The sequence below is a fragment of the Procambarus clarkii genome, chromosome 85 (genome assembly GCF_040958095.1).
Source record: "Procambarus clarkii isolate CNS0578487 chromosome 85, FALCON_Pclarkii_2.0, whole genome shotgun sequence".
NCBI lineage: Eukaryota > Metazoa > Arthropoda > Malacostraca > Decapoda > Cambaridae > Procambarus > Procambarus clarkii.
Genome location: NC_091234.1, coordinates 20,487,452 through 20,559,540, shown reverse-complemented (window position 1 = coordinate 20,559,540; position 72,089 = coordinate 20,487,452). Strand labels below are relative to the sequence as shown.

General features: G+C 41.2%; 3 protein-coding genes and 1 long non-coding RNA gene across 24 annotated transcripts in view; 1 reads left to right on the top strand and 3 right to left on the bottom strand.

Moving 5' to 3' along the window:
• LOC123746640 (uncharacterized) overlaps positions 1-10,153 on the bottom strand; it is a 19,841-nt gene extending 9,688 nt beyond the window's left edge. The window contains exon 1 of the mRNA XM_069316794.1: positions 10,019-10,153. The gene's annotated coding sequence lies outside the window, so the exon portion shown is untranslated. The remainder of the gene's footprint in view (positions 1-10,018) is intronic.
• Positions 10,154-16,243: 6,090 nt separating this feature from the next.
• Positions 16,244-61,400, bottom strand: LOC123746690 (myoneurin). 21 transcript variants are annotated; one of them, XM_069316786.1, is made up of 15 exons: positions 61,269-61,400; positions 57,900-58,038; positions 57,726-57,760; positions 56,172-56,264; positions 55,254-55,387; positions 54,461-54,605; positions 51,400-51,604; positions 44,197-44,436; positions 40,348-40,456; positions 39,028-39,123; positions 38,675-38,692; positions 28,391-28,524; positions 26,734-26,896; positions 19,238-19,912; positions 16,244-17,308 (listed from the first exon to the last, which is right to left on the bottom strand). In XM_069316786.1, the coding sequence occupies exons 6-15, from the start codon at positions 54,600-54,602 to the stop codon at positions 16,832-16,834; spliced, it is 2,259 nt and encodes a 752-aa protein (XP_069172887.1). In that variant the 5' UTR covers positions 54,603-54,605; positions 55,254-55,387; positions 56,172-56,264; positions 57,726-57,760; positions 57,900-58,038; positions 61,269-61,400; the 3' UTR covers positions 16,244-16,831. The 21 variants fall into 21 exon arrangements, with proteins under 21 accessions (XP_069172887.1, XP_069172886.1, XP_069172889.1 ...); XM_069316785.1 differs by lacking the exon at positions 55,254-55,387; XM_069316788.1 differs by lacking the exon at positions 57,726-57,760.
• On the bottom strand, positions 28,531-38,616 carry LOC138358677 (uncharacterized). The gene is made up of 3 exons (XR_011225529.1): positions 37,047-38,616; positions 32,037-32,388; positions 28,531-31,931 (listed from the first exon to the last, which is right to left on the bottom strand). It is a non-coding gene; the product is annotated as an uncharacterized lncRNA (long non-coding RNA).
• Positions 61,401-64,888: 3,488 nt separating the features above from the next.
• LOC123746689 (dTTP/UTP pyrophosphatase) overlaps positions 64,889-72,089 on the top strand; it is a 7,889-nt gene continuing 688 nt past the window's right edge. The window contains exons 1-4 of the mRNA XM_045728372.2: positions 64,889-65,102; positions 66,294-66,404; positions 66,729-66,859; positions 67,171-67,329. Of these exons, the coding sequence (XP_045584328.2) occupies positions 65,013-65,102; positions 66,294-66,404; positions 66,729-66,859; positions 67,171-67,329 (491 nt within the window). The 5' untranslated portion in view covers positions 64,889-65,012. The remainder of the gene's footprint in view (positions 65,103-66,293; positions 66,405-66,728; positions 66,860-67,170; positions 67,330-72,089) is intronic.

The window sequence follows — 72,089 nt, the reverse complement described above, 5'->3', positions numbered from 1 at the left end:
ATAGGAACTCTTTTTTCTACAAAGTGTTAGGGACTGGAAAGTTAGTGAAAAGGTACATAAAGACAAAGCAACAAAATCATTACAGAAAGAGGGTGTAAAGAACAAATGGAAGGGGAACATGTTCCTGAAAATAGTATATACCAATATAGATGGAGTCAAATAAAAAATATTGGAGTTGAAGGATGTAATTCAGCTCAAGGTCCCAGATATTGTCTCATTAAAAGAGCTGAAACTTAAAGAAAATCTTTTTAAATGAGGTTGTATTCCCAAGGGGCTACTCAGTTTGGAGACGTGACGGGAAAACTAGGAAGGGAGGAGGAGTGGCTGTGCTGGTGAAAGAACACCTGAAGGTAAGAGTGTTAATTGAAACCCCTTGAGATGTTGACATAATGGCATTGCAGGTCTGGAATCAGGATGATAAGCTGATAATTGTAAATGCCTACAGCCTACCAGCAAGCAACACATGGACAAAGAGAAGAACTGGATGATGAACGAGAGGGCCTCATAATGGTCATGAGAGAGATTATGGTAAGAGCAGACATAGATAAATTCTGATTGTTGGTACTAGGGGACTTCAACTTTAAGGCAATAGACTGGGAGGCCTATGAGGCAAGAATGGAGGACATTTGAACAGGCAGATTTGTATGCCTCATTTCGGAGACATTCATGTATCAACGCGTCATGCAGGCCACAAGAATGAGGGTAGGGGATGTTCAGTCAGCACTGGATCTAATATTCACCAGAAAAGAAGAGGTATTTGACATCCAGTATTTTCCTCCCTTGGGAAAGTGATCATGTCCTGTTGGACATTAAATATGCTTTGTGATACTGTATAATCTAGTAGAGAATGGGGACATTGAAACAGTTGATAAACTCAATTTCAAGAAAGGACGCTATGGGGAACTTGGAAAAATTTTCATGGGTATAATTGGACAGACTTGTTTCTAGGCAAGGAAATAAATGAGATGTATGCCAAATTTTGCAAAGTACTAGTATGCGATAAAGGCACACAAACATTCATACCAAAACAGAGATGCAGACCTAGGAAACAGGGTTGGTTCAATAGAACTTGCGAGAGGACTAGAGATCAAAAGACACAAGCATCGAATCATTATAGGAAGAGGCCAAGCCCCCAAACATACTAGTGATACAAAGATGCGAAAAACAACTATACCACAGTAAGGAGAGAGGCAGAGAGGAACTTTGAGAATGGTATACAGTAACAGACAAATGTAAATCAGATCCGGGCCTTATCTATAAATTCATTAAAAGCAAGCTGCAGGTAAAGGATAATATTCAGAGGTTGAAAATGGGAGACAGATTCACAGAAAATGAAAAGGTAATGTGTGAAACATTAAACGAAAAATTCCAAAGTGTGTTTGTACAAAATGAGATGTCAGGAAACCAGACAATAAAAATTCCAGAGAACAACATAGAGCAAATACAGGTGTCAAGAGACAAAAGAAAAAAATACTCAAGGAGCTAAATAAGAACAAAGCAGTTGGTCCAGATAGAGTTTCACCATGGGTTCTGAGAGAATGTGCACTTGAGCTCAGCATTCCACTTCAACTGATTTTTCAGGCATCTCTGTGTACAGGAGTTGTAGCTGATGTGTGGAAAAAGGCTAACAAAGTTCCAATCTACAAAAGTGGCAGCAGGGAAGACCCCTCTCAATTATAGACCTGTATCATTGACAAGTGTAATAGTTAAAATATTGGAAAAAATTATTAAAAATGAATGGGGTGGAACACCTGGAGTGAAACGATATACTGTAATATCATACAGACAGTATGGTTTTCGATCTGAAAGATCCTGTGTATCAAATTTACTCAGTTTCTATGATCGAGCCACAGAGATTTCACAGAAAAGAGATGGTTGGTTTGACTGCATTTATCTGGACCTAAAAAAAGCTTTCGACACAATTCCGCACAAAAGGTTGTTTTGAAAACTGAAACATATTGGAGGGGTGACAGGCAAGCTAACATGCATGAAAAATTTTCTAACTGATAGAAAAATGTGGGCAGTAATCAGAGGCAATGTATCAGACTGGAGAAATGTCACAGTTGGAGTACCACAGGGTCATTTCTTGCACTGGTAATGTTCATTGTTAACATAAATGATCTGCCAGATGGAACACAGAATTATAAGAACATGTTTGCTGATGATGCTAAGATAATAGGAAGGATAAGAAACTTAGATGATTGTAATGCCCTTCAAGAAGACCTGGACAAAATAAGTATATGGAGCACACTTGACAAATGGAATTTAATGTGCATAAATGCCATGTTATGGAATGTGGAATAGGAGAAAACAGACCCCACACAACCTATAAATTATGTGAAAAATCTTTTATGACTTCTGATAAAGGAGATATAGGGATGGTTCTAGACAGAAAACTATCACCTGAGGATCACATAAAGAACGTTGTGTGAGGAGCCTATGCTACACTTTCTAACTTCAGAATTGCTTTTTAATTACATGGACAGTGAAATACTAAAGAATTTGTTCACGATTTTTGTTAGGCCAAAGCTGGAATATGCAGCGGTTGTATGGTGCCCATATCTTAAGAAGCATATCAGCAAACTGGAAAAGATGCAAAGACATGCCACTAAATGGCTCCCAGAACTGAAGGACAAGAGCTACGAGGAGAGGTTAGAGGCATTAAATATGCCAAAACTAGAAGAAAGAAGAAAAAGACATAGTACTATGTACAAAATAGTAACAGGATTCGATAAAATTGACAAGGAAGAATTCCCGAGACCTGGAACTTCAACAACAAGAGGACACAGACTCAAGCCAAGGAAACAAAGGCCGCAAGAACATTAGAAAATTTTCTTTTGCAAATAGTGGTAGACAGTTGGAACAAGTCAAGTGAGGTCGTGTTGGAGGCCAAAACCATCAGTAGTTTCAAAGTGTTATATGACAATGAGTGCTGGGAAGATGGGACACCAAGAGCGTAGGTCTCCTCCTGTAACCTGTAGTTCTCTCCTCCAACGTGCCTATTGCACCTAATGAGGTGCAATAGGCACGTTGAGAGAGAACTCGATGAACATCAAAGGGCCCAAGACTTTTCAACACTACACATATGGTAGTAGTATTGAAAGCCTGGTTAAGAGACCAAGCCACAGGGACTTTGATCCTCGGATTCATTGAAAGATAAACCACAGGTAAACCTTGCAGCTGTCTGTAAACCTTTACAGACTTTCTGGACGCTTTCCTAGTAAAGGTGACAATAAGAGTTCCATGCCCTCTGCACCTCTGTGAGAGGGCCAGGTTCTGGCCTGGTCTCTGGTAGGACAAACACGACTCCTGTGACTTATGTGACCCAGAAGTGAGAAGCCATCTCGGCAAGATAGCTTCAGTGAGCCACCAAGTTTCTCCTCCCAGAAAATCCAAAGACTTTCATAAAAGGTATGCAGAATCATGGAAATAGAATGGTTTACTCATTTCCATTTTGTATGAAGATAATGTCATGTTCATAGCAAACTGTGCCATCCATTTGTATGTGCTGCGTTTCATACGCTAGCAGTATGTAAACAACAGAGTGCAGGCCGCCCGCCACGTTTGAACGCTGCTAGTCAAGTACCATTATAAGTATTAAAGTCAGTAACCAAGCAATGGCTTCACATCAACCCTACAACCAAGGCCATCCACAGCAACACAGACCACCACATATATAATATACAGTACCACATATACATGTAATATATACCACAGACACCTTTCATGTTTCAATATATTATGGAGTATATTTGAAGTTCCTGACATATTTGTAGTATCATTTTATCCTGTCCATAGGACAGGCACTAGAGAGAGAGAAAAAAATCTGTAGTCCAAAGTTAAATAAAACTTTTTTAAATACAGTAATTACCATATCCAGAATTCCTTAATTTTTAATAATACAATAAAGAAAGTTTACACTACCAAAATGCTCACCCTGAATGGACATACAATTTTGGTTTCCAACCTACAGAAAAAATAAAGATAAGCTAGAAGAATACAGATAAAATCAAATATTTATAAGTATTACCATTAGCAAGCTATATAAATTAAAGCTGTTAAGTCTCAAGAAATTAAAATACCTATCTATAACAGAGAATGTGTGTGTTTGTCCAAGGTAGAAGACCAGATGCTTGGGGTTAGTCTCGCCCAACTTTCCAAGGTCAATTGTCTGATGTATGGAATGTCTGGTCGTATTAAGATGGGGGAAATAAGGCCCAATAGTAAGCCCCACAAAACTAGTGAAAGGTGGTTGGCCGAGTCCATAGATTTCTTCACTACATACAGTATATATTACTGTATACACGAGATGTATTTTCTTGCACACTGCATCACCGAATGCCCAGTTATTAGACCATTCAGACCCGTTGGCATGAGGTACCTGGAGCTTAGCAGTTACTTTAGTCACTCTCGTGTTTTTGAGGATATCCTCATAATGCACCCAAAATTTGTCAGTGCAGGCTACTGAACATATGGCCCTGTATGACTAACCATCCTGCGAGATGGGGACTTTTAGTATCACTGCTGCCTTATTCACTCTTGTGCTCATGTTATCCTCATAATACACCAACAAGAGAATGAAAAAGAAAGATAAAAGAAAGGGTAGCTTATGTTAGGTCACGTTTGTTAGAAAGTTTAGAACACTTGAGAATATACTGTGAAAGGGAAGAGTCAACAGCATCAAAGCCAGGTCTCCGGTTCATGTTGGGCAGGTTGTGTATCAGAGCCGATTCGACAAGACGGCGTCTGTGTAGAGTTGAGGCAGGAAAGATTAGTTTGGAGGAAGACCAATCAATAGGATGATTAGAATCCCTAACATGGGATCCCGAATCCCTAACACGTTTCTGCCCGAAAGGCTGCACGTACTAGTGACTTTACAAGATTGTAATTACCATATTATGTATCCTCACAATCCCAATGTACCTTCTTGTATATGCATAAATAAATAAATAAATAAATAAAAATAAATAAATAAATGACAGGAGAGAGCACTGTTTGTGTCTGTAGACTTAACACTTCTTTTATGTTCATTAAGTCTGTCATTTAGTGTATGGCTCAGTTTTATCAAAGTATTGGAGAGGATAAGACGAACAGGAAATAGAGTAGACACCAGCAGCATTAAGAGCAGGAGGAGCAGTGTGAACTAGATTGCTATGAAGTGTTAGTTTGTCGCAAGGCGAGCTTTATGTCAAGAGGACGAAAGGTATTAGTAAGAGTTTTGAGTTCAGATATGAAGGGAAGGCAGAGCACAGTGCTAATAGTGTTGGAAGCAGGTTTAGGATGAAAGCAATTTCGTTTAGCTTGAGAATAGGCACAGTTGATAAAAAGTAAAGGGTAACCAAGGCGAGAGAAAGATTTGTAGATAAAGGAAATTTCAGAATCAAGAAACTGAAGGTCGCTGATGCGTAGAGCGTGGAGGAAGAGAGAGACAAGGACACTTTTCTTAACCGAAGGAGGATGGTAAGAAAAAATAGTAAATGTACATGCCACTATGCATGGGTTTGCGGCAAACAGAGAAAGAGAACCCGGACAAAGAGCTGTGAACGTCAAGAAAAGGAAAGAGGGAATTAGATTACCATTTACCTTTGAAATGGATGGAAGGAGCCAGATTGTTAAGAGAGGAGAGGCAAGGCTGGAAAAGACTAAGGTCACGAGGCCATAAAGCAAAAATGTCATCAACCTAGCGAAGCCAGAGAGAGGGACGAGAGTCAATAGAAGGGAGAAGAACAGTTTCGAAGTATTCCGTGTAGAGATTGGCAAGAACAGGGAAGAGAGGGGAACCCATAGCGACATCGAAAGTTTGAGAGAAGTATTTACCGTTGAAAGAGAATGAGTTAATTTACCGTTGAATGAGAAACCACAGAGTTTGATGAATTCGAGGAAAAAGTCAGTGGGAAGCGGTAGAGGAAGAAGGCCCTCAGTTACCTTCTGACTAAGGAAAGAGAGAACGTCGTCAAGGGGAACATTAGTAAACAGAGTCGACATCAAGACTAATCATCTTACAGGAGGGCTGCAGGCGCAGTCTTTCTATGATGTCGTGAGGGTTATCTTGAGATGATTTCGGGGCTTTTTAGTGTCTCCGCGGCCCGGTCCTCGACCAGGCCTCCACCCCCAGGAAGCAGCCCGTGATAGCTGACTAACACCCAGCTACCTATTTTACTGCTAGGTAACAGGGGCATAGGGTGAAAGAAACTCTGCCCATTGTTTCTCGCCGGCGCCTGGGATCGAACCCAGGACCACAGGATCACAAGTCCGCTCGGCCGACCGGCTCCCTTCGTCACAGGGTGACGAAGGTTGGCAGGAGAAAAAGTGCCAAGGTAAGGAAGGCATCAGAGTTTTAGCGAGCCAGGAGGCAAGACGATAGCCGACAGAGCCCTTTGAAGAAATGATAGGACGAAGAGGAACACCAGGTTTATGAGGCTTAGATAGACGGAAGAGAGGGGCAGATGACACGGAAACGTATAATAATAAGATCAAAGTCAGGAGGACAAAGACCTGAGAGCTGTCTCAGTTTGCGGTTGAAGAAAGTTTTAAGACGATACCAAGGGTTAGAAATCAGAAGAGCATATGTGCAAGAGTCAGAGAGCAAGACATCTGATTCTGGAGGTAGTCCACGGGGTCAAGGATAACTACCGAATTGTCTTTGTCGGAAGGAAGGCTAAGAATAGAGTTCATAGATTTCGGGAAGCAAGGGCAACCTAGAAGCGACGAGGAAGGTGGTGATTTTAGAAAACAAACTGTTAAGAACTGGGATAAGGGCCCCTCTAAAAGCAGAAAGGTCCGAAAGAGTACTAGAGTTGGAATTAACAAACTTATCAAAGGAACTAACGAGGTCAATGCCACAGCGCGGGCCAGGGGAAGCAGCAAAAGAGAGACCAAGTCAGAGAAGTTCTTGCTGGTGCTTAGAGAATGGGGAAAGATGAAAGGTTGGTAACACAGTCAGAGAGAGTATTTAGCCCAAGGACTGTTGGAAATCAGGCGTTCAAGTTTGTTGTGTAGTGTGGAGGAGTGGTGGGAAGAGGAGAGGTGAGCAGTATCACCTCACCACGTGAGCAATGTTTTTTCAGTCACGTTATTGTGACTCATCATCTCCACAACTGATAAAAGCTCAGATGTTTGAGAGCCAAGTTACAGCCCCGCTCCTGTGCCAGGTAAGTCCACTACGGGCTCACCATAGCCCGTGCTACTTGGAAATTTTTCCCAGTAGCTGAACCTTAAACAACAATATTGAGAGCCGCAGAGAGCAGGAAGCCGCGGCTTCCTTATTGAACAATGTCAACCGTATCTCCTGGCTATTTATTGATAATTTTTAACTCTTTTTAACGTATTTTTTTATTTAAAATTTACTTAAAAAGAGTGAGCGCTTCACCATCCATGTAGTTAAAAACTAGTCTGGAAATGGAAAGCAACGCATACGCTCCCCTCACAATGTTCTTTGTGTGTTCCTCTGGCGACAGCTTACTATCCAAGACCACCCCAAGGTCTTGTTCTTTATAAGTTCTTGAATTCCTTTCCACATAATTTACAAGTTGAGTGTGATCTATTTTCTCCAGCTCCACATTCCATAACATGACATTTATTCACATTGAATTCCATTTGCCATATGTCGCTCCAAGCACTTATTTTAGCTAAATTCATTTGAAGGACATTACAATCGTCTGCGTCTCCTGTCTTCCCCAGTATCTTAGCATCATCTGCAAACATGTTCACATAATTCTGTATTCCTTCTGGTAGATGGTTTATGTAGACGATGAACATTACTGGTGCAAGAACTGAACACCACGGGACTCTGCTAGTAACATTCCTCCAGTCAGATACATTGTCTCTCATTACCGCCCTTGCCTGTGTCAGAAAATCTTTCATCCATATCAGAAGTCTGCCTGTCACCCCTTCAGCATGTTCCAGCTTCCAAAACAACCTCTTGTGTGGAACTGTCAAAAGCCTTTTTTTAGATCTAGATTGATGCAGTCAACCCAACCACCTCTTATCTCTGTGGCTCTATCATAAAGATTTTGTAGATTTGTTACAGAGGATCTTTCTGTCCGAAAACCATAGTGTCTGTTGTTATGTCTTTACTCTCTAGGTGTTCTATCCATTTGGTTTTAACTATTTTTTCTAGTGTTTTGACTACCACGCTTGTTAGTGATACAGGTCTTTAATTTAGAGGGTCTTCTTGGCTATCATTTTTATAGATTGGATATATGTTTGCCTTTTTCTAAATATCTGCTAGGATTCCAGCGGACAAAAATGTCTGGAATGCGCGCGAGTGCGTGCAATTATTTGCGAGAGATCTCACTAATACCTAGTTGCGCTTGCGGGGATTGAGCTCCGGCTCTCTAGTCCCCGCCTCTTAACTGTCAATCAACCGAGGTACAGATTCCCAAGCCTACTGGGTTTTATCATAGCTACTTTAGAATCTGTGTATGGAGTCTGCCTCCGCCACATCACTGCCTAATGCATTTCATTTGTTAACTAATATGAAACTAAAAAAAAAGTTTGTTCTAAGGTCTCTATAGCTCATTTGGGTACTCAACCAAATCCGCCTGTGTCCCCTAGTGCGTGTGCCCCTTGCGTTAAACTGTCTTTATCTACCCTATCAATTCCTTCGAGAATCTTGTATGTGGTGATCATGTCTCCCCCTAACGCTTTTATCTTCTAGCGACGTGAGGTTTAGTTCCAGTAGTCTCTCCTCATAGCTCATACCCCTCAGCTTGGGTACTAGTCTGGTGGCATACCTCTGACCTTTCTCCAATTTAGTATTGAGCTAGACAAGATACAGACTCCATGCTGGAGCTGCATACTTCAGGATTGACCTGACGTATGTGATATGCAAGGTTCTGAATGATTCCTCACAAGTTTCTAAAGGCCGTTCTTATGTTAGCCAACCTGGCATATGCTGCTGATGATATATATCCTCTTGTTAACAAGCAACACTGAAATAATCGACAGATATAACAATGCAGGATTCGTAATTCTGTGGCGCGGGTTCGATTCCCGCACGAGGCAGAAACAAATGGGCAAAGTTTCTTTCACTCTGAATGCCCCTGTTACCTAGCAGTAAATAGGTACCTGGGTGTAAGTCAGCTGTCACGGGCTGCTTCCTGGGGGTGGAGGCCTGGTCTAGGACCGGGCCGCGGGGACACTAAAAAAAAAGCCCCGAAATCATCTCAAGATAACCTCAAGATAACAACAGAAGACTCGACATCAGCGAGGCGCTACGCATCAAAAAGTCAAGACCAGCAATCAACAACCAGTTAATACATGATTATATTCTACCCACTTAAAGACCCCGCACCAACACAGAGACAGTAGAGGCAAGAACATAAGCTGCTAAGGGAAAGGGAATCATCAGGAGAAAGTACCAAGCCATTACGACTATATAGCACTGGGAAGGGGTCAGGATAAGGATTTGGGATGGGACGGGGGGAAGGAATGGTGCCCAACCACTTGTGGACGGTCGGGAATTGAACGACGACCTGCATGAAGCGAGATATATATATATATATATATATGAGGGGGGCCGAGTGCCAAGGGTTGTAGGTAAAGGGAGGGGTGATTGACTTAGGGGGTGAAATGGAGGGGGGGCGGGCGGGATATTTTTTTTTTTTGGGGGGGGGGAGGGGGAACATAGGGGGTGATCCTCCCCCCTTAACCCCCAACCCCCCCCCCCCCTCCCCATTACCTGTCCCAGTAACCCCCCGCGGATAATTAACACGCGCTAAATTCCTTATGGAAATAATGGTGGAGGCCGTGGCGGGGCGAGGCTGGGCCACGAGGGCCCACCTCTCCTCCGGGGCCCCAACAATGGGCCAAGATCAACACGAGAAAAAGTTGCCCGCCACCATCCTCTCTCTCGACGCTTGACGGCCATTGGCCCGCAGCCAAAACCACCAACCTTTGCCTCTTTTGCGCCACCAATGGCGAAATAACCTGCTACAGCACCTGAATACTCTCGGAAAATAAATACGAGAGGGAATTCTACCGTGTGGGGCATTCAACAAGGCGCTGATGGACTTACCGGGGGCCAAAATAGGGTGATGAAGTAGGAATCAAACTCCAGCCGTCGACATCTGTGTGTTATGGTGCCGACTCTACAGATACCCGCCAGGCCCCTCCACCCTGCCACGCTGCCACATCTACACCCACCCCTACCTCACTCTCAACAACCTTAAATATAACTCCTCCCCTTACATTAAACCCACAAAAATAAATTAGCAAATATTTTATATAAATCTAATATAGGAGATATGTGATCTCGAGCGTTTTATGCCAGAAAAATGTAAGAGTAGAGTAATTCTTGGCATTTTTCCCAGGACCCAAGAGTCCTGTGCGCTGTGAGAGATGCCACTATTCGCCAGATCTTACAATAATTACTTCAGCTCGTACCTTCCAAGGTGTTATATGTCTACATTATTTACTTCCTTACAAGGACCTTATATACTCAGTGTCCCCAATGAAAACCGGTATTAATGATATACGTCTCGGATATACTCGTTCAGGCATTGCAATTAAATTTGTAAATATATATGTATATTAGGCTATATATTTATTATAACAATTATACCAAATCAAAGATGTCAATAAAAATGTAATGCTGTATATTAAAATCTACTTCAGTTCTGTAACAACATATATCATGATACAATTAATTTATCAATGAAATATATGTATACCCAAGGTAATGTATGGCAACTGTAGAGGTCCTTCAGTCTGATGTGATGCCTCGCGACACACTCAGCCCCTTACATATATACAGTATATATACATATATATATATATATATATGGCCCGCAACAATTATATAAGGTCATTTTAAACTAATAAATAAAATAATTACTTACAAAAGTACACATTGGTATGCATATATACATATATGTATGGCTTCTTTGTTCACCCTCTTGTGACCACTTGTAGAATGTATTTCAAATAAATTGTCCATACATAACTAACAATTAGAAACCAAACAGACTGTATATACTAGCTTGCCTGGTGCTGCGAAAGCTAAACAGACATCATTCAATAAGTGTTATTCAGGCTATATTAACCATCCGCGTATATATACCGTGCGGAACAATGGGCCAATGGAGAGACGCGCCATCATATGGTCCATGACCACACTGGGTCACTCTGGTTGAAGGCAAAGCTAAAGAGGATCTCCATACATTTCCAGAGTGGTCACCCATCCATTTCCAGAGAGAGAGTGGTTCCCCATCCATTTCCAGAGAGAGAGTGGTTCCCATCCATTTCCAGAGAGAGCGTGGTTCCCATCCATTTCCAGAGAGAGCGTGGTTCCCATCCATTTCCAGAGAGAGAGTGGTTCCCATCCATTTCCAGAGAGAGAGTGGTCCCCATCCATTTCCAGAGAAAGAGTGGTCACCCATCCATTTCCAGAGAAAGTCACCCATCCATTTCCAGAGAGAGCGTGGTTCCCATCCATTTCCAGAGAAAGAGTGGTCACCCATCCATTTCCAGAGAAAGAGTCACCCATCCATTTCCAGAGAGAGCGTGGTTCCCATCCATTTCCAGAGAAAGAGTGGTCACCCATCCATTTCCAGAGAAAGAGTCACCCATCCATTTCCAGAGAAAGAGTCACCCATCCATTTCCAGAGAAAGAGTCACCCATCCATTTCCAGAGAGAGAGTGGTTACCATCCATTTCCAGAGAAAGAGTGGTCACCCATCCATTTCCAGAGAAAGAGTCACCCATCCATTTCCAGAGAGAGCGTGGTTCCCATCCATTTCCAGAGAGAGAGTGGTTCCCATCCATTTCCAGAGAGAGAGTGGTCCCCATCCATTTCCAGAGAAAGAGTGGTCACCCATCTATTTCCAGAGAAAGAGTCACCCATCCATTTCCAGAGAGAGTGGTCACCCATCCATTTCCAGAGAGAGTGGTCACCCATCCATTTCCAGAGAGAGTGGTCACCCATCCATTTCCAGAGAGAGTGGTCACCCATCCATTTCCAGAGAGTGGTCACCCATCCATTTCCAGAGAGCAGACTGGAAACGTCTGCGCCCTCCACTAAAGAGCATGCCAATCGGAATCCTCAGCTAACGAGTTTGCCAATTAGCACTCTCCACTTGAAGAGCAAATTGGTGGGTGCACTCAGCTGAAGAGTTTGATAACAGATTTTGAATTGAATTTGTAAAAGAACTGCAACCAGGAAATCATCCTAATTTACCGACGAATCCTGCAGTCTCTCAGAGACACAAACCAGGGTTTTACGCAATTCCCCCATGCACTCGAGCTATCTATCAGTCAGTAAATCAGTATGCTTTCCCGGTTTCAATTCTTTTTACCATGTCGTAGCTCAGTCGATTAAGGCAGCGTCTGGGATCCTCTCGGACGTAGGTTCGAACCCTCGTCACGGCCCTTATGGATTTGTTCATTTGATGCATCACGCTATTGTGATTTCTGTGTGTAATGAAAAAAACATATTTTTAATCTGAAATAATATAATTTCATAACGAAATTAGACGAAACTAAATGGCAGGTGACGTCACAAAAAGTCGACGCTCCAAACGACAATGTTGTGGCTTTGGGTAATGTACTTAATTTCGTTATAAAAAGAGATTATTTCAGAGTAAATATGTTCTGTCATGTTCTACATTCAACACCAACATCAGTGAGTAAATATATCATATAGTTCAACATTACTTACGTAATGCTAGGAAGCTTTGGGTAATTAAACGGACCCTATCAAAGGTACGGATTTTGTCAAGGGAAAAAAAGAGACTGTTACAGCCCCGCTCCTGTGCCGGGTAAGTCCACTACGGGCTCACCATAGCCCGTGCTACTTGCCCCGCTCCTGTGCCAGGTAAGTCCACTACGGGCTCACCATAGCCCGTGCTACTTGCCCCGCTCCTGTGCCAGGTAAGTCCACTACGGGCTCACCATAGCCCGTGCTACTTGCCCCGCTCCTGTGCCCGGTAAGTCCACTACGGGCTCACCATAGCCCGTGCTACTTGCCCCGCTCCTGTGCCGGGTAAGTCCACTACGGGCTCACCATAGCCCGTGCTACTTGCCCCGCTCCTGTGCCAGGTAAGTCCACTACGGGCTCACCATAGCCCGTGCTACTTGCCCCGCTCCTGTGCCGGGTAAGTCCACTACGGGCTCACCATAGCCCGTGCTACTTGCCCCGCTCCTGTGCCAGGTAAGTCCACTACGGGCTCACCATAGCCTGTGCTACTTGCCCCGCTCCTGTGCCAGGTAAGCCCACTACGGGCTCACCATAGCCCGTGCTACTTGCCCCGCTCCTGTGCCAGGTAAGTCCACTACGGGCTCACCATAGCCCGTGCTACTTGCCCCGCTCCTGTGCCAGGTAAGTCCACTACGGGCTCACCATAGCCCGTGCTACTTGCCCCGCTCCTGTGCCAGGTGAGCACAGGAGCTATGAGCATAGCCAGGTGAGCACAGGCTATGGTGAGCACTTCGGGCTCACCATAGCCCGCGTGCTACTTGGAACGTTTTGTTGTCAGAGTAGGTGAATCTAAAAACAATGGAAAGAGACATACGATCCACCTGAAAATCGGGACATTCCACAAGGAGATTCACAACTGCGAGTGGGCCAAACTAGTTTAGACAGCAAGGAACAAGGCGGCACTCTATTAAATATCCAAGAGTTAAGCGTGTATGGCCAATATGCAATCTAACCAAAGCCACTTCCCAGCGTCTATCACAGGAGGAAATGCTAGGTTACCTGTAACCTCAGACCCCAGCCAGCAGTCACGGACTGAGGGATATGAGCTCGTAGAAGTCTGAAATTTATTCTCAGAGAATTGGAATGTCTAGCTTTTACTTGTATCATTTTTATGTTTTACGAATTTTATTAAATGTCACTTTTATTAAATGTGTTACTTTTATTGATGGTAATGTTAATTTCTTGTGTAAATTGTGTTGGGGAAGATTGTTTTAGTGTGAAGTAGTGGCTTTAGGTACAGTATTTGTATGTACTAGCTCTGCCTATAAATAATCAAAATGTTTGTAACTCTGCATCTATGTATGTACTTTTCCTAAATAAAATATTATTATTAGAGTAGCATACCTCATTCTGGTCAAGTGTGTTATTGGTTGCGTGGTAATGCGCCGTTCTGACTATCGTGATCTTTAGCTCAGAGATTGTAACTTGTTTAGCTCAATGAATTGTGGGGTTCAGTCCCTGAGCCCCTTATGTGCCTCTGTAACCCTTTCCACTACCGCCCACAAGATGGGTATGGGGTGCATAATAAATGAACTAAACTAAAACTAGCTCAGAGAACGGTACCACTGAGTAATACTTTATCTGTTATTTTACATACTGTATATGTAATGTCTGCATAATACTATTTGTGTGCTGTATATTCCCCGACTATAAATTACAGTATTGTAATTTAATTGTAAGGTATTCCCCTCCCCCTTACAGAATCCTGATTAGTTCATTTTTACTTAATTTTCCATACTATTATCCTTATTGTCTTGCTTATCTAATCTTTTCAGCTACCTTTAACTCTCATCATACTTATTTCTATGTTATTGGCTGTTACTTTATATCTATAGAATCTTTATTGTTATCAAGAGTTCCTCACTTCCTCAGTCCAACAACATACTTTCATTGACTCATTAGTTCAACACCACACACCAACCTAGTAATCTCAACACAATACGGTAGTTAGTAGTAGTTTCAAAGCATTATACGACAAAGAGTACTGGGAAGATGGGATACCACAAGCGTAGCTCTCATCCTGTAACCACACTTCGGTAATTACAGTACCCTGCACACCCATTTTTAGGTTATTTTCCTGTACATAAAAAATTCTCTCCTTTTTTTAAATCAAGACACATTTACTTATGACGGGAAACTAATTTTCTAATTGTTTAAGTGTGGCTGTAGTAAGGCGAGGGTATGTTGAAAATGTCAAATTCTGATATTCAATTTTCAAGTAAACTACTTGTAATAGATTTTCCCTAATCACACAAACAACTTCTTGGTCCATAAAAGTCCTTTTAATTTGTAACATGGTGACAATTGTACCAAGCATAGTTGTCAGTAAATAGATGGTGACGCTCCTGACATATTACCAATTTTGTTAACAATGCCCAGGAAGGTAACAAAGGCCTCCACGATTTTTTCCAATATGGTATATGATTGCCAGAGGTCTCATGTTGAATGACATAGTATATTTAGGAACTTTGAATATTATGAGGCACATTAAATCGTCCACAGGTGACAGGAGGATCGCCGGTCTATCACTTGAGTGAGACAGGAGCAATTTACCGGATAGGCAAACAAGCCGTGTTTGGCAGCCTTCACCCTATACATCACTGATCTAAAGTCTGTTACTCGAGATATCAATTATATCAACAGACAAATCTTCAGATATTCCTCTTTCTGCTTGCGTGTTACACCCATACCGACTTAATATTCAGCCTTTATCTTTTCAACATTCACCTTCTACCATGTACTATGTTTCAAGCATATTCTTATGCATGAGACATGTAATAGTAATACACAATTTTCTTTCACTGAACCAATATATCAAACTATATCCATTACCATTTATAGCTTGGACACTATTATTGTTGATTATATTATTCTCAGGGCCAATTCCTATCTTACCATTCAAAAAATCCAACACAATTATATGTTATTCTTTGGTGTAATACAATTTTATTCTTCATGCATATATCACCATTAGATAAATGCTAAAGTCCAACTTTTATAGATAGGAAAAAGCAATACCTGCGTCTGACAGCTGGGTGGACAGCGCTTCGGATTCGTAGTCCTGAGGTTCCGGGTTCGATCCCCGGTGGAGGCGGAGACAAATGGGAAAAATGTTTCTTTCACCCTGATGCCCCTGTTACCTAACAGTAAATAGGTACCTGGGAGTTAAGACAGCTGCTACGGGCTGCTTCCTGGGTGTGTGTAACAAAAAGGAGGCCTGGTCAAGGACCGGGCCCCGGGGACATTAAGCCCCGAAATCATCTCAAGATACCTACATTCAAAGAGTATGTGTTTCAAATTATACTAAAATTCATGCTATTACTGTATATAGGACACCTCAAAAAATTCATTGTTTGTTTTCATGACTCCTTTAAGGAAAAAGCTTTAAGATTCACTTTCCAAATGCTGAAAATATCATTCATCACACATTACCTCTACAACTAATGTTATCATTTTTGCTTCAGGTGTTACATACATGACTCGGGAAAATATTCACTGTCGCTTTGCTATCACTTTACGTTATAAAAGCTAGGGAAAGATCAATAATTAATGGATCCTCTTTTAATTGTCAAGTCTTTATATGATATGAATATATATCAGACCTTTGTCCTACAATTATACAGAAATTCATGTACATCTTCTGGTAGGGAATGTTCTAATATGTAATTCATAATAAATTCAAGAAACAAAAATCTACATGCTTATCTAGAAATAGCCAGAATTTTTTACATTTTCTATAAAAATAATTAAATGGAAAGCGCAGGTAGAAAGGGCTTACCAAACTGCTAATAGTAATGACTAAAATCACAAAACTCTATACAAAAACTCAGTACATATCTTTGGTGGTAAGCAAAGAGTGAGGGGGGGGGGAGGGGGGTTTAAAAAAAAACTATCTTAATAAGATAATATAGAACACACTAAACCATAAATTACTCTTACTTAAAATATTGTTATTATTTTGAACAACCTCTCATGGCAATGTACCTGTGCTTAAATCACTGCTTCATATCAGTGCAATAACACATTTATGATCCAGTGACTGACAAGATGATCATGTATATCAGTTTATACAAGACAAGATAAAATACTTTGACAGATTTTACAAACCAAAAATAATTTAATTATAAAGAATGTTCACATAGTGAACATTTCAACTGTTTCAGATTGTGAAGGATCACTAGGGTCTGTGAAAAGCTGCAGTGGCTCAGCTTTAACAATTGAGCCCTTGTTGCCTAAGCTATCTGCATTAAAGTTCTCACTTCCGATATGTGAATGTTCAGCTGCAAATTGTGCATATTCTTCATCTATATCCTCCTGTCCCAAATTAACCTCTTGGAGACCCGACGATACCACAGGGGCCGAAGAAATCATCGATGTTCCGTTCGTAGTGATGGAGTTTGTAATGGTGGTAGAGGTATGCTGCTGTTGAGATGGGATTGAAGTTGTAGCTAAGAATGTATGTGCAGTTGTAGTGGCCGTTGATGTAGCAGTATTATCCATCACTACAGGGATGGCATAATACACCCCCGTGGTAGCCGAGTCTTCACCGGCGACGAGGATGGTGGTGCTCCCTGATACATTACCTTCCAGCTGATCCATCTGTTCGGCAACCTATTGTAAAATGCAATTACAGTGCACAATAGTAACATTGCCAAAAAAATATAGAACAGACTGAATAAGAAAAAATGGTACCTTAAAATAGTTTACTTCATCAATTCATGTGAAGCACTATGCACCTAATTGCATGAAGCAGTGGAGTGCTATTTGCTTAAATGTTATGGTGCTGATTCTATGTGATGCTTCAATATGGAGTGAAGAAAATATGGTGAATGAGTGGGATATCTCTGAGCATTTTTAATCTCCTATTTCTACTTCATTGATATATCCCCACCCTATGAGTGAGAAACATGGTAATAATGATTATGTTGATGCATGCAATATTTTACTAATTACACACCCAGTTTCCTATATAATACTGTATATCACAGATATAAGACCAATACTGCAGCATAAATACAGTACTGCCATAGTACTGTCATGACTTGCTAAGCGCTTAAGAAAGGCCAGAGGTTTGCCATCTGGCTAGTACTTCAACTAAAGGGCTGCATTTATGCAGCTCATCCTCTCGAGTTCTCACAAGACAGAAAATAGTGTACTAAAGCACTTGAACCTAACCCAACTAAGCCATCCATGAAGGAGTTGAATATTTGTGAGCTATTGTGATTCATAGTACACCATATTTTGTCTATTGGGGATTTTGATGTCAAAATGCAACACATTATTGGAGAGGACAGGCTGGTCTATGAGGATAGAATGAAAGGGCTAAATCTCAAAGAAAAGACTAGAGGAAATATGCAAGGGGTACCATCAAATATTGCCGGAACAACCGTGGACATTTTCAAGAGGAAACTAGATTTATTCCTCCAAGGAGTGCTGGACCAACCGGGCTGTGGTGGGTATGTGGGCCTGCGGGCCGCTCCAAGCAACAGCCTGGTGGACCAAACTCTCACAAGTCGAGCCTGGCCTCGGGCCGGGCTTGGGGAGTAGACGAACTCCCAGAACCCCATCAACCAGGTATCAACCAGGTAAAGACAGGTCACTTCAAAATGGATCACGCCAGAATGAGACAAAACAAGCAAATGAGCTAGTGAGATATATGAATGACTATTTTTATGAGGACATCATGTATTAATATCACAAACTATACTTTGCAAGAAAGTAGTAGAGGTTGACTCGATATAAGGATTCAAATGTAGATTTTAACAATACTAGTAACTGGGTTAGGAAGATATCATATTAATAGATTATTAGTTAATCTATTAATATGAGTTAAAAGAGTCCTCGAGCTGAAGCACACTCCCTGCTTATACAACTAAGTAAATATATAATGTACACACATAAATATATGAACATTAAATACTTTCACAATGATTCTGTGGAAAATATATATAACACATGGAAAACTAGGAAAAGCAACACCTAAACTTTTGTCCAGGTATTATTTAACTAAACATAATGCACTCAAATTCTGAAGCTATTGACAGCAGCACACAAAGTGAGGTGCTTTTGTAGTGGAATTTAAGTGTTCAGATTGTACACATTCTCCTACCAACGAGCACTGGCATTATCTAGTTTCAAATTAACTGAATGTCAAAGCATGTAAGTAAGTAATTATCAAAAAGAAGGCACCAAACCGGGAAGGTTATGTAGCACCATCAAATGTGCGGGATAATCAGAGGGCGCTAAATATCACCAAGTATGCCAACACGAGAACAGAAACGCATAAGGCGAACGATATCAAAAGTCAAAGCATGTAAACAGACTGGTTTGAGGGAGATCTTCAGGGATGGGAACTTCAGTCTTGTAAAACAGATTCTTCAAGCAGGACAAAAATATTGGTGCAACATTTCCTAGTGTTCTTCTTATGACATATAAATACATTTAAATATATATGTATGCATGCACACAGGAATGGAATTGCAGGGGGGGGGATGGGAGGAAAGGGTAACATCAACTTCCTCTCTTTCCATTAACTCTCACCTTAAATGCAGACTCCACAATATTTAGTTCCTCTTGGTCCCTCCGTCTCGGTGTATCTTCCTCCTCTATTTTAACTCCAAGGGTGTCGAATGTTGGCTCGTCTGTGCTTGTGCCACTGTTGACACTTCGTGCTACCGATGAAATTGCTTTCCGAATTTCCCGTAATTTTCCAGCACCTTTGCGTTTATAGGTCTTTGTTGTAGTTACAGAAGTAGTGGGTTGTGACATTACCTCCGATACATTTACTTTATAATAATTTAGAGACGGATCAACTTCCTTCACAACGGGAGGAGGAAGTTCTGGTATTTTTCCTTCCTTTCTTAGTTTAGCAACTTTAGACTTGTACTGATTATTTGTAAGACCATGTATAGTACTGTAGTGTTCCCTGAGACCAGCTCTGCCATCTAGCATTGCATTACATATTCTGCATGGAGTGTTTTGAATCTCCTGCATATTGTGCATTGTTCGAAGATGTGTCCGTAAGTGCACCTTCTGCACAAAGCCCTTGGCACAGTAATTACAAATAAATGGCCTTTCACCTGTGTGAACTCTAACGTGCATTTCAAGTTGACCTTGACTTGGAAAGTTCTTGCCACATATGTAGCAATTGAGCCCACCATCCTCCTCATGCATTCGCACCATGTGAGACTTCAAGGAATCGGTTCGAGTAAACACCTAAAGAAAAATGTATGTAAAATATTAAATTGAAGTACAGTATGAGAATTTCCATCTTTTACATTTATACCCCTCATTATAAAATTACACACATCATATATATACCCCTCAGAGATCCTAGTTAGGAAGTGGTGGAGGTGCCTATAAAAGATGCGCACTGTATGAACATGGTATATACTACAACACTTTCTAAGATGATCAAACTGATTATTAATTGATACATTTGTTGTTGTTTTAGATTTAGCTACTCAGAACGGGGTGTCCATGTAGCACGGGCTACGGTGAGCCCGTAATTAATTGATACTCCAGCTCTTATTAATATATCACCCTGGTGCCATACTCCCCTACCTCAGGTGGTGGCCACAGCAGAAGTTCCTCCAGGATGCACCAACACCACACTAAACTTTCACTCTAGCCCTTGCATGGCCCAGGGGTTACGCAAGGCATTATCTGCATGCACACACAAAATAATATTCAAGGCAAGGTTCTTCTATCCTATACTGTTCTTGCCACCTTTCCTTCCATATAAAGATCCAATCTTTCCTTCAATGATGCTAGTCATGTGTGTTTACCACACTGACAGGAAATTTAGCTTAAAATGCAGCCCATCCTCCAGTTTTGGTAGTACTTATGGTAACAATGAGGACCATAGTACATATACCAATGTACAATATAATTAGAAAGTAGTAATCGGTATTATTGAAGGGGATGAGTCACAATAATGTTGCTAAAGTAAGTTGACCAGACTTACTTTACCAGACTTCCTACTACTATCTCCTCTACTACACTTTGCTCCTCACCTCTCTCTAGCCTATTTATTGCCTGCATCTACTTCCTCATCACAATCGACTTGAGAATGGTCCAGGACAGACCGAAATGTCGTCGTCCCTTCACCTTCTAGTGTGTGGTCTGGTCAACGGTATTATTGAATTTGTACAAACCAGAAAACGATTTTCAACTTGTGTTACAGACAAACTAACCTAACCTAACCTTCCTAGGCCTAATACACATTATCTGAGGCCTAATATAGTACATGTGTGTGCTATACTAGGCCTAGGATTATTTAAGGTTGTGTTTAGCTTCATTTTTTTACTCTATAAAATGAATAGTACGATGTTCTACTCTTTATTTGCTTAGTATGTCAATATTTGCACTATGGTACACATAGTTACAAAAAGTACTATCTAAACAAGAGTAAAATACTATCTAAACAAGGTTGTAAAATACAATAACTTTTCCTTTCCTAGAAATATTGGATACAATATATACAGTAACTGTATGACATAAATACAAAAATTAATACAATTTCTACATCACCAGCAGTTACCAGAGGTAGCCATAATCAAACTACCTTTGTATTCACAGCTCTCATAACATGGATCCAACTTTAAATTGCTTGCAAAAACAAGCTATCTTTTTTTGTGACTAATTCCTTAATAACTAGTATCCAGGGGCCAGATTCACAAAGCAGTTAAGCAAGCACTTACAAACCTGTACATCTTTTCTCAATCTTTGGCGGTTTTGTTTACAATTATTAAACAGTTAATGAGCTCCGAAGCACCAGGAGGCTGTTTATAATAATACCAACAGTTCATTGGCAAGTTTTCATGCTTGTAAACTGTTTAATAAATGTTACAAAAGCCGTCAAAGGTTGAGGAAAGATATACTCATTCGTAAGTACTTGCGTGACTGCTTCGTGAATCTGGCCCCTGGTATTATTGTCCCAGCTCTACCTGCTGACTAGACTTCTTATTCTATCCCGGAGAGTAGAGCGACGGTCTTGCTTCATGCAGGTTGGCGTTCAATCCCCGACCCGTCCGAGTGGTTGGGCACCATTCCTTTCCTACATCCTATCCCCAAAGCCTGATCCTCACATCTCTTCCAAGTGCTATATAGTCGTAATAGCATATCTCTTTCTCCTGATATTTACCTTACCTTGTAATTTAAGAACGTTATCAGCTTCTTATTTGGAATAAATACAAATATTAAGTTTGTTTTACAAAATCTGTGATATGAACTGAAGAAGGCAGATATACAAAATGTTAAGACTCTAATTTGAAGATGCAATACCTAGAGAGCTATTAATTGAAATATTGTATTTCAAAGGCTAGAGTTAAGCTGAACGCCAAATTACTGGTCACAAGTGCGTTGGTCACCAGCCATACACAGATAGTTTATTTCTCTCATTTTGAAAAAGAGTTTCAACTATATGAACACGTACATTATATTTATAACAAAGAAAATAATGAGCATCTTGAGGTTATGTTGAGATGATTTCGGGGCTTTAGTGTCCCCGCGGCCCGGTCCTCGACCAGGCCTCCACCCCTAGGAAGCAGCCCGTGACAGCTGACTAACACCCAAGTACCTATTTTACTGCTAGGTACCAGGGGCATAGGGTGAAAGAAACTCTGCCCATTGTTTCTCGCCGGCGCCTGGGATCGAACCCGGGACCACAGGATCACAAGTCCAGCGTGCTGTCCGCTCGGTCGACCGGCTCCCTACATACATAAATAGCATCAACATAAATAAGATACAATATCATCAAACCTGTTGTGATGTTTATCTGCAAAATAAGTTGATGTCTGGCTGCCTTGTAGTTAAAGTTATGCCATCAACAACAGGCTGTCTATTGCTAGATACCAAAAATAGGATGATAAGTGCTTCCCTGAGGTCGAGATAGATGCTGTAATTGGTAGATTGGACTACAACTTGAGAGATACGGTAATGGGAACTAACTTGTTTCCTGCCCCACATAGGGGAAACAATGTTGGACAAGACATTGTTTGCAAATTATAGAGCAGCAATAAGATAGAATTAGATCCAAGGGATACATTCCAATTATATGTGCAATTTTGCTTATAAGAGGAGTTGGCAATGAGTGGATGTCCATTTATTGCAAATCAAATGCAGGACGGACTGAAACATTGTCCCCTTCATTTAATTTCACGCATGAATTAAGTTATTAAACAGTTAAGGCTATCGTAAGGTTATCTTGACCTTGCTAGGCACCATTTAGATATAAAGTTTAGCTGTGTCACCATACTACAGATGGCCATAAATTTCTTTGAACAACTGGAACACCCACTGAAGAGTGGGCATTAACTCGCCCACACTAATTCACCTTCGCAAATAGAGTGGTAAACGGTTGGAACAAGTTAAGTGAGAAGGTGGTGGAGGCCAAGACCGTCAGTAGTTTCAAAGTGTTATATGACAAAGAGTGCTGGGAAGACGGGACACCACAAGAGCAGCTCTCATCCTGTAACTACACTTAGGTAATTACACTTAGGTAATTACTAGATTCTAACCAAGTCATGATAGCAGAACTGGGCTGTAGGGAGGAAGCAAAGGCAGGAGGAGTTGACCAATGTTACTGAAGACCCTGGGAGACAATCCTGAAGGGTTGGATATTGCAAGGCCAGGAACCGACAACAAGCTACATGGGCCCCCATAGTGGCAACCATGGGGGCAAACAATGAAAGGGCTGGGGCAAAATTCCCCCCCTAGCAGAAGCACTCAGTTGTGAAGTCTGAAAATGATGGCGATCAGAAGAGGCAAAAAATACAGGAAGCTCTAAGGCCTCAGAATCTGGCCTCAATGACAGCCTTACCTCAACAACCACAGGCGAGGCCTAAACCCAACAGCAGGAAAGGAACCCCGCTGTAAATAGGGACAAAAACAAGAGATGGACCTTAGTGAAAGTACCAAGCCAAAGTGAAAGCCTGGTTAAATATGGCACACCGAAATGAAAGACGATGCAGAACAGCCACATGCCTAAATCCTAGGGCAGGACTGGAGCAAAGAGACATTGCCCAAGGAATCTAAAGTAAAGAGCCCACCATTCACAACTCAAGTGCTGAGGTATGGCACTGCCACACCTAATTCCCAAGGAAAGAGAGGGTCTGCAAACCAGGAAGAAACAGACACCTCAGAATGCAACCATAAGGCCAAAGCTGACCCAAACTTAAGAGAGTCAGAGTCTATGAGGAAAGAAGTCCCAAACCCACAGGAAGAACTGACAGACTGACTGAGCCAAAACAAATGGGATGCAGGATGACACAATCCTCCTAGAACATTAAGCAGCCAAGGACACTAACTATACATGGAAGCTAACCAGGGGAGGAGCAGCCAAGGAATTAGACTCAAAATTGATGGAGAAAGAATATCTCACTATAACTTAAAAAATCTGCAGAGGGAACCAGATACCAGGACAGATTGAAGGGCACCCAGGAACCCACCTCAGGCTCCTCCCCAGCCCTGGAAGTCCAAAATGAAGACCCTGGGGCAGAGCCACGTTCTGCACATGACACCTGAACACAGGAATATAGTACATCGCCAAAGTCTAAAAGGATCCAAATCAAATACACCCGAGAAAAAGACAGCTATGGATCCCAGGTGGGAAGAATGGCTCAAATGTCTCCAGCATTTGTGGAAGAGGGTGACCCCTGGAGAAGACCAAGCTACATTTACAGCAAATTACAGCCCAGACTACAAAACCCTCAGACATCCTGGAGTCCAGAGCAAGTGCAGTACACATCAATTGCTCCAAATCCAAATCCCCAAAACCAAAGAATGTCAACTTCAGGGCAACCACTCCAGTGCCAAGCTGTAAAAACTGAATAGAGCAAATGAACCCAAAATGGCTGCCACCTATAAAGCCTCATCACTGCAAAAATAAAAATAAAGAAAGCCAAAAGACTGAGGCTCTGGCTAAACTTAAAGGTCTAGCAATCAGAAATGTTGCAGACCTTGGGGGTAGAAGGTAATATGCACCAAACAGATGGCAGAGGGAGACGGTTTAAATGACCATTGAATCACAGTAAAACCAATGGACATCCCTCAAACTTGCAAGTAGCGAGTGTGGGCTTGGCAGGTCAATTCATGATGAGCCACACCCAAGACCCACATGGTATGCCAGAGTCTGATTATTAGGACCAAGTGGGACACCTAGGCACTAGGGATACTTGCTGGAAGGACTGACACTGAACACAGTCTTTAGGATAGACACTGCTATGAAGGTCAACAATGGCATGTTGTATGTACAAGCACAGAACCCAAGTGTACTCCCTTAATCAATAAACCCCAGAATGCCCCCAACTGCAGAGCGTCACAAAGAAATCTGCACAACTTTGGGGTGAGGTACCCAACACAGTAGCACAGAAGGCCAGCCTCTATAGGACAAACTCCTGAACCCATCAGGGAAGGTACCGTCAGGGGGGGGGGGGGGGGGGCATCACTAAATGAGTGCCCCTGGAAAAGGGACACTCCAAGAAAGGTGCCTTTTCTTGAAGTGCCTCCAAAAATACTGCCTTAAACACATGCAGCTTGAAGTGAACAGTTTCCAAAGGCCACACAACAAATGTGGCTTGTAAATGTACACATGTGAAGTTAACACTAAATACTGAAATGACACGCATGCAAAAAGTACCTTGTGTAGACACGGTCACACAAGGCAGTCTAAAGGACGGCTCACACTTATCTAGTAAATAGTTGGGACCTGAAGGGCCTAGTGACTAAGAGCAATTCACACAAGTGGACATCAAGTGAAAGTCTGAGTAGTGTTGACATGGGAGCCATCAGCTCCTGTGGGACTTCCACCTTGCAGTGGCCAGCTATAACTACCGGCATTAAAACTGACTACTGCATGATTTATTTGCAGAGTTGTTTGCTGCTTCATCTCTCTTATCATTGTGAACCTTGCAGATGTCTGCTTTGCTTCGCTTACTTTCTGGATATTGTCTCTGGTGAGAGTGATTGTAAAGAATCTCCTGCTCTCTGCACCTCTGTGAGGGGAAAAAGAGGCCAGTTTCTGGCTCTGGGGCTAGATTCACGAAAGCACTTACGAATGTGTACATCTTTCCTCAATCTTTAACGGCTTTGGTTACATTTATTAATTCGTTTACAAGCATGAAAACTTGCCAATCAACTGTTGTTATTGTTATAAACAGCCTCCTGGTGCTTCCGAGCTCATTAACTGTTTAATAATTGGAAACAAAGCCGCCAAAGATTGACAAAAGATGTACAGGTTCGTAAGTGTTTGCGTAACTGCTTCGTGAATCTGGCCCCAGGTCCCCCAGTAGGTTATTAAGGACTCTAAGAGCTGATGTGACTCATAGATTAGGAGGTATCTCAGTGCAGCTAGCTACAAGAAGCCACCTTTCAACCCCTCCAGAAAAGGGCATCAACAAGAAATTACGGTAAAAATACAGAGCAGAGCACAGATGTCAACAGGAAGGCTCTAAGGAGAGTCAAGAATGAGCACAACAGTCCAGAGAGAAGTAGAATAATTGAAAATTACATAGTGGTAAATCATGAAAAAAATATTGGATATCATTGTAATTACTGAAGGAGTAGACACTCCTGATGTAACTAAATGTAACAAAAGGTAGATACACCATATTCCCACAGGGAACTATATTTGCTGTAGTATATCATTCAATAATAATATGCATTTGGCAAAAGAAGTTATCTTGAGGTTATCTTGAGATGATTTCGGGGCTTTAGTGTCCCCGTGGCCCGGTCCTCAACCAGGCCTCCACCCCCAGGAAGCAGCCCGTGACAGCTGACTAACTCCCAGGTACCTATTTACTGCTAGGTAACAGGGGCATAGAGTGAAAGAAACTCTGTCCATTGTTTCTCGCCGGCGCCTGGGATCGAACCCAGGACCACAGGGTCACAAGTCCAGCGTGCTGTCCTCTCGGCCGACCGGCTCCCTACTAAGTCTATTTACTAGCACCAAAACACAATGTAAACCTGGAGAAGGAAAGCTACCATTCACACAAACATTTATGCCATCAATATAATTTCAATACAAGTATTCTTACCTTTTGACAAACAGGACAAGTGAGGTTACTTGATTCTTCATGGTCATTAACCAGATGCTGGTGCAGAACATGGCGTTGAGGGAACGTTTCATCACAATATGGACACGGAATATCCTTTACTTCTAAGTGAGATTTCATGTGTACACGCAAAGTTGTAACAGACCTGAAAACACAAAAAGCATGTATTCACAATGTATTTCATTCATAACATTTAGTTATTTAATGCCATTTTATTATTCTTATAATATTGGGGCCACTAAGTACGAAAATAAAATGACTTGAACAGAACAATTCCACAAGGGCCGTGACGAGGATTCGAACCTGCGTCCGGGAGCATCCCAGACACTGCCTTAATCGACTGAGCTACGACATCTTCATGTCTGGGATGCTCCCGGACGCAGGCTCGAATCCTCGTCACGGCCCTTGTTGATTTGTTCATTTGATGCATCACGTTAGTGTGATCTCTGTGTGTGATGACTTGAACACTTTCCTGAGCAGTGCACTCAACTGCTCCCTAATGCAAAATCCTACTATTTCTGGTTAGGATATTGTACAGTTAAGAGAGGATCAACATTCTGCACTGGCAAAGGAAGGAACTTTCCAAGCTGTTTCCACCTGGTCATACTGATGGCTAGGGAGACACTTCAATCCAGCCCACTGTAATTACCCAAGTGTAGTTACCGGACGAGAGCTATGCACATGATGTCCCATCTTCTCAGCACCTTTTGTCATATAACGCTTTGAAACTACCGATGGCCTTGGCCTCCACCACCACCTCACTTAACTTGTTCTGTCTACTACTGTTTAGGAAAGTGAATTTTCTAATATTTTTTTGGCAACTTTGTTTTTAAATCATGAGCATTCATATAAAACTCAAAGCCTTTCCAAACTTTACTTGGCATTGTAAGGACCATCAAGTGGTGTCCTAACTACCAAATGGCCAACTAGATCACTACCCCCAACCACTTCCAAGTGAAAGCATCACCACAAAGTTCATTTGAAAGCTTAATTTCCTTCAAAGGGTGCAAAGTCACTCAAGGTCTAGCACATTTGTAATGACATTGCTGTGGCTCCAATAAGCAACTAAGGTGGAGCCTTGATAAGAAAGCAAAACTAAATAAACAAATATTTATCCAATCATATTGGCGTTTGCCTTTCCATTGGAGACTTTCGGCGCTGTGGAGAGGTGGGACCTGCTGCATGGGGTTATTGTGAGATGATTTTGGGGCTTTAGTGTCCCCGCGGCCCGGTCCTCGACCAGGCCTCCACCCCCAGAAAGCAGCCCGTGACAGCTGACTAACTCCCAGGTACCTATTTACTACTAGGTAACAGGGGCATAGGGTGAAAGAAACTCTGTCTATTGTTTCTCGCCGGCGCCCGGGATCGAACCCGGGACCACAGGATCACATGTCCAGCATGCTGTCCGCTCGGCCGACTGGCGACGAAGTAACAGCTTCTCCTCCATATCAACCTACCCTGGCTTTGCGCCCTGGAGAGGCCATTCCAGACAGACAACCAGAGCGCAACGCCATAGTCTCCTATGACTAATGGATGCCTACTACTACACAAGGAAATATAAAACCAGGCATATGGCATCAAGTAAGTAATTATCAAAAGAAGGCACCAAACCGACATGTGGCATCAAGTCGATACTAACCGGAACTCTTTACCACACTCCTCACAGGGTATGCCACTTTCCTCCTCTGTGGTCCTGGGCTGGGAACGTCTACCAGGTCTTTTGTTTAAATAATTTTTGCTCTTCTTACTAATGTTGGCTGGAAACTCCATTACCTGAAGTAAAGTTAGTTATAATGTGAGGTTAATCACATCACAATGAAAGACTACTAATAAGACAAAATCAGCCTCAATTATAAATGTAGTGAGCAAATTACCAGAATCACAAGAAAAAGATGGATAAATCATGCTGAATGTAAAACATCAGGAATAATGTATATGCATACATATATGTAAACATACATGGGGTAACTCAAATGGAAGAAGTTAGTAAAGGATTGGAAAAGTGTAGAAGAAATATAGGAAACATGAACTAGTTGTAAAGGAAAAAGAAATCATCAAAGAAGTATGTATAGATATCAAAAACGGAAATGAGCAACAAGAAACAGACATTGGGTAAGCAATTAGGAAAGAACTGGTTACCAGCAATGAATTAGTACAAAAGACTTTAGATAGAATTAAGTTCATAATCATTTTTGGGTGTTTGTTAAGGAAATACCATCTCGGGGTGGACAGAGCAACAGAAGAGGAAAAAAATAATTGAGAAAATTGTAAGTTTAGAAGTAGATCTCACAACAAATGAAAATGTCCGTGACTTTTAGGAGAATAGGCAAATATGTAAAGGGTCAGACTTACCCCTTAAGGGTGATGTTAAATGGAGTGAAACAAATGACAGAAGTCCTAAGAAATGGCAGGAAATTGCAGAATGATGAGGATGGGAAACTATGGTCATTAATATGAGATCCTTCAAAGGAAAACAGAGAAGCTGAAACTGGACAGTGATGAAGCAAAATGTTTAAATGAAAGTAGGAATGAAGAGAAAAGTAAGTTTTTTCCCCACAAAGTAATAAAGATCAAAAAGTCACTGAAATTTTACACAAAGCTAACCAACAAAACAATTAGAAGTAAGTGAAACAAAGGGCATAGGAAGAGGGGAACTAGTTCCTGGAAAATTGACTATACTAACAGAGATGGGATAAGGTAAAAAATATTGGAGTAAAATTATAAAATGGTCAAACTGACAATCATTAATGCCTACAGTACACCTGTAATCAACATGGACAATCGACGAGTTAGATGACAAAAAGATATGGCTTATAATGATCATGAGAGACATTATAATAAGAGCGGATAAAGATAAATCACAATTGTTGGTACTACAATTTGGCAAAATCAATGAGACTGGGAGACCTATGAAGCAAGAGCAGAGAACATTTGTACTAACAGATTCATAAACTTCATCCAGGAGACTTTAATATATCAACACATTAAACAAGCAATGAGAATGAAAGCAGGTGATGCTCCATACATGCTGGATCACCAGAAAAGAAGAAGAGATATTTGACTTTCAGTACCTTCCACACTCACGTAACAGCAACTATGTCTCACTGAAAACAAAATATGCCATGCATTATAATCTAGATGAGCATGGAGAAAGGGAAATAGTAGAAAAACTTGATTTTTAAGAGAAAGAGGAGAATAGGGAACTTCAAATGATTTTACAGATATCTTTATGTACAAGTATCTTAGCAGATAAATGGAAAAAGGCAAACATAGTTCGCAATTTACAAAATAATAACAGAAAAGATCCTCTAAATTACAGACCTGTAACATTAACAAGTGTGGTAGTGAAAACACTAGAAAAATAATTAAAGCCAAATGGATAGAGCACCTGAAAAGAAATGATAGAAGACAGACAGTATGGCTTTCGGACAGGGAGATCCTGTGTAACATACCTAAATGGTTTTCGGACAGGGAGATCCTGTGTAACATACCTAAATGGTTTTCGGACAGGGAGATCCTGTGTAACATACCTAAATGGTTTTTGGACAGGGAGATCCTGTGTAACAAATCTAAATGACAGCCACAGAGAATTTACAGGAAAGAATTTTATTTCATCAAAGATTCTAATTATCACTGAAATATGATGCATAATTATATGAGCAATTTTTTTTGGGGGGAGAAACTTACTACAATGCTGTAGTGCTTGAATGAAGGTGAAGGAAAGACCCAATATATGTATAAATGCACTAAAACCCAAGTTTTTAGATATAACCTACATCCTTTCACAAGGCTCATACAATGCTCATTGTATAAACACCTTGAGAAAGGAAGTAGGTTACATCCAAAAATTAGATTTGTAATACAGTGTGTTCTCACTTGAACGAACTATATGGGGGAGAGACCGATTCATTCCACCGCGGAATTTGTTCTACCCGTCATCCCCAGGCTGTCCCCCCCCCCCCTCCATATTAAAAGAACAGAGGTCCTACATCCAATATAAACAAAAATCACAGAAAATCTATTTGTTATGCAATTATCATTTTGAACATAGTACGTGATAGAACCATCATTAGTGAATAATTCCATATCAAAATCATAACTATGTGACTATTATTGGTGGCCACAAATATGTGATGGCATAAGCCAACTGTATCAGTCTCTATATAAATATTCATAAAAATTCCATTTATTATGAATTCTTAATTTTCGCTTTGGCATTTGATGGAACAATCACTTACAAACAATCTAGTATACAAATGCCACAAATATGAGCATTATTGAATCCAATCAAGCGAAATCACGGAATTTTCTCAGCAAACTGATGAGAGGAGTGGCCACTGGTGGTCAGGTGCAGGAGGGGGTGGGGGAGAGGTGTTGTAGTAGGGGTAGGGGGGATGGCGGCCAGACCTTGGGCCAGGCCAGGCCTCGGGCTAGGCCAGGCCAGACTAGGCTTCAGGTCAGACCAGGCTTCATGCCAGGCCAGCTCAGACTTCAGGTCAGGCCAGCCGAGGCTTTAGGTCAGGCCAGATCAGGCCAAGCAAGACCAGGCCAGATCAGGCCAAGCAAGACCAGGCCAGGCCAAGCCAAGCCAGGTCAAGCCTAACCAGGCCAGACATTCACTGTCTAGTCTGACCCACCCACCCTAGCCTCACTGCAGGCTTTCAGTATCATGGAATACATTGTTTCATATCAACAATTACATAGTCAGATACATCCAGCAAATAATAAAATGAAATAAACAGTTTATTAATATGAATAAGGAATACACAAAGTAACACATATACTGTATAAGTACAGTATTAATGAGTACAAATGTTGATGGGTAGAGGCTAGCTGCCTCCCCCAGCCTCCCCCCCCCTAATACAATATGATAGAGCGATGTGTTACAAACAACTGAAATGGTAACATTTTCTTAGCTACCACCACATGCCTCCTGACAACTTCTACCACTGACACCCCCTGCCATCAGTGACATTCACTACTAACACCACCTGCCTACCCTGACAACAACTTCCACTATTTGCCTCTCCTGACAACTTCACCACTGACACCACATGTCTTCCCTGACACCACTATCACTACCTACCTACCCTGACAACTTCTACCACTGACACCACCTGCCTTCCCTGACACCATAAACACAACCTGCCTCTCCTGACAGCTTCCACTACTGACAACACCTGCCTCTCCTGACAGCTTCCACTACTGACAACACCTGCCTCTCCTGACAGCTTCCACTACTGACAACACCTGCCTCTCCTGACAGCTTCCACTACTGACAACACCTGCCTCCCCTAACAATAACTTCCACCAAGTACCTCCTGACAATTTCCACCACTGACAACTTAACCACTGACACCACCTGTCTTGGTCTCGGTGACTGCTTGGACGAACAATCCTCACTTAATTGAACATTCCGATAACTAGTACTGAACTCAATTTGTTCGGACCATCCAAGAATTCACTGGAATGGGGCTCGTTAGAGTGAGGATGCACATACATATACAGTGGAATCTCGAGTAGCAAACATCCCTCTACAAATTTTTCAGTTTACGAACTCAATTTCTTCTGAAAATTTAAATTGGGTTACGAACTTTGCCTCGCCTTGCGACTTTGTTGATACACGTATGGGTTGACCTGTAACGGGGGGTGGGGGAAATAGCTCTATCTTGTCCATTATTCCACCCCCCAGTTAACTAACGAGGCCGGGGGAAACAGCTCTCTCTAGTCCGTTATCCCGTCCCCAGTTAGCTAACTATTCTAGAGCACCTCCAGAGTTCCTAAGGCAGCCTCTCTCGTTCAACACCTTGTAACCTAGGTATTTGACTACCTAGGTGCTAAGACTACAAGGCGTCGTAACTGGATCAGTTACCCGAAACTCTAGAGAGAACTCTAGAATACAGAATCATTGCCACAAACGTATAAGAGAAAACGAGAGGAAAGAAATGAATAGTGAAGTAATTAGTGAGGGTTTGGGGTGAGAGGTAGGGAGGTGGGAGGAGCGAGGAGGGTCATTAGTTGAAAGTGAGAGTTTAGAGAGGGGTGGAGGGAGAGGTGTAGATAGGTAGAAGGAGAAGAGTAGATAGGTGAAGTAGAAATGCTGCCACCATCCATTCATGATCATTACATACAAGACAAGGAATGGAACTTGCCTGTATCACAAAATTCACCAAAGATGTTATCATGAGTTCATTATTAGTAGTTCCCATCTTTATCATGTACTCATTCTAAACCATGAAACCAGTAACTACAGAGGCTTTCTCACCTCAACTCAAAATCTCTAGGGAACAAAGTTAAACACAATTTAAATAATAAATTCATAATTATATTTCACATGAAGTATCATAATTTAGCAATTCAATTAAAATGTTCCAGTTTAATATGCAAAGTGAGTCATCATCCAAGAATTCGAGAACCCTACAACTTGACTGCCCCTGATCATCACACAACACTTGTAAACACGACCAAGTCACCTTACTGCTCAACTCACCAAGTGTCTCTGCCTATAGCTGGATAGAGAGGGGGGGGGGTCTGTAGTTGACAGAGACTCCCGCCCTGCCGGCCGACAGCCTCCCTGCTCTGCTCGTCTGCTGTTCTCTTGATTAATGCTCCTTTCTGGATAGCTCTCCGAGTTTATATTGGGGAACCTAGTAGCTAACTCCGCCCACAAATAGATAGCCTCCGGCACTACCACGCCACTCCTTAAACGTCGGTTTGTTTGAAGGCTACCAGACTACAATTAAGAGCTTAGCGGAAGCAAGGTGAAATTCTCATGATCTGACCTCAGGTCACTTGAGGTCATTAACGCTTTGAGGTGTGAGATCTCAGGCAGACAACTGGCGCCTCTCAGATCCTTGTCTGTGACTCATGTACTCTATATATATTTTAAATAAACTAACCCAAACACTTTTACAGTGTTACATCTCCCCTTCTCCCCGAAATAAAGTTTTTGCAACACTGCTAAAGCAAGCTAGCTGTGTGCGACAACTTTATTAACGAAAAGAATACATCCTAGCTAAACAAATATACATCATCCTACTCTAAAAATGAAATATATAGACAGACGTCCATTGTCTCTGGCTGGGCGACGTCACTGCTTGGTCTTGTAGATAATCCTGTACCACATTTCTTCAACACAACTGCCTCCGTCGCTTCTCCGTCGTTAACGCACAACAACACTTGGTCAACCCGAAAGCCGTTACTACTTGAACTGAGCACAGGACCGTGGAATTCGGTTGTCCCAGCTGATCTGTAATTGGCCCTACGTCAGTCACCATGAGAGACGTATATTGGGGTTCTTCACAGCTATAGGGACTACAAGTTTCGAGACCTTCATATAGTTGCCAACAGTAGAAATCCCATCCTACTCTTCTTCCTCCCTGTTGCTCCAGCACGCCTCCTTCAGAGAGCCACTTCTGACAGCCACATCAAGTCCGCACGACACAGGAAGAATCACTCAACAGAGCAGCATGCTAGTAGGAGGGGCGGCCAGTCAAGGCAAACGATCCTGTCTTGCAATTACGCTCCATGCAATGATGCTGACACCAGCAAGGGACACTAGGTATCATGTCTCACTCAGCTTGTCTTATCTTCTCTTCTTTCTTCTCTCTTCTTTCTTCTCTCTTCTTTCTTCTTTCTTCTTTCTTCTTTCTTCTCTCTTCTTCCTCCCATGGGTCTTAGACAAGCGACCTGGGGTCCATTGGGGGTCTGTCCGTCCTGGGGTCCATCCTGGGTAGACCGATGTTGGTGGGACAGACTGGAGTCGTTGTTGCTCCTCTTCCATCATTACTGGGTCGTCTGGGGTCGTCTGCAGAACGACCTGGGGTCCACTGGGGGTCCGTCCGTCTTGGGGTCCCCTGGGGTCCGTCCGTCTTGGGGTCCACTGGGTAGACCAATGTTGACCGACCGAGAGGGCTGTATCTCGGGGGTCCCCTGGGGTGATGGTGGTGGTGGTGATAAACGCCCCTGAGTGTGGTACACAGCAGCCGTCTCCCTCTTCTGTATGTGCGTCTCTCCTCTCTTCTGGCTCCCACCTGTGAAATGAACAGAAAGGCGACAATACGTGTTCCCAAGATGTTTGTGTGACCCTGTAGTTTGTATAGGGTTACACAGTCCTATCATACCGCTCTCCTCCTGGCAACAACTACACTTCAATTTTTAATAATCCAATTAACTCTTTAATGATATTGACTTGGTGGAACATAAAACAGTAACAGAGGAAAGTTTAGAGAAGAGAGAATAAGGTCATCACTACTTGTAATTTGTCACTAAACGAATCTCCACAATAAATATCAAAACTAATAGACAAAACACTAGCCTAACTTAACTATACCGTTCCTAATCTTACGTACTTAAATATCCATTACTCCCACCCTTAACCTACAGCCACCTACGTGACCCAGAGTGTTTTCCTAGCTTCTCCGCCGGTCAACAACTCCCAAACTGTTGCCACCCCTGTGACCAGACTATCTAACGTCGAGCGTCCCCAACGTGAAGTCTACTGACATACTAGTCCACACTAGCATGCTGTACAATACCAGTACACCTCGGGTTATTGCGTTCAAATGGAGTAAAACAGTCGATCGCAATAATCTGAGCAGAACCACCACTAAATTCTACTTAAGAACTACACCTGCCACTCCCCAACTGACCTGGAGACCAGCGGTGGCTGGGTGTCCCCGTGGGACATGCGAGGTCACCTGTCACACTCAGCTGACCTGCACTACCAACACCGCTAAGTTCCCAAATCGCCAAATCTTATTACTAACATAAATCACTACACACGCAAGTTCTGGTGAACATTCCCTGAACACCACAAAACTCACAAAATCACTAAACACAACACCAGAGAATCACCATCTCCTAGCCTGAAAAAACTCGCTAAATCGCGAAAGTAAAACACCTGTCAAGATCTCCCTGATAGCGCCTGAGCGGCAAAAGACACGTGGGACTGAACAATGTTAAAAGAACACCAATACCTTAAACATTGTTCAACACCGCTGCCATCATTGTAACGGGGGGTGGGGGAAATAGCTCTATCTTGTCCATTATTCCACCCCCCAGTTAACTAACGAGGCCGGGGGAAACAGCTCTCTCTAGTCCGTTATCCCGTCCCCAGTTAGCTAACTATTCTAGAGCACCTCCAGAGTTCCTAAGGCAGCCTCTCTCGTTCAACACCTTGTAACCTAGGTATTTGACTACCTAGGTGCTAAGACTACAAGGCGTCGTAACTGGATCAGTTACCCGAAACTCTAGAGAGAACTCTAGAATACAGAATCATTGCCACAAACGTATAAGAGAAAACGAGAGGAAAGAAATGAATAGTGAAGTAATTAGTGAGGGTTTGGGGTGAGAGGTAGGGAGGTGGGAGGAGCGAGGAGGGTCATTAGTTGAAAGTGAGAGTTTAGAGAGGGGTGGAGGGAGAGGTGTAGATAGGTAGAAGGAGAAGAGTAGATAGGTGAAGTAGAAATGCTGCCACCATCCATTCATGATCATTACATACAAGACAAGGAATGGAACTTGCCTGTATCACAAAATTCACCAAAGATGTTATCATGAGTTCATTATTAGTAGTTCCCATCTTTATCATGTACTCATTTATATCATGAATCTAGTAACCACCGAGGCTTTCTCACCTCAACTCAAAATCTCTAGGGAACAAAGTTAAACACAATTTAAATAATAAATTCATAATTATATTTCACATGAAGTATCATAATTTAGCAATTCAATTAAAATGTTCCAGTTTAATATGCAAAGTGAGTCATCATCCAAGAATTCGAGAACCCTACAACTTGACTGCCCCTGATCATCACACAACACTTGTAAACACGACCAAGTCACCTTACTGCTCAACTCACCAAGTGTCTCTGCCTATAGCTGGATAGAGAGGGGGGGGGGTCTGTAGTTGACAGAGACTCCCGCCCTGCCGGCCGACAGCCTCCCTGCTCTGCTCGTCTGCTGTTCTCTTGATTAATGCTCCTTTCTGGATAGCTCTCCGAGTTTATATTGGGGAACCTAGTAGCTAACTCCGCCCACAAATAGATAGCCTCCGGCACTACCACGCCACTCCTTAAACGTCGGTTTGTTTGAAGGCTACCAGACTACAATTAAGAGCTTAGCGGAAGCAAGGTGAAATTCTCATGATCTGACCTCAGGTCACTTGAGGTCATTAACGCTTTGAGGTGTGAGATCTCAGGCAGACAACTGGCGCCTCTCAGATCCTTGTCTGTGACTCATGTACTCTATATATATTTTAAATAAACTAACCCAAACACTTTTACAGTGTTACAGACCGAGTGCGTGGTTCCTGGTGGCACGGGAGACCGCTCTTCAATTTACCAGTGCCTCCCGCTTAGTGACGATCGCGCTTGAATTCTTTGTAAAGAATTTCATTGCTTTTATGCATTTTTGGTTTTTGAACATTGAGTAATTATTATATATCATGCCATGGGTCCCAAGAAAGGCAGTAGTAAGGTTCAACCTAAGAAAATAGCTGTGAAGCAGTAGAAGATGACCCTTCCTCATTAAGAAAATATGAGAAATATTGAAAGAACTGCAAAGTTTTGTTGAAAAATCTCACCTAGATAAAGCTGTAGCAGGCCACTGTATTGACCTTTTTAATGACAATGTGATGTCTCACTACAGACAAGTGTTAAAACGTAAGGAAAAAACAAGTGTCTTTAGACAGATTCTTAGTAAGACAAGCAAGCAGTGAGCCACAACCAGGTCCTAGTGGTATGCCTGCAAAACGTAGGAGAGAGAATGCCCCAGAGAAGTCTTGAGGTTATCTTGAGACGATTTCGGGGCTTTTTAGTGTCCCCGCGGCCCGGTCCTTGACCAGGCCTCCATCCCCAGAAAGCAGCCCGTGACAGCTGACTAACACCCAGGTACCTATTTTACTGCTAGGTAACAGGAGCATAGGGTGAAAAAAACTCTGCCCATTGTTTCTCGCCGGCGCCCGGGATCGAACCCGGGACCACAGGATCACAAGTCCAGTGTGCTGTCCGCTCGGCCGACCGGCTCCCCCTGCCTGTCATCACTGCCCGATGGTATAAAGGAAGGAGACTCCCCTTCTTAACACTAACACCTCATCTCCTCCCTCCCCCTCCTCCTCACCATCTCCATACGCCAACAAGTCATCAATAAAGGTAAGCTATAACTTGTACATACTGTACTATAGTACAAAATATTTGTGTGTATTACGTATGAAATTTATTTTGAATTAATATTTTTGGGAGTATGGAACGGATTAATTGAATTTACATTATCTTTTCAGGAAAATTTGTTCCGGGTTTTGAATTTTCGGCTTACAAACTGTCTCTGGGAACGGATTCAATTTGAAAACCAAGGTATCACTGTATTCGATCTTTCCTTCACCTTAAATAATTTTTTCACTACAATACAACAATTTAAGATGTATCAACACAAAACAGTACAATACAGAATTTACTAAAAAGCAATAAATTTAAATTCATAGTTGAATTTCTACAAACATATCTTTTATTAGGGATATAACTGAGTCAATAACTTAAGCAGTTTCAAGAAATGTCTTGAGAAAACTCAATACTCTTTACCAATGACTTGTGTGGCAAGCAATATTATGTAAAACTGATGATTGAGAACATTAAACTGTAAAAGTTTACATATTAACTTGCATACAAGCAGTCTATTATAAATCCCCCTCTGCAGACATATTTATGAAGGATGCCGCATGCATCACCCAAGTGCAAGTGCTATAAACGGTGTACATATAAAATAAAATACTATTTTATTTAGACAAACTACACAATAAACACAAAGCAGTTTTATAAAAACTATAGTTTTTATAAACTAAAAACTATAGTTTTTATAAAAACTATAGTTTTTATAAAAACTATAGTTTTTATACTGACAAAATACAGCAATTCACGGAAATACTTACATCATCCTCTTCAGAGAGCTGAATCAAGGCAAGAATATACACCAATGTTAGCATACAAAAATAACAATGATAATTAGTGCCACTAAAAATAATCTAATGTAATTCTTGCAAAAAAAAAAAAAATCTTGGGTAAGGACTTAATTCTGTAATGGCTTGTCTGTTTACATTTACACTAATTTTTTTTTAACAATAGGTTAACTGCCCCACTCAAGAGACATGCAAAAAATCCTCGTCTCTCCGGGCTGAAAGAAGAGCATACCTGGATACTAAATTATACGCAATGTAAGTTATATGTTACCGCAAGTCTCACACATTAATATTCGAGCCTGGTTCATATAGTTCTAAAAATTTACCTCAATTATTTCTTCTGATCCATCTTCATCATACGTCTCCTCATTTTCACATTCTTCTTCTTCTTCATCTTCTTCTGTGTTTCTGTCGTGTTTCATCTGAATTTAAACAAATACATCTTGTTACAATACTGTCTCTACAAACATACTCTATACATAACGCACAGCATATCACATACTCTATACATACCAAACGGCATCTCACATACTCTATACATAACGAACAGCATCTCACATACTCTATACATACCGAACAGCATATTACATACTCTATACATACCAAACAGCATATCACATACTCTATACATACCGAACAGCATATCACATACTCTATACATAACAAACAGCATATCACATACTCTATGCTATGCCGTACATTACATACTTAACTGGTTAATAAAATCAGAATGTTCAAAACTTGCCTGTGATCTCAGCACCAGATACTATACAACATTTAATTACAAGTTGCTCTTCAGAGCTAGGACCCTCTTCCTTGCTCCCAGAGCCTGAGTCTGGTGGCCTATCTATGATACAAATTATTCACCATGTTCTAGGTGACAATTCACTATAAGATCTTGTAAACAATGTTTGAGTGTTCATTCATAGCCTGGTCTAAGGACTTTTCTGATGATTGCCTCATCATTGAGGCTCTGTCTTTGTAACCTTCATGCCCACATACTCATGACAGCCAAGTTGATTCATAAACTCCAGCAATAACTTGCCTGTTATCTAAAGTTATCTAAAGTTATTTAAAGTTTACACTGTTGTTCCAGCAATATGTTTTATATTTAATGGCAGATGAGTTGAAGAGTTGTAGACCTCTAATGTTTACACTGTGCTCTCTAATTGGGTTCAAGTTTCTCATGCCCAAGTCTGCCTGCCAAAATGTCCCCAGAAATCCCATCCAATAATCATTCCAAACAAGGAGCTTGAAAAGAAATATTTGTCTAAAAGTGAGGTCAGTAGCACTCCTGGTTGCAATTCTTTTAACCATGTCGTGGCATAGTCGACTAAGGCGCATCTGGGATCATCCCGAGCGTAAGTTCGAACCCTCATCACAGCCCTTGGTTGTTCATTTGATGCATCTGGTTGATACCTGGTTGATGGGGTTTTGGGAGTTCTTCTACTCCCCAAGCCCGGCCCGAGGCCAGACTTGACTGGTGAGAGTTTGGTCCACCAGGCTGTTGCTTGGAGCGGCCCTCAGGCCCACATACCCACCACAGCCCGGTTGGTCCAGCATTCCTTGGAGGAATAACATCACGCTATTGTGATTTCTGAATAAAGCAATAGTTGTTTGTATCAAGTAATATTGTACTGACTTACAATCATTTGACTAGTGGTGGAACAGGAGCCATTAGTTTCACTCCCGTCTTCATCATCTTCATCCTCGGGGATTTCCTCGTAAACAACTTCTTGAACAATGAGTTTTTTTCTGAAATAGAAACAATGCTCATTTAACTGAAGTCTCCGTCTCATTTGTTTTGTATGAGAGGTTATGTACAGTAGTGAGACTATTGTAATCAACTGACAAGATATAGTTTGGGGAGGACTAAATCATTGAGCACATTGTAGTCTAACCATTTTCTCTCAAAGCTCCACCCCATCAAAGTGTAAAACAGGATAATAATAATGCATGTGTGTACAGTACGTATGTACGGGTTCCTACCACAGAATAATTACAATTTAACCATCAAAATTTTAAACAAATATTTCCAAAATAATCTCACCAAGAGTTGGCTGACCAGAGCCAAATCTGACCTGCTAATTTTTCAACACTACTTACCTACAGGAAGCCAGTGTGGTCAGCATAAGACATCATTATAAAAACCCATTAGGAAATGTAGATGTTTATCTCTCAGAATGTTTGGTAATATGTTTATTGTTTGTGATGTGTGTATATGCATGTATTAACACGATGTACTGAACGGGGTGAGAATAGCTTGAGCTACCTCATCCCTTTGTGGATTTTACCTCAACAAACTTATTTCAATTTCAAGACCCATTTAAATTATGACACAAGCCTCTATACAGAGGCACTTGGTTCCTTTTGTAAAACAAAAAACCTCTGCAGCACAAACCAAGTCACATCATGTTGGTAGAAAGAAGACTGCAAGGACTCAAGGTCAAATCTATGTCACTGGTCCGCCATACTAGCACAGGTAGATCTGGAATTGTATCAGGTCATTTGGCCAGAAGATGAGGCAACAAAGGTTGAGGTGACTACAGATGCACAAGCAGAATCACATGGCACAAAAAGCACATCAGCTTTCTGAGAACCATATGCAGCTGCATGGCTGAAGGAGAGAGCAAAGAACCTCTTTGCCTCTGAAGGAAAGAACCTCTGAAGGAACCTCCACATGTTCAAGTGGAGAAAGAACCTCTGAAGGAACCTCCACATGTTCAAGTGGAGAAAGAACCTCTGAAGGAACCTCCACATGTTCAAGTGGAGAAAGAACCCCTGAAGGAAAGAGCAAAGAACCTCTTTGCCTCTGAAGGAACCTCCACATGTTCATGTGGAGAAAGAACCTCTGAAGGAAAGAGCAAAGAAATATGTGGGAAATATGTGGGTTCATGTGGAGAGAATCTATAGTCATAGAGAAAGTGACCTAGATGAACCCCACCTTTAAGAAATGCACCACTGACAAGTTGAGTAAAGATGCGACTGCCATACTTCTTGGCAGTCCATCTTTACTCAACTTGTAAAGATGGACTGCCAAGAAGTCCATCTTTACAAAATGGACTTCTTGAATTTGAACTTCCAACAATTTCCAACTGACATATAAGAAAAACATTTTGGATGCATTATATTCATGCAAGGAAATCACATAGGAAATATGTGGGTTCATGTGGAGAGAATCCATAGTCACAGAGAAAGTGACCTAGATGAACCCCCCACCTTTAAGAAATGCACCACTGACAAGTTGAGTAAAGATGGACTGCCAAGAAGTCTTGAGGTTATCTTGAGGTTATCTTGAGATGATTTCGGGGCTTTAGTGTCCCCGCGGCCCGGTCCTCGACCAGGCCTCCACCCCCAGGAAGCAGCCCGTGACAGCTGACTAACACCCAGGTACCTATTTACTGCTAGGTAACAGGGGCATAGGGTGAAAGAAACTCTGCCCATTGTTTCTCGCCGGCACCCGGGATCGAACCCGGGACCACACAATCACAGTCCAGCGTGCTGTCCGCTCAGCCGACCAGCTCCATCTTTACAAGATGGACTTCTTGGCAGATCATCTTGAATTTCACTGCCAGCCACAAACACACTAACCCGAGCACATCAATTTTGACAAGTGCAAGAGTTGGAGGCCAACAGCCTTCACTTTCATGATCTAGACTAAGAAGAAACCCCAACTGTTATTTCTAAACAACAGAATTAGTTATGCAGTGAAATGAAGGACCATGGCTTCTGGCAGAGAATGGATTGCTGAACACATGTCACATACAATACTAACCACATAAGGTTTGAAGAGGGCTGCAGCTGGGATTTCAAGAGAAAACAAGAAGCCAAACTGTTAACCAAACCACACACTAGAAAGTGAAGGGACGACGACATTTCGGTTCGTCCTGGACCATTCTCAAGTCGGTTGTGATTCGATTCGAGTCGATTCACAATCGACTTAATAATGGTCCAAGATGGACCGAAACGTTGTCGTCCCTTCACTTTATAGTGTGTGGCTTGGTCAACATATTTCAGCCACATTATTGTGACTCCTCGTCTGCACAAGAAGCCAAACTCACTCACAACACACAGTTCCTGGCTAGAAAGCACGGCTGAATGCTAGATGCTCAAATGAGAAAGCCATTAAGGTTAATCAACACCAACACTTGGATGTCCCAGAGCTGATACTTCCATATCCCCATTATAATCAACCTAATAAAGGCTTCCCTTGCCTTAGAGTTGTTTGAAACTATGATGTGATAAAATTCACTCATTATTACGTAAGAATTAGTGTATACATAATGTCATAAAGTATCTAACATTGCAAATCGTTAAAATATTTGATTAATATATGCAGTACAGTACAGTACCATACCATGCAGTAATCTGTTTTCATGTGCCTATCTTTCTGGGTGTCTTTCCTTGGATGGTAGCAAAGATGATAAACTTTAAATGAAAAGTGTTCATATACCATCACTTCCTGTGCCTCTCTGAGGGGGGCCAGGTTCTGGCTCATGGTCCCTGGTAGGCCAATAGAACTCAGCAACTGATGGCACCTAGTGGTGTATAATTACCTAAGTGTAGTTACAGGATGAGAGCTACGCTTGTGGTGTCCCGTCTTCCCAGTACTCTTTGTCGTATAACACTTTGAAAGATTAAGTGTGGCACTTAATCGGTGTAATAACTTCAGAGAGCTGACAGGGCTCCCCCCCCCACCAGAAATGCAAAATGTAATCTAAAACAATGGTTAATGAAAACAGTGTTTAACTTAGCTTCAAAATAAGCCCAATATGAAGGGCCTACCTCAATTAGAAGCAAAGTTATGATATTTTGTTGTTGAGCTTGTAAGCAAAAGTTGTACAGGTATTTTTATCACACTGGCAACCCTCCTGTATCATGCATCACTGGTGGCTAAGATTTTGCATACGTTACTTCACGTATCTAACATCCTACCAAATTTGAAGTAAATCTGAGATGGTCAGGTTGAGAATTGTGATAATTTGGCACGGAATGACCCACAGTTTTTAAGGCACTGTTCATTTTTCCTTATCTACCGAGGCAGCTTTTACACATTCCACACATCTCAATCTGAACTGTGAGCAAGAGCCAATATCATAGCAAAACTATAGTTTCAAAAAGTAAATGAAGCAACTTTTATTAAAAGATTATAATTACAAATAGAAACCTCTCCTCTCAAGGTGGCAGTCTGATTAATAAAACAATAAAATATAATTTACACTAGGGGCCAGATTCACGAAAGCACTTAAGCAAACACTTACGAACCTGTACATCTTTTCTCAATCTTTGGCGGTTTTGTTTACAATTATTAAACAGTTAATGAGCTCCGAAGCACCAGGAGGCTGTTTATAACAAAAACAAGAGAGGAATGGGAAGTTTTCATGCTTGTAAACTGTTTAATAAATGTAACCAAAGCCGTTAAAGATTGAGGAAAGATGTACACATTCGTAAGTGCTTGCATAAGTTCTTTCGTGAATCTGGCCCTAGGAGTTTACCTTATTCTAACGTTCTTTTTGGCTGGTGGGCTGAAGGTACTTGATGGTGGACAAATAAATCCATCTGGCTCAGCATTCATTATGGTAGGACCAGAGCCTGACTTCTTAGAAGGGGGTGGGATCATCATCATTTCCTCTCCAATAAGCTGTAATTCTACATCGACTAAATCGTCAGCATCTTCTGATGGCAGAACTCTCTTAGGTCTCCCTCGGCCTCTGCCACGGCTTTGGAAATATTGTCTGAAAAACAAAATCTATTAAGCGACCAAAACACAAGAGAGGGCTGCCACACCCAGCCAGCCCTCCCTCACTCCTTCAACACCTAACTCACAAACATTCTCCTCCCACAATACTGTTTGTGGTTTTATTACACTATATACACATGTTATATATAAGTATCTACATGTTTTATTCACCATAACTATACAAATAAGCTGGTATGATGTCCAAACAGCATAGTGGCCACCATACACTTGAATGGTGGCTAATACACTGCATGACAAGTCACAAAGCAGCCAGTCAATGAAGCTACCTCCCTCGCCACAATGGCTTCTCCTAACATACTCCTTTTGCTGTTATTACACTCTATATACATGTTATATATAAGTATCTACAATTGTGTTCACCAAAGTGAACCACTAAGTCGGTATGGTGAGTCCCAAAAAACAAAAGTGGGCCGCCACAACCAGCCAGCCCTCCCTCATTCCAACACCTAACTCGCCAATATTACTCCTCCCACAATACTGTTTGTGGTTTTATTACACTATATACACACGTTATATATAAGTATCTACATGTTTTATTCACCATAACTGTACAACTAAGCAGGTTGCTGAGAGACGACGCTACCTACCTCCCTCCCTACTCCTCCTCCTGCCACCGTACTACGCACATCATTAATTCTCACCACGATCCTGCTATTATCAGAATCCTGATCACTAAATTCTGTAAATGAATAATTTTCCACAAGTTTATTTTATAAAGAAACATGGGAAGTAATTTGAAGATTCTTAGATGGACAAAATAATGACAAAATAAATAATGACAGTGTGCTGTTGCTAGTGCTGAGAACATCTTGAACAGCATTGATTCACTGATATCTGAACATTGTACAAAGTCTATCACAATCTGTAATGCTACTGTAATGTAGTAGCTCTTCTGTAATGCTATCATTGCTAAATAATACCAGTTACATATATATTTTGACTTTTTTAGGCAATGCTGTGGTCACAGGCTGAACAGCAGTGCTGTTAGCTCATGCTATATGCACCAGCAGTGCTGTTAGCTCGTGCTGCGTGCACCAGCAGTGCTGTTAGCTCATGCTATATGCACCAGCAGTGCTGTTAGCTCGTGCTGCGTGCACCAGCAGTGCTGTTAGCTCATGCTATATGCACCAGCAGTGCTGTTAGCTCGTGCTGCGTGCACCAGCAGTGCTGTTAGCTCATGCTATATGCACCAGCAGTGCTGTTAGCTCGTGCTGCGTGCACCAGCAGTGCTGTTAGCTCATGCTATATGCACCAGCAGTGCTGTTAGCTCGTGCTGCGTGCACCAGCAGTGCTGTTAGCTCATGCTATATGCACCAGCAGTGCTGTTAGCTCGTGCTGCGTGCACCAGCAGTGCTGTTAGCTCATGCTATATGCACCAGCAGTGCTGTTAGCTCGTGCTGCGTGCACCAGCAGTGCTGTTAGCTCATGCTATATGCACCAGCAGTGCTGTTAGCTCGTGCTGCGTGCACCAGCAGTGCTGTTAGCTCATGCTATATGCACCAGCAGTGCTGTTAGCTCGTGCTGCGTGCACCAGCAGTGCTGTTAGCTCATGCTATATGCACCAGCAGTGCTGTTAGCTCGTGCTGCGTGCACCAGCAGTGCTGTTAGCTCATGCTATATGCACCAGCAGTGCTGTTAGCTCGTGCTGCGTGCACCAGCAGTGCTGTTAGCTCATGCTATATGCACCAGCCTTGGTTGTTCACTCAGTACTAAGGCTCTCACACCTGGGAATGTTGCCCATAATTTTCTTTTTAAATGGTGCCTGTTTACAAGAGCCCTGAGGAAGCTGATGCGAACTCTGTGTAGCCATGGGAGTTTTAAATGCTATGCTATACCTACAAGAGCTCCGAGGCGCAGTGCGCACCACCCATCGAGCCTCAAGGCGTGTTGCACAATGTAGTGGTTAAGGTTAGGTTAGGTTTCGTTTAGGTCGGTTAACTACCCAGTTAGGTTTCCACTACATCTAGGTTCTCTCTAATTGTGCCTCCTCTCCAAATTAGGTTAGGTTAGGCACTGATTTCTAGTTCAGTTTCGAATCTTCTTTTGAACCAGCTCTTACAAGGGGGTCCTTAAGATTCTTCCCTCTCTTCCAGGCTATCATAGGTGGGAGCAATGGGAATGCTGTCCAAGCTGGATGTTCACCATAGGTCTCCTTCAGCCAAACCCATAGCCTTTTCAGTGTGCCCACAAAGAAGCATGCCATCTACACTCAAATTGTTATTTGAAATATGTATACTGCATAGTAATAGTCAAACATCAGTAGAAGTAGTACTGTAGTGAAAATAAATAACCAAATAGCAAATAAAATCTTTTAAAAAGAGCATTTGACTATCCAGGGGATAGATGCAACACATCAACAGCTAAGGTAAAAATTAATTTTATATATATATATATATATATATATATATATATATATATATATATATATATATATATATATATATATATATATATATATATATATATATATATATATATATATATGTCGTACCTAGTAGCCAGAATGCACTTCTCGGCCTACTATGCAAGGCCCGATTTGCCTTATAAGCCAAGTTTTCATGAATTAATTGTTTTCCGACTACATAACCTACCTAACCTAACCTAACCTAACTTTTTCTGTCACCTAACCTAACCTAACCTATTAAGATAGGTTAGGTTAGGTTAGGTAGGGTTGGTTAGGTTCGGTCATATATCTACGATAATTTTAGCTCCAATAAAAAAAAATTGACCTTATACATAATGAAATGGGTAGCTTTATCATTTCATAAGAAAAAAATTAGAGAAAAAATATTAATTCATGAAAACTTGGCTTATTAGGCAAATCGGGCCTTGCATAGTAGGCTGAGAAGTGCGTTCTGGCTACTAGGTACGACATATATATATATATATATATATATATATATATATATATATATATTAGTATATTTTGGTAGCAGTCTTTCCTGTAGACATATATTATTAAATATGACCGAAAAAGTAAGATTAATAATTCTAACACGAATTTTCTCAATCTTTCGTACATTATGCTTCACTGTTGGAGGTAAATCAAAAATCACTTCTCCAAAATTCATTTTTATTTCTAGTCTGACGCGACACGGGCGCGTTTCGTAAAACTTATTACATTTTCAAAGACTTCACAAATACACAACTGATTAGAACTTGCGTTTCCCTGATTTTATATCTACATTTGAGTGAGGTGGGAAGGGTGATGTGGCATTACATTTGAGTGAGGTGGGAAGGATGATGTGGCATTAACACAAGACAGAACACTAGAGGATATTAATAGGGTATTAAAAGTATCAACACAAGACAGAACAGAAACAATGGGTATTGAATAGAAGTGTTTGTAGAAAGCCTATTGGTCCATATTTCTTGATGCTTCTATATTGGAGCGGAGTCTTGAGGTGGGTAGAATATAGTTGTGCAATAATTGGCTGTTGATTGCTGGTGTTGACTTCTTGATGTGTAGTGCCTCGCAAACGTCAAGCCGCCTGCTATCGCTGTATCTATCGATGATTTCTGTGTTGTTTACTAGGATTTCTCTGGCGATGGTTTGGTTATGGGAAGAGATTATATGTTCCTTAATGGAGCCCTGTTGTTTATGCATCGTTAAACGCCTAGAAAGAGATGTTGTTGTCTTGCCTATATACTGGGTTTTTTGGAGCTTACAGTCCCCAAGTGGGCATTTGAAGGCATAGACGACGTTAGTCTCTTTTAAAGCGTTCTGTTTCGTGTCTGGAGAGTTTCTCATGAGTAGGCTGGCCGTTTTTCTGGTTTTATAGTAAATCGTCAGTTGTATCCTCTGATTTTTGTCTGTAGGGATAACGTTTCTATTAACAATATCTTTCAGGACCCTTTCCTCTGTTTTATGAGCTGTGGAAAAGAAGTTCCTGTAAAATAGTCTAATAGGGGGTATAGGTGTTGTGTTAGTTGTCTCTTCGGAGGTTGCATGGCTTTTCACTTTCCTTCTTATGATGTCTTCGATGAAACCATTGGAGAAGCCGTTATTGACTAGAACCTGCCTTACCCTACAGAGTTCTTCGTCGACTTGCTTCCATTCTGAGCTGTGGCTGAGAGCACGGTCGACGTATGCGTTAACAACACTCCTCTTGTACCTGTCAGGGCAGTCGCTGTTGGCATTTAGGCACATTCCTATGTTTGTTTCCTTTGTGTAGACTGCAGTGTGGAAACCTCCGCCCTTTTCCATGACTGTTACATCTAGAAAAGGCAGCTTCCCATCCTTTTCCGTCTCGTAAGTGAAACGCAGTACGGAACTCTGCTCAAATGCCTCCTTCAGCTCCTGCAGATGTCTGACATCAGGTACCTGTGTAAAAATGTCGTCAACATACCTGCAGTATATGGCCGGTTTCAAGTTCATGTCGACTAAGACTTTTTGCTCGATGGTACCCATGTAGAAGTTTGCAAACAGGACACCTAGGGGAGAACCCATGGCGACCCCATCTACTTGCTTATACATGTGCCCATCCGGGCTCAAGAAGGGTGCCTCTTTAGTACAAGCTTGGAGTAGTTTCCTCAGAATATGGATGGGCACATGTATAAGCAAGTAGATGGGGTCGCCATGGGTTCTCCCCTAGGTGTCCTGTTTGCAAACTTCTACATGGGTACCATCGAGCAAAAAGTCTTAGTCGACATGAACTTGAAACCGGCCATATACTGCAGGTATGTTGACGACATTTTTACACAGGTACCTGATGTCAGACATCTGCAGGAGCTGAAGGAGGCATTTGAGCAGAGTTCCGTACTGCGTTTCACTTACGAGACGGAAAAGGATGGGAAGCTGCCTTTTCTAGATGTAACAGTCATGGAAAAGGGCGGAGGTTTCCACACTGCAGTCTACACAAAGGAAACAAACATAGGAATGTGCCTAAATGCCAACAGCGACTGCCCTGACAGGTACAAGAGGAGTGTTGTTAACGCATACGTCGACCGTGCTCTCAGCCACAGCTCAGAATGGAAGCAAGTCGACGAAGAACTCTGTAGGGTAAGGCAGGTTCTAGTCAATAACGGCTTCTCCAATGGTTTCATCGAAGACATCATAAGAAGGAAAGTGAAAAGCCATGCAACCTCCGAAGAGACAACTAACACAACACCTATACCCCCTATTAGACTATTTTACAGGAACTTCTTTTCCACAGCTCATAAAACAGAGGAAAGGGTCCTGAAAGATATTGTTAATAGAAACGTTATCCCTACAGACAAAAATCAGAGGATACAACTGACGATTTACTATAAAACCAGAAAAACGGCCAGCCTACTCATGAGAAACTCTCCAGACACGAAACAGAACGCTTTAAAAGAGACTAACGTCGTCTATGCCTTCAAATGCCCACTTGGGGACTGTAAGCTCCAAAAAACCCAGTATATAGGCAAGACAACAACATCTCTTTCTAGGCGTTTAACGATGCATAAACAACAGGGCTCCATTAAGGAACATATAATCTCTTCCCATAACCAAACCATCGCCAGAGAAATCCTAGTAAACAACACAGAAATCATCGATAGATACAGCGATAGCAGGCGGCTTGACGTTTGCGAGGCACTACACATCAAGAAGTCAACACCAGCAATCAACAGCCAATTATTGCACAACTATATTCTACCCACCTCAAGACTCCGCTCCAATATAGAAGCATCAAGAAATATGGACCAATAGGCTTTCTACAAACACTTCTATTCAATACCCATTGTTTCTGTTCTGTCTTGTGTTGATACTTTTAATACCCTATTAATATCCTCTAGTGTTCTGTCTTGTGTTAATGCCACATCATCCTTCCCACCTCACTCAAATGTAATGCCACATCACCCTTCCCACCTCACTCAAATGTAGATATAAAATCAGGGAAACGCAAGTTCTAATCAGTTGTGTATTTGTGAAGTCTTTGAAAATGTAATAAGTTTTACGAAACGCGCCCGTGTCGCGTCAGACTAGAAATAAAAATGAATTTTGGAGAAGTGATTTTTGATTTACCTCCAACAGTGAAGCATAATGTACGAAAGATTGAGAAAATTCGTGTTAGAATTATTAATATTACTTTTTCGGTCATATTTAATAATATATATATATATATATATTAATCCTTTTATGTGACATGGTATCAATGTGTGTGTGCAAATACATATTCTATCATTTGTGCTAACAAAAATAATAAATCTGGATATTATGATGTCCATATCAACTAAATGGGTTATGTTTCAAATAATTTGTAAATATGGGATTCTATTGTACATACTATCTAAAGTCCAATGATATAGTTTCCAAATGTTGTGGACAGGAAGCCTATTACGTTTATTGAGTTCCCTATCCAAGGAAGAGTCCACCTGAAGGTCACAAAACCAGTTACTATCAAAATCAAACTCATCAAAATCAAACTCATCAAAATCAAACTTATCAAAATCAAACTTATCAAAATCAAACTTATCAAAATCAAACTTATCATAATCAAACTTATCACAATCAAACTTATCACAATCAAACTTATCAAAATCAAACTTATCAAAATCAAACTACGATTAACTACGTGGAGCATCATATACGTGCACTGCATAATGTCAATGTTAATAACATATGGGACTAATATTAAAACAAATTGTAGCAATAACTGAATGTATAACAGTCATGTGTTTTACATGTTTAATAAAAAATCTTTTTTTAAATGGTGTCTGTTTACAAGAGCCCTGAGGAAGCTGATGCAAAACCTGTCTAGCCGTAGCTGTGTAAAGCTTAACGTTGCGCAACGTGCCTTGAGGCTCTCGATGGGTGGTGCGCAATGCGCCTCAGAGCTCTCATAGGTATAGCATAGCATTTAAAACTCAGACTAGTTACTAATTAGTAAAATGAATGCAGACATCACTGATGTATCATAGACTTTTCTAATAGAAGACTTAGTATGCATAGAAGAGGGTCTAAGGCTCTTACCTGATACGTTGAGCCTTTTTAACCGGTGAGGGACAATACATATCTTCTGGTTCGGACTTAATGTACACTGCATTGTCAATTGGTTCTTCTTTGATCTGCACAAACTCGTGTATACCCCGACCTCTCGGACGTCCTCTGCCCCTTCCTCTCGACCCACTTGGCCTTCCACGACCTCTACGTCTAGTGGGCAACTCTTTGTGCATCTCTGTTCAATGAAGTCAAGCTACATGTATAATCCCAAACCATAACAATGATTACACTTAACAACCAGCAAACTGATGTTGTAAAAAACAGATGCTCTCAAATATACACTGTAAATTTGTCAAGGCTTCACATAATAGTCAAACATTCTGAAATCTAATAATACAACATTAAGTAGTGTACTAACGATTTAGTACTTTATACAGAACTGGATACTTTTTGAACTTATGTTAAAAAACTTAAGTGAAATTGTCTGCATAGGAAAGAACAGACAGATAGTAATGTGGAGCCTCGCTCAATCATTCCGGGACTCATAGTAGTATTGTGTCCACTCTCATCATCCTGTGTCCCATCTTGAGGTTATCTTGAGATGATTTCGGGGCTTTTAGTGTCCCTGCGGCCCGGTCCTCAACCAGGTCTCCACCCCCAGGAAGCAGCCCGTGACAGCTGACTAACACCCAGGTACCTACTTTACTGCTAGGTAACAGGGGCATAGGGTGAAAGAAACTCTGCCCATTGTTTCTCGCCGGCACCTGGAATCGAACCCAGGACCACAGGATCACGAGTCCAGCATGCTGTCCGCTCGGCCGACCGGCTCCCATGGTGAAAAGGAACTTTTCAAATGATCGTGTCACCTACCTGGGAATGGAAGACAGGGACGATAAAGTTAAATCCACCACAAAAAAAAAGGAGACAGCTTGCTATGAAACCAGAGAGCAAAATAAATCAAACCCACAGCTCTACTGAGAAATAACTGAAAACACAAGAACACCAGTCATTTATCTCCTAACTACTCACTATGACCATCGCTAGATTGCAACACCACCACCACAACAGTGTCAGAAAAACCAGTCAACTTCACTCAGTGCCCAAGCCACCCAAACATCCACAGAAAGTCGGAACTTTAAAGGCAGGAACGGGAGCAATCGGGGAGCCTTTCTGAGCAAAGCTACTAGTTACCTCACAAAACCAGCTCACAAAAGATACATTCCCAGAAGGGAAAACCCCAACATCAAGGCAACCAAGCAACCAAGGGAAAGGCCATCCCTGAAGATGGGCCAACAAGCTTACCTGAAGGAAAATAGGAAGCACCAGAAAGGAAAATAGGAAACACCAGAAAGAAACATTAAAACCAGAAACAAAGACCATAAAATACCCTAACAGGGCACAGAAGGATTAGCCCCCCATGCAAAACAGTCAGACTCCCATGAACTGAGAAACATGTAAAAAAAAAAAAAAAAAAAAAAAAAAAAAAAAAAAAAAAAAAAAAAAAAAAAAAAAGAGCGTTGAATGTAATGAAACGCCATTTTCTGGACGAAGCCCTGGAGGCTCCCTGAAGCCATCTGAGCTGATATGTGCTGTATTAGTTTGGGTCATCAGTCACTTGGAGTTCTTATGCCTATCGAGAACCAGAGCCAGAACCTGGTACCCTCAGAGGAGCAGGGAGCAATGGCATACGACAATTTTTCAATTAAAGTGTTGTATTCCGCCATCGACCAGAGTGAGCATCCAGAAAGATAGGCGAGCCAATATTTATTTATTTATTTATTTATTTATTTATTTATTTATTTATTTATATATACACAAGTTCTTACATTTTGATACCGCCAGTAGCACGCATAGCATTTCGGGCAGGTTCTTAATCCTAATATTCCTGGGAATACGACCTGCTAAATCGTCTAACAACTAGGTACAGTACCTATTTTATTGTTGGGTAAACCGAGGATACAGTTAAAGATTGACATCCAGTAAATCCTCTCTGGCCACCCTTCCCTGATAGGATTCTAAGTGAGTTAGGACTTGGAGCAACAGCGGGACTAGGGGGAAAGAGGTACAGAAAACTCCACATCGACCAGTCCTGAGAAAACCATCTACCGCGACCGCCTCACAGTCGGGACACAACACCACTAACAAAAGGGAGACGCCGAAACCATGCTGACATGAAGAGCTCCACCTCCGGTCGGCCATACGTCTGATAAAGCCAATGGAAAAATTGTGGCGTTGCCCATCCACTTCGTGGAAAGAGGAATGATACTTATGGAGCACCTAGGGAAGGTCGCCCAAGATGCATGCAGCACCCATACTCTAAGACACCTGGCCACCACACATACACAGCTGAAACAGCCACACAGGGCAAAAATCCCGAACAGGAACTTGAAGCCAGAGATGACTGATCTGACCGCCAGCACATCAGTTCAAGAACTGGGGTGGTGGGCCCAGGTGAACCGGCCCCTACTAACGAGCGGGAGTGCTAGTTGGATGGTTATCTTGAGATGATTTTAGGGCTTAGTGTTGGATGAAGTGTTTCTTGTGTGTTTTCTTTCTTGGGGAGTTCTTTTGCTCTTTTTGGACTTGGTTGCAATTTTTACCAGATTGTGGTCTGTTTTGTTTCGCCTACCTTTCTGGGTCCTTCCCATAGTCGATGGCAATTATGACAAACAGTACTGTACTGTAAATGTAAAGTGCTCATAGGCCATTGCCCCCCTGTGCCTCTGTGAAGGGGCCAGGTTCTGGCTCATGGTTCCTGGTAGGCATAAGAACTCCTATGACTGATGATGAACCCAAACTAATATAGCACTCGTCAGTTCAGATAGGGAGCCTCTGGCATTCACCACAAAAAAGGGCCAATAATTTGGAAATCCAGATTGGGTCTGGAATGATATGATTAGATTTTCAAGGGTGTACTGAATATCTGATAAAGAAAATGATAAATTGTAAAATTACTATATCAAGGTATCTATAAACCAAAACACTAGATAATCTGTACATTGCTTGGCACAAGTCATTTCAGGGTAAAGATATTCCGTTGCACAATATTGTACTGGTATATGTAATGTGAGAACAAATATAAATTTCTCACCTGGCATATTTTGATGCATCTGCATGTGATCATTGAGAAGAGAAACCTTGTTGAACTCCTTCTCACACATAAAACACACGAAGATACTTCCGTCCTCCATCTCATCGTTTTCTACTATAATCTCAGTCCCTTTTTTTGCCATTCCCTAGAACAGAAATATGAAGAATATTAAATTATTTATCTATGTTGTTTATATTATTACACTCTGATTATTAGTGCCAAACATTCTTTAAAACATTTGTTCCAATACTAATTACATATCAAAACACAACTAGAAACATAAAAACTATGGCAATATATAGAGCAAATATAATATACATTAGAACTGCCAAGGATTAACGCAGAAGACCTGAATTGAAGAATTCCTTCACTGTTGCCCACTGGCTTGATAGTTTATGTCATAAGGCATTTTCTTACTGTATGGTACTGTACTATAAAATCTGAATATGGAGTCAAAGACAAATTTATATAATTAAAAAAACCATGCGCATATACAGTAACCCAACTGAATTTCCTTTGGATTTTATATTACCACAATACAGTATTTATACCCAGTACTGGTACATTTATTGTATACAGTATATACAATAGAACCCAGAAAATCTGAACAGTAATAAATCAGAAGCCGCAAAGATTTGGAAAGTTTACTACATTGCTGAGTGAGAAGAAAGAGTGGCTATCTTGAGGTTATCTTGAGATGATTTCGGGGTTTTTAGTGTCCCCGCGGCCCGGTCCTCGACCAGGCCTCCACCCCCAGGAAGCAGCCCATGACAGCTGACTAACACCCAGGTACCTATTTTACTGCTAGGTAACAGGGGCATAGGGTGAAAAAAACTCTGCCCACTGTTCCTCGCCGGCGCCTGGGATCGAACCCGGGACCACAGGATCACAAGTCCCGCGTGCTGTCCGCTCGGCCGACCAGCTCCCCTGCAAGCAAGAGTTTTGTGCTGTTGTCACTATGTGGAAGCACATACCTGGTACAATACTGGATTCTGTATGCGCTTTTTAAAGTCACAAAAATACTGTTCTCATTATCGAGGATGGGAAGCCTGGTAGTATTATTGAGGTTACCATAGGTTCAACAACCTACCTTTTCCCAGTAAGCAACCCACAACAATTGCCTAATGTTTGGTTATCTATTTACTACTAGGTAAACAGAGCCATCAGGTGTAAGAAAATCTTTCCAAAAGTCTCCATTATGCACAGGAATCGAACGCAGAACTTGTAGATTGCGAGCTGCCTGTGCCTTAAATCAAACAATACCACCTAGAGTATGACTTAATCAACATAGAAGTGCTCTGCAAATCAAGGGTTCCCATGTGTAATGACCTTCCTAATCACATCAAAGACTGTCCTTCTCTCAACCAGTTTAAGAAACTAAGGACTACCTAATCAACTCTATATAACCTAAATAACCCAAGTTTTGCCATTATTGAACATTATTTACTGAACCTGTACAGCTACTGATATCCACTGTGTAAACATTTAATAACAAATGTATTCATTCTGTTTATTCTGTGAAAATTACTAATCTATTCTTCTATTGCAATTTTTCCTATGACATAAAAATGTTCATTTTATTCTTATTTCTTTAATTCAATTCCTTATTGTTTTTTATCTCATTTAGGTGTAAGTTTTAAATTTTTAGTTTTCTTCCACATTATGCCCATAACTGCATATTTCTGTATTTAGGCATTGTAATTTGCCTTACCTAGGAATCTTGCAATCTTCTTGTTTCTTTTGTACAGTATGTACTTTTGCTTAACCCCTGGACAGAGGCAACGGAGGCTATGGTTATACCTGCCTGTGTGAAAAAATAAAAATAATAATTACAAAATTATTAATTTGTATGCAAAATGAAAAACATGAAAAATGTGAATACTGTATTTATCGTTTCACTGGGCGGAGGCACTCTGGAAGGTGAACAAATCCACAAGGGCCGTGACGAGAATTCGAACCTGCGTCCGGGAGCATCCCATCCCATGGAAGGTTGCCTAGTAGCTGTTTCCCCTCCTGTCAACGCCCAGTCCCCGACTTTGCTGGCGCTTCCTGTTTCATCTGCGGGTATTTCACTGATCGTTTCTCGCTTGTTTATCTTTATTTACATCCACAGAGAGATATTATATCCATATTTGCATCATAAATGTAAAACCCAGATAATAATTGCTTAAATCGTCGTATGACGATGACCGCATTTCCCTACATTCATAACGATAACCGCACTGACCTAGTACACTTAACCATGACGTGCTAGCAGGATATTTTTCATGGGTCAATGTAAACTCCATTACATCCACAGAGAGCTATTATATCTATATTTGCACCATACCTGTAAAACCCAGACGATAATTGTTTAAATTGTCATATGATGATAACTGCATTATCCTGAGAAATCAACGTATGATGATAACTGCTGTCCAACAGTTAAATAAAAATTATCATTATTATTAATAAACACACAGAAATTACACTAATGTGATATATATCAGAGAAAATCCACTAGGACTGCGAGGTGGGCGTGAACCTACGACCCCGGCACTGCCAGTCGCATACTCTACCACTGGACCACCGCCCACTTGCAAAAGTCAACGGTGGTTTACTTTTACAAGTCAGCGGTGGTCCAGTGGTAGAGTATGTGACTGGCAATGCTGGGGTCGTACGTTTGCGCCACCTCACAGCCCCAGTGGATTTTCTCATTATTATTATTATTATTATTAATATAGCATATTTTTAGAGAGAAAAGATATTTCAGTACAAAAAGTCAATAATTATTTATCAGGTTCAGGTGCCTCATGTCTCTCAATGAAACGAAAACAAAATAATGTTAGTACTTTGTTAATTTTTAAAGATATATAACAAATGTTTCCTTCATTTGGTAAGAACTAATAGATGATTGCAAACCAAACAACAATTATTACCAAATGTTACAATGCAAATGTTACAATAATGGAAGGAAATGGAGTATACCATTGAATGCTGCAAACATTTGACAGATACACACAGAAAAATCTCATTGTCAACTGTCATAACATTTGCTACCATCTTGATTAAGAAAACTATCTTAAATTTAACAAATCTTTTCGTAATCAAATTCTTCAGGTAATTAGCTGGACATGGTAAGGGACGCCTACTGTCACATTTCTGTTTGTCAACAACAAATTTATGATCAATATGTATTTTGCCCAGTTTTCCAATTCCCAATGAAATTAATAAGAGCTAAATATTTTAATAAACAATTGATAACTATTTAAGCCGCTAATCATACCTTGTACAAACTCCTAGTTTTGCAGGCCTTCATTTCTGAAATTTTTAGAAAAATTAATCTTGACGTTTTTCATTTATTTATGGTGATCATCTTGGCTCTAGTATGGAAGGTGATCACAGTACAGTATATTCTTCATGCTACTACCAAACAAAATGGATAAATATAATAACTTACAACTCATGGTATAATCCTTGCACTCGAAACAGCTCAGTATACGAATCCAAAGTTGACAAATTAATTGTAAGTGATTCCTTGTCATCCTTGACTGCACTCAGCTCCCCAAGGCATAACTGTGACCTGCTTGTCTCTCAATCTAGATAGATATAATGAAATAATCAATGATAGTCTTGAGTTTGTCTCCTGCGAATTCCTGCGCATTAGTCAAAATTTTTGTTCATAAAGAGGGAATTGATTACCAACTTGGACTGCCTTTGAGCAGCCTGAGGGCAGTAATATTCTGGGAACAAATAAAATCTCATAGACTTGAGGCAAAGTGAAATTCACACCAGTTCCTCCATCTATCATCATTCTATTATGCAGGAAGAACCGCACGTCTATGGGTCATCCAATAATGTTAGCAGACTTCTAGATGCTACCACTGCTAGGCTTAGGCTCGGCCACAAGTACCTCTGGGAGTTTGTAACATCTGCTGATGTAGATTTGACTAAATGTAAACTCTGTCAGCAGAACTATTGGCATACTTTGTCATTATATAATGGAATGTGAACAAATTGCGGAATTCAGAGATAACACCATCAATGGGGTCCAAGAAATGTGTAAGCATTTCATTCATATTGATATGCTGCCAGGAATCTTAGCAAAGTATCCAAAATTTAATTACTGTAGGTAATACATGCACATGACTGTAAATCTGCTGCCCAGTTGAGTAGGTGTGGGGCACATGACACTAAAGCTGCCGCCCGGTTGGGTGGGTGTGGAGCACATGACTGTAAAGCTGCCGCCCAGTTGGGAGGGTGTGGAGCACATGACTGTAAAGCTGCCGCCCAGTTGGAAGGGTGTGGAGCACATGACTGTAAAGCTGCCGCCCAGTTGGGTGGGTGTGGAACATGACTGTAAAGCTGCCGCCCAGTTGGGTGGGTGTGGAGCACATGACTTTAAAGCTGCCGCCCAGTTGGGTGGGTGTGGAGCACATGACTTTAAAGCTGCCGCCCAGTTGGGTGGGTGTGAAGCAAGACTGGTAACTGTGTGACTCACCATAGATGTAAAGTGCCTTGTATAGTGACTTGTGAGCCTCTTGTTGAATTACTTGTGATATGAAATGATTATTGATATGTACAGTATATATATTTGTGTACATGAATATATATATGTACATGTCTATGTAATATTAACAATTGTCTAACTAGCTTTACAAGATTGTCACTAATCCTGACCTTAAATGACCTACAGCGTTGTAACAGAACCCATGGACACCATACTAGAAACATATCTATTTGATATTTCAAGAGTATGACTTAACTAAACTAGAAAAGCTCTACAAATCAAGGACCCAAAATGTGGAATGACCTTCCCAATCACGTCAAAGACTGCCAATTTCTCAAACCTATCAGGGTTTTGAAATGGTCAAAATATTGGCAGATGCAGTTTAATGCTGATAAATGTAGTTTTGTGGCTAGGAAATGATGATAGAGTTACAAGATACGAGCTGGATGGTGTTGAGATTGCGAAGACGGATTGCGAAAGGGATCTAGGAGTTATGATTAGTAAGAATTTAAAACCAAAGGAATCAATGCATGAATGTTCGTAATAAGGCAATAGGCCACTGGGATTTATTAATCGAAGCGTTAGTAACAAGACACCTGGTGGTGTTCTTCAGCTATATCTTGCTCTGGTTAGGCCCCATTTAGATTATGCAGTTCAGTTTTGGTCACCATACTATAGAATGCATATAAATTCACTTGAACGTGTCCAGCGTAGGATGACAAAGCTAATTCCCCAAATTAGAAATCTTTCATATGAAGAAAGATTAACAAAGCTTAAATTGCATTCACTGGAAAGGCGAAGAGTTTGGGGTGACATGATGAAGGTTTACAATTTGATGAATGGGCATAACAAACGGGATATTAATAGGGTATTAAAAGTATCAACACAAGACAGAACACGAAACAATGGGTATAAATTGGATAAGTTTAGATTTAGTTAAGACTTGGATAAATACTGATTCGGTAATAGGGTGGTTGATTTGTGGAACCAATTACCGTGAAACATAGTGGAGGTGGGGTCCCTCGATTGTTTCAAGCGCGGGTTGGACATGTATATGAGTGGGATTGGGTAGTTATAAATAGAAGCTGCCTCGTATGGGCCAATAGGCCTTCTGCAGTTACCTTTGTTCTTATGTTCTTATTTAAGAAAAAACTAAGTACTACCTAATCAACTCCATGTAACCTACCTTTCCTCCTAAATGTCAACCTATGTCTTGCTATTCTCATACTTAATGATTAACATCTAACATGTATAACTTCTGATATCAGCCGCGTATAAACTTAAAAAAAAAAATTGTAGTTCGTCTATTTATTTAGTTAAAATTACTTATGCCGTTCTGTCGCAATTAGTTTTAAGTCTCGGCTTTTAAGTTTTTCTCAAATCTTGCCCTAAACATTGTCTGTATTAATGGCTTTAGGCATAGTATGTACTCACTCTATCTAGAAATCCAACATTCTGCCCGAAACGCTGCGTGTACTAGTGGCTTTACAAGATTGTAAATACTATGCTATGTATTCTCTCAAACCCAATGTACCTTCTTGTATATAAATAAATAAATTCTGTTTGTAACTCATTTTGAATGTACAGTATGTACCTTAACCTGAATAAAAATTATTATTATTACTATTACTTGCTTAGCTAAACGAACTAGCTTTGCGGGTTCTGCCCGAAACGCTTTGCGTAATAGTGGCTTAAGGCATTGTATGTACTAGCTCTATCTATAAATCCATCAATCTTTGTAAAATCTCTTGTATGTATGTACCTTAGCTAAATAAACATTTATTTATATTTATTAAAACTATGGGGTTCATGAACCCATTATGTGCCTCTGTAACCCTTTCCACCACCGCCCGTGGAATGGGTATGGGGGGTGCATAATAAAAATTAAATAAAAATGTTAACATATTATACCTTCATGACACCTAAGAGGAACAACGTTTTCTACAGTGTCCAGCTGAGTGCAGAGTGCACGCACTCTTTGCACTCAATGCAGCCAACTCACACACACCCAGCGTCACCGAGAACTACAGCCACCGAGGCTCCTTATCATCCTCCCCCTACACTCTACCACTTGAGTGTGGGTGTCAGAGAGTGCAAGAGTGCTCTATTGAGTGCGAGTGCTCCATTGAGTGCGTGAGGGTCACTGGTCGATGAGGACCGTAAACAATCTGGCCGCCACCAGCCCTCAGCCCCCCTCACACACCCTCTCCTCTCCCATTTACCCCTTCTCTAGCCCCTCAACCAGACCCGGAGACCCATGAGGCAGTAGCCACAAGACACACAGCGGGAGGGAACCAAGAATTTCAAGTGGAAACGTACGCGGGGAATGAGAGAAGCCGCAGTTGTATACAATTTTCGTTCACAACAAGCCAGAGACTGGCCCGTTGGTTCTCTCTGGCGAGGACCTGTCGGCAGCCACCTTCTTCTTCTCTCTCTCTATAAACACCTTTAATTTATAAACTCACTCTCTCTCTACTCTTCGCATCTACCGACTTTTTTAAAGTAATATCGAAGATTGTCCTTTTAAAGCGTTCCGTTTTCTATTGGGAATGTTTTAAAACATGGAAGAAGTTGGCTTGGAGGAGCAAGGATGGGGCCACCAGGCTCCACCACACTCTCTAACTTTCCCCTCATAATGCGTCTGCGTCGCTCTATCTCAACTCTCCTCCTCGCCCCCGCTAAATCTTTACTGCTAACCTTAACACACCACAAGTTCAGCTAGTTCAATGTTATGTCAAGTTATTTCCAAGCTATTGATTTATGCACACTTCGAGAGAAAACAAAAAAAAAGGTTAGACCATTCATGCAACTCAATATAAACAAATCCATTTATACAAAATAAATAAATAAATAATAATAATATATATTATTATATATATAATATATATATTATTCAGATGCTTGGGGCTAGCTTCACGAAACTTTGCAGTGGCAATGGCCTGGGGTATGGGACAGACATAGGCTAGTTGGACAGTATTTTTAAAGCGGGATGGGGAGGCAAAATTGGTAAAAGATGACTGCCTGAGTCTTAGACTTCTTTACTTGAGAGTAATGAATGGTAATTCAGTACTAAATTCAAATATATGTCTGTTCAATGTTAAATGCCAGAAGAGGGATAAGGAAAGAAAGACGGGAGACGGGTGACAGGAGAAAGAGGGAAATGGTGGACGATGGGAGATTATCTAGAGTTATCTATTTCAGGGCTTAGCGTCCCTGCGGCCCGGTCCTCGACCAGGCCTCCTTTTTGTTACCCCCAGGCAGCAGCCCATAGCAGCTGTCTAACTCCCAGGTACCTATTTACTGTTAGGTGAACAGGAGCATCAGGGCAAAAGAAACCCTCCCCATTTGTTTCCGCCTCCACCAGGGATCGAACCCGGAAACTCAGGACTACGAATCTGAAGCGCTGTCCACTCAGCTGTCAGGCCCCTGTTAGATAGGGGCCCCTTGTCATTACACCATAGATGGGAGGTAATATACAACATACAGGTGATAATGATAAAAGGCAGACTTCTTCATTATAGAATCTGTAATCTAGCAACAACTGATGTTACAACATTCCTAATATCTATTTTGCTGATGGGTTTTCAAGCACTAATTGAACCACACAAAATTATCAATCTATTTTTCATTGTACACATAATTCTGTATTTGTGGAGCAACGCTAAGCTAGAGAGACAAGGCACTTTATTACACCATGGGAGATCAGCTCTTCCAAATTATTATCCTTCCCTTCGCACCCAAGATGATTAAAGATCAACCTGTGTTTCGACTTGAGGCAAAGTATACCGGGAACTGTATAGGTGTCCAGAATAGCAGGATTACAGAAAGAACATGGCTATAATTTTGTAGAAGAGATTACCACAGGTACATCAGCAATCGGGAATAGAGGTGACATGGTCAGGTCAAAATAGATAATAGGATTGGACCCCATGATAGCAGTTCAGACACTCAACGATTCGTCATGGAACTCGACGCCCTGTACCTAGCCAGCGACCTGGACCCCATCATTGCCCTGGACGCAAGTGTCACAGCCTCCACTACCAGTCCGGAGACTACCACCAGGACGACCACCAGGTCGATCTCAACACAGACTCCAGAACCACCCAAGATCCGGGCGGCACAGAGGTCCCTCTCCAGCTCCCTACACTCCTACCATCACCATCTCAGCAGCCGCGCTAGCAGACGTGCTCTCTACAAATACTAACGGCACCATTAACCCTCCTGAAATAGCTTCTACCACTAATCCACGACACCTGAGCTTGCCTCAGGCTGTGAGGCGAATGACAAAACTACGAACTACGGATGTTACGGACTCCTTAGACGAGGAAATGTTAGCAGTAGCTCCTCAGCCGCACCACAAATACGACACCTACTTGGTACAAGACCTCCTCATAGAGGCCACCTCACCAAACTACAACGACATCACGGCTCAGCCAAAAGACAAACCGGAAGACCTAGAGGTCTACACTAACCCACCAGCTCCATAACTGGTACAACCGGCCCTCCGAGGCTGAAATCCACCATAGAGACCCCCATCCATCCCCAAAATTCCAGTATCAGATCTGTATCAAAATTGATACAGATAATGGCTCCAAAGAGCCTCCACTTACAGGCTTACCATAGTCCGTGCTACTTTGAACTTTTTGTTCCGAGCAGCTGAATCTAAAGCAACAAGCAACAGATAGTAGCCCAGTTACAGCCCCGCTCCTGTGCCAGGTAAGTCCACTACGGGCTCACCATAGCCCGTGCTACTTGTCCCGCTCCTGTGCCAGGTAAGTCCACTACGGGCTCACCATAGCCCGTGCTGTTTGGAACGTTTTCCTCCGAGTAGCTGAATCTAAAACAACAACGGATAGCAGCCTCAGTAGACGTTGAAATGTAAGTCTCGCCCTAATTACACACTCAGACCTTGACAAAACACTTGCCTTTGACAAAGATTACCACTAACGCACTAAAGAACGGTGGCGGAGTAATTTTAAGTGATTCGAAATCAGCTCTTCAGGCCCTTAAAAACCCAGCATGCAAAATAGATACTAGGAATGTATAACATCCATTATAAACAACATTATTAATGCAAAGAGTTTCAGTCTCATCTGTATAGATACCATCACACATAGGTGTTGTCCAGCATGATAACACAGACAAGACAGCTAAAACTGCATGTGATAAGCCTGAAATTGGGTTAGATATGGGCATTTCAATCTCTGCTGTAAAAGACGCAATATTTCAGGAAATTAAGGAAGACAGAAGAGCTGTTACTGACACACACAGGCTAGAAAGCACGAGTATAAAGAGCTATGACATGTTTAGAACCGAGAATTATATGAACGGGCAGCATAAAACATCCAGTACAAAGTGTGACATTTTAATTGCCAGAATTAGGCTGGGATATCGATATCTTAAGGCAGGTAATGAATCCCCCAATGATGAACATTCCAACTGTAAACTATGTGAACAAGAACTGGGATATACTCTCCAACACTATATCTGTGAGTCACCTGTTATCATTGACTTCAGACCAAATGGTATGAGGTACTTTGAGCTGTGTAATTTCTTCATACACTCAGGAATATTGGAATATATTCTTGCGGTGTACCCAGATTTTGCTAGTGGAGGCTAATTGATCAGCATTACATTTCATGTTCTCTCCTGATTCCATGTATGACTGGCCGCCCTATGAGATGGGGATGTTGGATGAACTTGTAGCTGCCTTTTGATCTACACTGTGTAATCTTTCATACAGAATAGGGTAGTATAAGGTGCTGTGTATACCTAAACTTGTTAATAATAATAAAAAAATCACAAATACACAAGTGTGAGTTTTCATTCTGTATTAACAGTATTTATTCTGTATTATTCTGTATTATTATTATTATTATTATTATTATTATTATAAATGATGATACTTTGCAGTCTAAAGTTACCATAACTTTGTTAAGTAAGCGATGTAAATAATAAACTCCCAGCTTGACGGAGGTCTTCGCCTCGCTCCCAGCTAAACCCGAGGCTTATAACCTAAACTGGACCTACCATAAAGAAGAGATTACCATAGTTACTATAAATATGATACTTCAGCACCTAAACAGTCTGAGAAGCAAGAATATAATACTTGCGAGTGCATCACCACGTCGGAGGGAGATACTGGAGAAAATTGTAAGCACTCCAGTTCAAAAAGTGTATAGAATGTTCAGTTCAAAATGAGTTATGTTAGATATTATTAGCTGTGTTTATGTTATTCCGTGAGTGCTATGTTGTGTACTGGTCTAGGGTAGCATGCTGCTGCACCTTTTCCAGTTTATTGATGTACTTTTAGAGATATGAGCACCATACAACTGCTGCATATTCCAATTGTGATCTAACAAAAGCCATGAACATTTTTTTTAGTATTTCACTATCTGTGTAATTAAAAGCAATTCTGAAGTAGGAAAGCGACGCTTATGATCCTCGCACAATGTTCTTTGTGTGAGGAGTCTTTATGTCCTCTTAGTTTCCTTTCTTGCACTTCAAACTCACACTGTATCTTGTGCTACCCACTCCCCAATATTAGTACTTAAGACATGCAACTTCACGAGTGTAATAATTTACATAAATATATATGAAGTTATGTAAAACTTAAAATTGCTACAAAGTACATCTTGATAAACTTATCTCCTAGATTTACACTGCCCGAAACGCTTTGCGTAATAGTGGCTTTAGACATTGTATGTACTAGCTCTATCTATTAAGCCAACAAACTTTGTAAAATCTCTTTATGTATGTACCTTACCTAAATAAAAATTATTATTATTATTATTATTATTATTATTAAGGATCTGTCCAAAAAACTATGCATCATCATCTTGATTAAGGAAAATATTGGTACTGCTGGATAAGCCTTTCATTGTATTGTACATAATACTTTTCATAATTCACTCTTGTACAGTATTATAATACACTTGAATAAACCTTATAATGAGGTGTGCACTTGCACTGCAGTGCACAGTTATCTTGAGGTTATCTTGAGATGATTTCGGGGCCTTAGTGTCCCCGCGGCCCGGTCCTCGACCAGGCCTCCACCCCCAGGAAGCAGCCCGTGACAGCTGACTAACTCCCAGGTACCTATTTTACTGCTAGGTAACAGGGGCATAGGGTGAAAGAAACTCTGCCCATTGTTTCTCGCCGGCGCCGGGGATCGAACCCAGGACCACAGGATCACAAGTCCAGCGTGCTGTCCGCTCGGCCGGTGTGCTCCTCAGTGTCTTGAGGAGCACACTTAAGATAATTTATTGTGTCCAAGTTGATTCTTGGTCTATTCCTCTTGGATACTCTACATTATATTTGTCATAAAAGCAAATTATGTTTCAGGGTTTGAAGTTGACCATCATGCCTTCAGAGTTTGAAGAAAACCTAGACCCCAGTAGCTTCTCTGATCCAGGTGATTTTGTGATTTCTACTGCACACCATAAAGCAGATGAGGTATTGGTATAGATCTCATAAAATTTACATTGACTATTTTAGAAGAGCAGATATCATTTTAGCAGTACAGTACTATGAAGGTCAATTTCTACATTAGCTTACAGCTGGCAGAACTTCTGTTGTGATATATTATAATTTTAGTGGATCTAGATTTATCTCTTGTTTGATGTAGGTACTGTATATTATTATGAGTTTCAGTCATATATAAAAAAAAAGTCAGTTAATGTTTCTAATTTGTAATTTTGTTTATTAACTGTTTAATAAATAAATTTTCTCCATATAGTCTGATATCTCTAAATGTCTGTTGCATTTTTTATATTTAAGGTGGCTAAAAGGCTTGACCGCTTAGGTTCACCACCAGACCTTGTCATTGGTGCCGATACTTGCGTTAGCCTTAGTGGAAAAGTCTATGGGAAGCCAAAAGATCATGACGATGCTTTTCACATGCTTAGTAAGTAAGTAAACTTACAAGGTTATCTAAATTGTATAGTTTATATTAGTATTACTATTGCTGTTTTTCTGCAATAGATATATGAATTGACGGCATGGTGCTTTAGTAGGGAAAATCATACCTTTGGCAATGCATATTTTGGTCTACTGTATTAATATTGGTATGTTTTATGAAATTGTAAATGTCTTGCAGTCTGTTTTGCTGGAGTAGATACATTTCTTAATCATTCCTTAATGATACACTTCCATCAGATTAGTAAACTATTTTTGTTGCATATTGTTCTTGAATCATAATAACAAACTTTGTGGCTTACAGGTTAAGTGGTAAGGGTCATGAAGTGCTGACAGGAGTATGTTTAATGGTACGGAAAGGAAGAACCTGGCAGGACGTTTCCTTTTCTGAAACCACTTCAGTTCAGTTTGCCGAGTTAAACGCAGAAATTATTAATGCATATATTGATACTGGAGAGCCTTTGTAAGTATAGAAATATAATTTTGTTAAAAAATGAAAATGACTAAAATACAATCTTATATTATTAGAGCTTGACTATCCATAGAAATGTATTCACGAAAAAGGAAAGCTATAATAAAATTATTCCATATTGGTAACTTCCACATTGTTCATACTTCATCAGAATATATTGTCTTGATGACAGTTTACAGTACCTGTTTACACTGTCCATTTACAGAGGATATGTCCCAGTAACTTAGAGATTTGACTGAAAAATACATGTTTCACATTTCTTTCTCTTGATCTTTGCTCTGCACACACGTTTAATAAAGAAGGACTCTCGAGAGTGGTGGACATATATAGAGTTGACCAAATTCCATTAAATGCTGTGAAATGTTTTTATGTAGGCAGTAGTGCAGGTGTAAGAGTTAATGTTGTAATGAGTGGCTGATATATTAATATATGCGTATGTCAGGGTTGTGTGATGTCATCTTGTTTGTTCAATATATACATGGATGGAGGGGTTATGAGGAAGGTGTTAGAGAAAGATGTAAACCTAGTACAGGGTATCACAATGGTCCAAGTCCTCAGCTTAGGGACACAGGTTCAAATCTTGGGGAAGGACAGAAATGGTTGGGCATGATTTCTTTTACCTGATACCCCTGTTCACCTTAAATAGGCACCTGAGAGTGAGGCAATTGGCTTTTTGTTTCAGATATTAGGAAACAGAGATGAGCAATATTAAAGGAGGCAGATTCACCAAGGATTTTATTTAGAGACAATTAACTCAATGGGACAGTGGGAAAGCAAAATTTTGATTCATTAAAATCAAGACATTCTATGAGAAAGTCAGTGACTGTTAGTAGAACAATGTATTTCTGGCAGCAAGGTTCAGGCTACTTTTATTTCAATATGTGCCCATGAGACACAGAAATCACAATAGCATGATGCATCAAATGAAGTTGTGTAAAACCCTGGTTTGTGCCTCAGAGAGGCTGCAGGATCCAGTAAGTTCAGTAGAACTTCGGTTTCAACTCTTATTGCCATGTCATAGCTCAGTCGATTAAGGCAGTGTCTGGGATGCTCCCAGACGTAGGTTCAAATCCTCGTCACGGCCCTTGTGGATTTGTTCATGTGCCCATGAGTTAATCATGTGTGGCCAATGCCCAGCCTAGCCAGAGACATTTCCCACTTTCTGTTATGGTAGCAGGCGGAATGCCATGGGGATATTTTACATTTGTTAGTACGTAATTTATTTCTAATTTAATTTCTATATCTAACTACTTATTCAGGAAGGTAGGAATTGCAGTGTATTGGCTGTTCAGCATGAAAGTAAGGGACAGAAAGGGAACCTCATTCCAGATTAAGTTTACATTATTGCTAGGATGATACAGTAATTAAAAGAGTAAGAGGTATGTTAAAAAGGTACAAAGACAGAATTGACCAAGACAAGTGCCAAGCATTGGTTCTTGGAGAGAGGCACACAATGGAGAAAACTTGGAGATAAAAAGTAGCAAATCAGAGAAATTAGCAAGAAATCCATGTGTATATAAATTGTCATCCACACTTCCGTGGCAATAAACAGTCCATTCACCTGGACTCTTAGGAGTCTCAAACCGTGGACCCCACACGCGTGAGGACGAAGCTCTATCGTCCGAGCTATATTACATCCATATATGTATTCTTGTGAATAAAAGACATATTCATAACAGGAAGAAAGGAAGAGAAAAGGCATAAAACAAGTATACGAATACTCTAGTAAAAAAAAAAAACTTGTCAATTAGTTGTAATCCATTAAATCTGGATTAGGTGGTCACAGGTAAGGCAAGCAAAGAGGAATGGTTTGGAAGGAACATAGATGAGGGATCAGCCATATAGACAGATTCAGGTGAAGGAGACAGGATAGACTGGAAAGGCAAAGAGGACTTGAGAAAGTGGGACTGCACCAGGATGTCACCAGGTCCTGGAATAAGGCAATTGAGCGGAAAGGTCAGAGACAGTCTTAAACCTGCACACACCCTATATTACATAAATTTCCACGTACATAAAAAATCCTACAAATTCTTTATCTTCTTATATCATAAATCATTTATTTCTGATAGTGGAAAAACAAATTTAATCATTTTAGTGTACTCACCTAGTAATGCTTGTGGGGATTGAGCTTTGGTCCTGCCTCTCAACTGTCAATCAACTGGTAGTGGTAGTAATGAGGTGAAAAAATGTTGAAAATGTCAAATTCTGAGAATTAATTTTCAAGTTAACTGCTGTATTTGTAATAAAGTTCTCATCACTAATATCTTCCTGGCTCATAAAGGTCATTGAAATTTTGCGTGGTCCCTGGCATGGGCATCAGTCGATTGACGGTGATGTACCTGACATGGTGCCAATTTTTTTTACCAATTTCCACAAAGGAAACTAAAGCTTTCAGGATTATTTCCAGCATGGCAAATTATTCCAGAGGTCTCCAGTGTTCACTGATGTTCACATAGAATCTTTAGGGCTTTTGAATATTATGAAGGCATGTTAAATTTCCCATCTCCTTAATACTGCACACACACCTAGGTACACTGGCCCCTAGATGTGCCTGGGGCACACCTAGCTGTAATTATTTAATTACATTAGGTAATTACAGGTAATAGGTACACTGACCCCTAGGCACACATAGGAGACAGTCAGCCTAGGTGTGCAGTTTTAAGATGGAGGAATTTTAGTTGCTCTTCTGGCCGGAAAATGGTATGCACGACAGAGGGTTTCTAACTTTAATGTAGCTGGTGATGTTGGCAACATTTTCAGATAGAGGCGTATGTTGGGTTGAAAGAGACTGAGAGGGGGGGGGGTGGTGAACATCAATTGTGATGGAGTAAGACAGCCAAGAAACTGACAGATGGAAAGAAATTGAGAGTATAGATGGACCCCTTAAGGTACTTGTACTAACAATGGGAGTGCTGAGACAGGCAAACGAGTTAGGACTCTACATAGAGGAGGAGAATGCCCAGCTAAAGTTAGGGAGGAAATGACATGGAAGTGGTGAGGATGACTGAGATGGCCACTCATGGCAGCTGATTGTTGAGGGGCAGTAAACACAAGTGCTTCAATTGAGTACACTGTCACCTGAAAAGCGTGTGACATCTGTGGAGATGCCCATGCATTGTAGTTGATGCCTCACTAATGAAAAGAGTATGTGATCCTTGTGTTAAAGGTGTAGGATTGAGTGTTCCATTTTAAGGTGAGCACAGGACTGAGAAAATACAGAACTAATGTAGCCAGCTGGTAGGGCCATGCAGGTGAACTTAATAATTACCGAGTTCGCTACAAATAGGGCAAAGGCCCACGTGATCTTTCAACCAGAAGCACCATGGACAAATTTCCAGTATGTAATGCATTGAGAACATATTTATGGACAGGATAATTTAACCTCTTCCTCTCCATGCACCCTGGCCCAGATACCCACAGAGAATAACTCGTCGTGGGTGACCCCTCCAGCAGGGAGGTGAGGGGAGTAAAAACCTCCCTCAGCCACCTGGGAATGATTGATTAAATACCCCTTCATCCCATCAAGGAGCACCTGTTAGGAATATGGAATCAAGTAGTAATTGCAAGGAAAATTGTGGACGTGTCAAATTGAAAAAAAATGACTGAACTCATGAGCAAGGCATTGTAGAGACTAAATAATTCTTAAGATTGCACATGGTCTCACTCTTTGTTGTTACTATTATTTTGACTATTTTCCAACATAGCAGGATTCAGGATCAAAAGTGCAGTAGCCTTGGATTTAACACTTTCGCTCGGGGATGACGCAGCATTGCGTCATCCGTTTACTGGCGGTAATGCCGGGGATGACGCAGCATTGCGTCATCCACTTTAAAAATTCGCCAAAAATCAGGTTTTTATCCGATTTTTTTGGGACTAGTTTTAAAATGTGCGCCGATGTCTTCCCATTTTCTTTGTTGAGCCTCGTGGCCCTCAGGCGGCTTGGCACATGCCGTGGGCCCATTGTCTTTGCTCCACTGTTGTGACCAATGTCGCCTCCCCTCGCATCTCAAACGTGTGAACATTTCGGCTATTTCCCGTGGCTATATTTCTTACTGCGGCTTTAGAAACTATCTACGCTTACTCCACGATGGATAGTAATCATGAACAAGGCCCTTCCAGGAAGAAAATTGCGAAAGAAAGGCTTGAAAAGGGTGGGAATTGGGAGTGTAGCAGGAAGGCCTCTGAGCACTCACTAATGGCTAACGCGTGGCCCGTCTTCAACTCGTCGGCGGTTGGAGCGTGACCAGGTTTTTTTTTATATATGCTAATGTTCCTCTAGAGAATTTTATTACGAACCCATTGAGACCAAATTGAAAGACCTAGGACAAAAATTGAGGTGACCAGAGTGAAAATAGTGAAAACATTTTATCACGTTTGCGCGCTCCCGGGTAACTCGTTCGCACTTTCTCTGTTTGCTGCGGGTAATTAGCTGGGCTTTTGGAGTTTATATGCATTTAGTGTTGTAGAGAATTTTATTGCGAACACAATGATACCAAATTTAATCTCGTAGAAGGAGAATTGAGGTGACAAAGTTGAAGAGAGTATACACTTTTCGAAATTAACGCGCGCTTCCGTGACACGCTGGGGCCCATATCGCCCTGTCGAGGGGTGGCGCGCGGGGTGAGCGAAAGTGTTAAGGGGCAGAAAGAGGGGGGCCTGACGGCTGAGTGGACAGCGCTCGGGTTTTGTAGTCCTAAGGTTCCGGGTTCGATCCCCAGTGGAGGCGGAAACAAATGGGCATAGTTTCTTTC

What these genes read in the sequence shown, in the direction of transcription:
- LOC123746690 (XM_069316780.1), bottom strand. Translation starts at nt 57,758, where the DNA reads ATGAAGGCCTGCAAAACTAGGAGTTTGTACAAG. An exon ending in GATGCATCAAAATATGCCAG is followed by an intron (nt 51,605 to 54,460) that starts GTGAGAAATTTA and finishes TTCATTGAACAG; the next exon opens with AGATGCACAAAGAGTTGCCC. An exon ending in CCACCACTAGTCAAATGATT is followed by an intron (nt 39,124 to 40,347) that starts GTAAGTCAGTAC and finishes GTTTAAATTCAG; the next exon opens with ATGAAACACGACAGAAACAC.